General features: G+C 46.8%; 1 protein-coding gene and 2 long non-coding RNA genes across 3 annotated transcripts; all 3 read right to left on the bottom strand.

The window, feature by feature from the left end:
* Positions 1 to 3,653: 3,653 nt before the first annotated feature.
* Positions 3,654 to 9,973, bottom strand: LOC144119949 (uncharacterized). The gene is made up of 3 exons (XM_077652447.1): positions 9,857 to 9,973; positions 9,325 to 9,360; positions 3,654 to 5,389 (listed from the first exon to the last, which is right to left on the bottom strand). Exons 1-3 carry the CDS (start codon positions 9,897 to 9,899, stop codon positions 3,654 to 3,656), a joined length of 1,815 nt encoding a protein of 604 aa, XP_077508573.1. The 5' UTR covers positions 9,900 to 9,973.
* Positions 9,974 to 47,009: 37,036 nt separating this feature from the next.
* LOC144121696 (uncharacterized) lies at positions 47,010 to 64,937 on the bottom strand. Its single transcript, XR_013312673.1, has 4 exons — positions 64,842 to 64,937; positions 61,660 to 61,779; positions 60,111 to 60,206; positions 47,010 to 50,549 (listed from the first exon to the last, which is right to left on the bottom strand). It is a non-coding gene; the product is annotated as an uncharacterized LOC144121696 (long non-coding RNA).
* Positions 64,938 to 69,906: 4,969 nt separating this feature from the next.
* Positions 69,907 to 70,780, bottom strand: LOC144118900 (uncharacterized). Its single transcript, XR_013312181.1, has 3 exons — positions 70,643 to 70,780; positions 70,398 to 70,561; positions 69,907 to 70,026 (listed from the first exon to the last, which is right to left on the bottom strand). It is a non-coding gene; the product is annotated as an uncharacterized LOC144118900 (long non-coding RNA).
* Positions 70,781 to 71,892: the final 1,112 nt, after the last annotated feature.

Genomic DNA, 71,892 nt, shown 5'->3' with positions numbered 1-71,892 from the left:
ACACTTTCGTATGGATCGGTACACTCCAAGTATGTTGTGAAATTACCCAAGAATTAGCGCTGTGGGAATATTCAAAGTTTTCAAATAAAGAGTTGAATATCCTTTCATTTTAACTGACAAACTAATTAAATAGGGCGGGTTTGAGAATGTCTGCAACGAATCGAATCTGTACTTAAGTTTTCGTATACTTTTCGAATGTTTAGCGCGAAGTTCGAATAGAGCACGCTGTAGTTTTTTCGGAGAATTTAAAAAACAGGGACTATGCGATGTGCACACGAAATCGTCAGGGTATTTTGAGCACGGTGTGTCAACAGTGGTGCGTCGATAGCGGAGCGCTGCCCCTGCCGGCCCAGCGTTGCGCGTCTGCGCGTGCGAAGTTGTGTGCGAGGCGACGGCGACGGGGAGCGTGGCGAGCACGAGAAGCGGAAAGCTGACGTATCAGAAAACCGAGATGTGAAAGGAGACAGCGCAGTGCAAATCGTGCCATTAAGCCGTGGAGGTGGCAGCCGTCGGACGTCGGGTCCGTGCTGCCGTGGACCTCCCTTGGATCACCGACGCAAGCCTCCTGCGTTCCTGTCAAGTCTGAAGGTGGCAGCCGGTGGATTGAGGGTCCGTGCTGTCCAAAGGCACTCTTGGATAGCCTGCATTAAGCCTACGGCGTGTTGGGATGCCGTCGACGGGACCTCGTTACGCTTTTTCTGTTGCTGCCAAGTTCTTGGGCTGTTGACGGGAATCCACCGGCGTCTTCCTGTGTTCCTTTCCGCTACTACTACCACATGGCTCCCTTCCGCCGTTTTCTTCGACGCAACGCCAGGGACGCGTCCCACTACATCCATCCGCGTCCGCCCTGTCTGCAAGGCATCCCCCGCTTCACCTGAGGCGCTCAGTACCTGACGAACTCTTTCCTTTATTCTGTAGTGTTGTACGCGTGTTGTGTGGTTTTGTTTTTGTTTCGTATTGGATCTTTTCTTCTAAATTATAAACACCGGTTCGTTTTGTTTTGTCTGATCTGTTTGTTGTCTTGTTGAAACCTGCACGCATTAGCGTTTCTCTTCGGCAGTCAGGGACGCATTATCAATTCTTGACAGCCTACTTCGATGCCACAAAATTTGCTGCTGCGATCGGTCTCTGTGGGAGTTTGTTTGCAGTTCCACTACGCTGCTCGTTTGTGTCACAGTATTCACAACGCTCGCACATGTGGCTTTCAAGATCGGGCAACGCAACAGGGTTCAGCCAGGTTTAGCAAAGCCTGCCTTTATGACCGATATCTAAGGTGTTGTCTTCAACCCTTGTCTTTCTCATTAAATCATAATTAGCTCAAGTTAGGTATATGTCGACTTCTGTAGGAAAACAATTTCTTTAGGCCTATAACGTGACTGCCACTGAATTCATAAACTTACATCATGTTGCATCTCGCTATGGTGGAGAGCTTTTTTTCGCCTTTCGACTAATACGGCTTTAAGCACACAATTAACCACGCATGAACTAGCGCTTCACCGTATGCCATGAATGTTCGATTTCTGCGAGCATTCGCAGATATAGGGAATAATCGCCAATATATTCGATTCGTGCTCGATTTGGTACTTTCACTATTAAATTTTAATTCAAATCCGCCTTTTATTACACTCTCCGAATTCGATCTAGCACAAAAGCAAGCCGGTTCTTATTTGATTCGGCATTTAAATAGTACTTCTTGTACACGCCTGTCTGCAATACGTCCTTCCTCTTCATGCGTCCGACCTCATAGCGTATAGGTAGAGCATCCGCGTCGCATGCAAGAGGACCGGAGTTCCAATCCCCGTGTTGCTGAATTGTCCGCCGGATTTAAAAAAAAATCCGTACAGTACTGTACCGCTGAAACTAAATGGCACGATGCGTCCAATGACCTGCAGGTGCCGCAGAAAGTAAATGGCAGGCAATCTTAGCCAAAAAAAAATTAATTTTATCGCCTTCATTTTATAAAGGAATAAATACATTCAGCCATATAGTAGTTGTGTGAATTACACAGTGGAACAATAAATATCGAGCGCTGTGCTTTGCCATAATTGCCATAATTGTCTTCCGTTTAATTTTGACGGCGGGTGTACATAAACATCTTTCGGGCGATGCTGGACTCTTGGACAAGTAGGAGCCCATCATTGAGGACCTTTTAGTGCGAAGGCACTATGACAGTGGGTGAAGCCAGAAGAAGATCGTGCGAATTTTGTGGCAATACTTGTTGTTGGGCTAGTTGGTAAACCATGATCGCTGAACCAGCGCACAAAGGACAACAGACAAGGAAGGAGGACGACACGGACAGATGCGCTGTGAGGCGCTGATTTTTACGGGTGTGCGATGCTTGTGCGTTTGTGTCTGGTGAAAAAATCAATAGAAATAAATCAAAGAAATATTCGGGACTACGTTTCGACCCCGCGGCGGCAAGAACTGATCAGCTTCGCTGGCCACTGCGCGAGAGCATTCGGCTATGGCCGCAGCCGAACATGCCTCGTGGTAAACAGCCGCACACTCGTCCTCTGCATTGCACTTAGCCTTCTTCATCAACTAATGCTACTATCAAACTAATACTCATACTTTGAGCTATCTAGCGGTAGTGAAAGATAGATGTGCGCTGTAGGCGTTGGCGTGGGCACTGTTGTGGCAGAAACAATGCACTAAAGTAATACGCGTTGGCAATGACAACATTGTGGCAGAAACGCTGTACTGGAGCGTAGGCCACCGGCATAGATAAGGTAAACTGGCACTGGGGATGGAAAAGTTCAAGACGTGCATAACTGGCACCATGGGTGCCAGTGGACACCTTAGTTGCGCTTTTAGGTACTTTGCGGTGGTGTCCAACTCCAAGAAACTGTGGTTTCGCAAAACATTTCGTGCTTAGCAATGCCAAACCGCCAGCCTCTTCGTTGTGAAGAGAGGGGTGTTCCCGTCCACCCGTGTTTTTAAAAGTCTCCTCCTCGGCTTCCGCGTACGTCGACATTTACAAAGACCGGTTATACATATATCAAACGTCGTGCACGGCAGTTAAGGGCTTCCGTGTAAAACAAGGGATTGAAAAAAGAAAGGCTGCATTCATTGCTTCATAAGCGAGTTTTATATATGCAAGAAATTTGAGAAAAGTGAACAAATAATGCATATTTATTGCTCTAGTAACAGAGTTTCATGGGATTCTACAACCCGAAACGACCCAGAGCGCATATTCTATGCCAGCAGAATTGCGCTTCACAGTGGCAGAAGACGCACATGAAACTTTTAGTGAACGATTATCGCGATGAGCCGCTGGTCCCAGAACTCGCCGAATCGGTTTGCATGTGCAACAACCTTAACGCAGTCAAGTATTCGACGCAGTAGTGGGCGAAAGCTGCGGAGTTATTTTTTTGCTTTATTTGAAATTCGTTCTTAAACGTTAGTTCTGTGCACGTGGTTACTCATGCCGATGCACAGTTCTAATGTTTATAACAAAGGTCGGCACTACACGTTCAGCCTTCCATGGTGTATAGTGATTGTCTACAATGGAAGTGACGAACAGGAATACCAGTGAAATGCAAACCACATTCATTAGTTGTTTCGTGCTTTTATTATCAGGAAAGAAAAGGTACGCCTCATGTTTATATTTAGTTGGCGAAAATAGCACATGCTTGTAATGCGCTGTGTTCAGATTAATAGCTTTGCTGCTGCTGTTGCGAACTCCAGCCGCCGTTGCCCCAGCCACTGCCTCCACCGAAAGAACCTCCTGAGCTTCCACCGAAAGAACCTCCTGAGCTTCCACCAAAGCTGCCTCCTGAACTACCACCACCAAATGAGCTTCCTAAACCCCCTCCGTATCCACTGCCAAATCCGCCGCCTGAACTTCCACCGTACCCTCCACTTGAACCACTACCAAATCCGCTGCTTGAGCCTTGGCCGAATCCACTACCGGATCCTAGTCCGAAGCCACCTCCTTGTCCACCACCAAGACCACCTTGAGATTTCCATATCCAGGACTGCGGTTCGGAAATCCAGTACGAACCACTGCCGCCACTCCATGGACCACCAAAGCCGCCTCCTTGACTACCTCCACCCAATCCACCGGACAACGCAATCTGCTGGAGGAACTGGCTGTAGCTTGTCACTTGTCCCCGCCTTCGTAATTTCTTATACAGACGTCTCAGTCTCCTTTGAGATAATCGACCACTCAGGCGTGAGAACAAACGTTGACTGCCACCAATACTGCCAAATCCCCCACTTCCTAAGCCAAACATTCCGCTGCTTCCTCCTTCACCACCGCCAAATCGGGATAGAAGACCGCCTTGGCTGCCGCCACGACTTCGAAAGCGCGAAAGCAACCCATCAGAAAAACCGCCGCCGCCTAGTCCACCTCCTCTAGTGATGCTGCTTAAGAAACCTCCCCCACTTGAGCCGCCGCCTAATATACTTCCAAGTCCACGACCTCCTCCTCCTCCTCCTCCTCTTGAGCTGCCGAATAGGCCTCTAAATGAGCTCAGCCTGCTGAGTCCACCACCAAGTCCGCCTCCAGATTGTCCTCCTCCACCGCCTAAGCCACCGCCAAATAGATTTCCGATTCCAAATCCTCTGCTGCCTCCTCCTCCTCCAGAGCCGCCCAATAGGTTTCCAAACGAGCTCAGTGGGCCGACACTGCCTCCAGATTGTCCATCTTGTTCGTTTTGTCCCCACTGCCTGCCTCCTTGTCCACCTGTGCTGCTACTTTGTCCTTGATCGATACCTCCGTCAAAACCGCCTTGTCCACCAAGTCCACCCTGTTCACCACTGCTACCTAGCCAATTCAACTGCCCGCCACCACCTTGCCGTCCTCCTCCCTGCCCACGGAATCCACCACCATATCCATCCAATCCGCCGCCGATTCCTCCCGCTCCGCCACCGCTACCTCCTTGGCCTCCGGACTGGCTACCGCTCCATCCTACCCCTCCAGAGAATCTTCCATTTCCACCTTGGTCATCTTGTCCTTGTGATCCCCCAAAACTTCCCCAAGGTCCCTGGCCACCCGAAAAGTACCAAGATGTTGGTGAGCTCCCGTATGATCTCCATGATCCTCTTCCTTGTCCTCCTCCATATCTTCCGGAAATATATCTCCACGACAAGGGTGACATCCACCTGAATCCACTTGGACCACTGCCGCTGCCCCAACCAGAGCCGCTACTTCCACCAGAGAAGTCGCTAGATCCTTCTAGTCCGCCTCTGCTGCTGGACCAACCTCCGGATGCGCCTCCACCACCATCTCCACCACTGGACCAACCTTCTGAGCTTCCTCCGCCGCCATACCCGCTTCCTCCGTATCCGCCACCGTATCCGCCTCCAAATCCTCCGCCATTACTTGAACCGAAGCCACCACTTGAACCGAAGCCGCCACTTGAACCGAAATCATCACCAACTTGCCCTGCAAATTGAAATCAAGATGTTGCAAACACTGCAGTCTAATGAATAATGAAATGCACAGATGTGTTAGTTAATTATGAACTACATTTTTTGACGAGTAAACTAATACTCTATATTGCAAGTCGAGCGGATTTGATGTAACCCAGGAAATTAAGCACCTGAAGTCGCTTTCCTTCGTCGTTGAAATCTTAATCGCTGAGCTCTATGGTTCTTCACCCCATTTGCTAGCGCTGTGCCGATTATGTCATCCTCAATATATGCAGGTAAAAAATAGTCAGTGTCCCAAGAGTTCTGTTCTCCTTATTCTTCTCCAGCAGTTGTACTGCCCGATATTTATTCAGCTTTTCTGCCTAACCAGGTAATGATAATTAATGCGACATGGTCGAGTGTTGCCTCTGTTTAGTGAGCCTTTGAATGTAGTTTTGCAGTTCTTACAATGTCATTTCAGTAAAGGTAATGAATCATAATTTGGTCATCAATAGTAGGATATAATTTAAGAAAACAGCAGTTTGTAATAATGCGCCTTATGCCGCGGCGCCCTGTATTACTCCGCTGACAAACCAAAACAGTAAAGTAAATCAGCTTTTAAATACGTGGCCATTAAACAAACCAGCGGCACCAAAATCATTTACCTAATAGGTTTGTGTTGTGATTAGCTTCTTGTCTGGGCAACTGGAAAAACTTTGACAACGCGCTACATTTTGTCGTGGAGGAATTCTATGCGGTGGTCTTGACTGTGGGCGGTGCTTCGTTGCAGACTTAGGTAGGCTATATCCGACTATTTCTATTAAATTTTAGGTAAAAAATTAAGCTGTCATTAAACACATTCTCTTACATGTGGCTAGACGTATTCCGTAACTCTTAACAGCAATGCTTCTTTTATTGTTATTAAAGGAATTTCCAGGTGCTACGGCCTACTGAAAAAGCCACGGCCGCTTATCTCATGAACACAAAAACGTGTGGCGCACACAACGAGCCCATCGCACTGGCTGAAGGTACCCTTCCCTCTACAAGGTAGTATTGGCGTGAAAATTAAATCTACCCAAGTTTTTTATACAGTGTCTGATGCAATGAGTTGGTGGCTTTCTAAAATAAGTAGAAAAGTAATGTAATAATACCCGGTAGCCATAAGAAAACATTTCAAAATTATTCTATCAGGCAATTCTAATTCTCATTATGGAGCAAGGTTAAATTGGCAGTTTAATGAAATAGTTTTAGACCTTATTAGCAACGCAGCACATACCGCAAAAAGTGTAGCCTAAACTTGAACTTTTCCTAGAGGGATATAGTATGAAGTAAAAATATGCGCTGTACAATTTTTTTAGACGTAGTAGACATTTTTTAATAGCAGGTTCCATCAACAGTCTCGCTCTACGACCTCTTTCAATGGCAATTTACCCAAGTGACTTTTTATGTTACACATTTCTTTCAATAAAAAGAGAGGGATCACTTTAACAGGATACGAACACTGCTGTTATCGATTTTTATGACCTTGATATTAAGGAAGTTTTTGCGGCAAGATGTAATCTTGCAAGATTCAACCTGCATGCATGTCCACGACCTGCTTCTTTTGATGGCGCAGTCTGGGCGGTAACAATGTGTTTTGTGACATGCCCTTTCTTTCTACGTAAGGCGTACCAGCACTTTGTTTTCAGAGATGTGTCCACTAAAGCTACACATAAGAAGTAGGACAACAGTCTCTTTGGCTGCACTGATTAACACCACAAATAAAAATAAAGGAGACACATTTTCCTACGCTTTCCTTGGTTTCAGTGACTGTTGGCTTCCGTCTTATGTGCATAATAATGAGCTCTTCAGCTGACTTATCTGCTCAATTTAGATATATTTAGTTGCTGATGTCCTAACTTAAAGTACTATTGAGAAGCTTTCAAGTGCTCCAAGCCTATGAGTCTATAGGGTGCGTAGGGTACTACAGGCCTAAATGAAACAAAATATGCGGCGACATCGAGGATCATCGCGACATGTTTTAATGACATTGATATGTTTTAATGACTTTGGTATATGCTCTAGCGTCGATTATGTTCCAAAGACTCAGCCTATAAGCCTCCCACCTCGCCTTCAATGTAAAACGTGCTTAGCATCAGCTTTGCTAGGCTGCCGTCTTCTATTGAGCGCTACAGCAAGTCAGTACCACGCACTTCAAGGAATTGGATGCGGGCATGAGGAGCGCGTTACACTATGCTGAGCACAAAGTATTAAAAATAATTTAATGAAAGTAAAATATACGCTGCCCGAATCCTTCCTTGCAGACACAAGGCAGATACTTGTTTTTATATTAGCCACTACTACGCCTGAGATCAGTGTTCTAGGAGATCTGAGAAAGAATGACGCTTAATGCATATTTGGGATAATTTCTGCAGAAAGTTATTTTTTAAGGCAAGCTGGAGTAGTGAAGTCTTTAGTGCATCTTCATCAGCACTTTTAGTCGTATTTTAATTTTGTGGATTTGGAACTTTGTTCACTCTCTAAAAGCCTTGGTACCAAAACTTACCAAAGCAGCACATTTAATCGGCCCAATATTGCAACAAGATGGTTCCATCCTGGTCCCTTGTAGGGCCAGCCTTTGCAAATACGGTTACAATGTTGGGCCAATCACCTGTGCTCCTTAAGGGATCAACACATTAACTTTCCTTTAATCATCCTCTTGAAACTCTGATGTGGCTGGTGCCATCCAGGTCGTTTTGTATCTTTATTTTCCAGTCCTCATAACCTAGCTTTGTTATTGAGCTGACCAAGAGAATCCAATAGTTTTCTTCAAAATTGGCACAGAATGAGTGGGAATATTGCGCGGGTTTCCAACGAGTGCGCCACAGATCCTGCAGCCACCTTTTGCTAATTCCTACCCTGGGCAAGCCACATTTTCTCAGATATGCGCAGTCAGAAAGCAGTTAAAAAATTGGAGGGGAGATTTAAGCTCCGCCCTAAGGGTATGACGTCATATCATAATGGTTACTTACCAGAAATGCAGAAGGTTGTTTATCATTTAAACATGTTATGCATGAATAATTCCTTGTGGAAAAATTCCTCACAAATTCCTGTTTAAAGAGCTAGTATTAGATAATATTGAAAAGTCTCCTGAACTACTGTAAATTATTTTACTTGTTATTTTAATCAGTATCCTTTAAAAAAGGTCTGCGGTAGGCTAATTTCCAATCCAACTGCTTTGGAAACTTTCTCTGCATTACTAGCTCCACGTTTATTTTTTGTAGCGACAAAATTTTCGGAGCCTATTTGAAAAATAAATTACATAAAGCCTTTAAAAAGATTTTGACTGTGAGAAAACGTTTGGTCCCTATGGAGTGTTCTTTTAAAGCAGTGCTATGGTAGCGGTTGGGGGGAACAATACGGCATAGTTCTGGCATGGATGCCCTATTCGGCATCAAAATTAACTCACGTCTGATGACTGTAGAATTACAGCCGAAATGTCAGTTCTTCTTTGACGGCATTGAAATACCGAACTTCGGACTGGGCGTCTGAATATTTTAACTGGCGTTCAAGCTTTTTCGCTAAAGTACCTAACTTGGAATCATCGTGTAGTACTCTTGTAATATGGTGTTTCTTTCTATATGCCTTAACAAGCGGCCGCAGTAGGTTAGTAAGACGAACAAAATCTTTCTGAATGCGACCTTACAGAACGGACAACTACTTCAATATCTTATTATCAGATTAACGTGTTGGGAAATGCTTTTTGTTTTACTGAAGTAAGATATTAATGGCGAACGTGTTTTGCTGGGGCAAACATCTGTTTTCTTAATAGTCTATTACCACGGTGAGCTTCCTAGTGCTCCTACCAGAATTAAACTTCTGCGTACTCGTATTAACATTGTGTAGAAAGCCACAGTGCCTGGGTAACCGGTTCTGTGAATAATTGTCCATTTCCTAAATTTTGGGCTTGCCGGAGTTCCAGGTACTCACACTGAAAGGCTTGAGAGGATTCAAATCCACGGGATACTGTAATGGAAAGCAGAAAAACGGATCTTAGATGACATTGAAGGACGTAAAAATGTGAACTTGATCGAGCTTCTTGGAAAATCCAAGATTAACAGCGTAGAAAAAAAAACAGACTGTGGCAGCCATCGCCTTTGCCTCATTATGCATTGTCTAGAGTCACCTGAGAAAGAACACGCTGCCGGTGGAGTTCACGTTGAAGTTTTTTGCGAAAGTACTTTAACATCTTTAATGGTGTCTCTCATTCAAAAGAGAACCGTAACTCCTGAGACACTGTGTGGTGGTTTATCATTAAAAAAGTAAACCTAAGTTTTTGATTAAATGCTACCCGAAAGTTTCGTTAAAAATCTTCCTCTTGAAGCTGCGTTTAACATGCTTTGATTGAAGCAATGCCGAAAAGCAAAGTACCCCAATACGGTTATTACATAAGATTGCTGCAGGATGTAAATCCGGCGACTTATAAAGGAGACAGTATTTTGACAAGCGCAGCAAAGCTTACCCAAAAGGCTGACGACCAGCGCGGTGAGCCTGAGAGACTTCATGGTGCTGCTGATGCGCCGCACTACTTCGTCTGCCGGGGATTTGTATGCGCGTAGCTTTTATATACGACTGCCAGGAGCTTCAAAATGAAATTCTGGCCACCCCTTCCCGGACCCTTATCCAAACAATGGCCTCATACAAATTTCTTTGCCAGTCTGAGACAATGTCTAGAAAAAAAAAGGAAATAAGAGGAGCCTATACGGATATAGCTTCCAAGGGCTTCGTATTTTTCAAACAATAGACAGCGGACCCGAAAAGGTCTTTTTTCAGTCTTTCGTCCTTGAGTTTCTTTGAAACTCTGCAAATGTTATGCGTGTACACAAGCGTTGTTCTTTTAGAAAAAGTGGCAGTATCATTCTTTTGAAAGGAATCGTTGAACACTGTGGCCAGAGTGGGAAAGAAACAACTGATATTACTTTTGTTTGCATGTTGCAAAAGTGCTTCGCGAACGGAACACTTCCATGGAACTGAGTTGTTAGCTAAACAAGGTGTTTTATATCAATATCAGTTAACGTAACCTTTGCGTTAGTGTCATGGTTCACTGGATGATGGAGGGCAGAGACCCGGTTTTTGCGTCCTCCTTAAATGCGGAGCATTTTCAAATTAATGAAGCTTGTAGGTAAAGCATGCCAAGATACTTTGCGCTAGTGTTTCAAATGGTGGCTTAATCATTGGTAAGTCGCGATGATGTTTAGGCGTCTACCGACCGCATCAAAGTGCGGGAAAGTTCAGTAATGACCTCATCGTTGCTTTATTTGCATACTTCCGCTGTCTGAGTCCACTTCCTGCCGTGCGTCTTCCAGCAACATCACACAACTCTCCGCGGGCTTTACCGGAGGTGGCGCTGGTTTTCCTCCGTGGCGCAAACTTTTCTGCGCTGGATATGCGCCGGCGTTGTAGACGGCGTTATCATGGGGCTGCTTACCCGATTCTGTGCGCTGTGGCAAAGCCCTTACACCTTCGCGGCTTTATTAAGGCGCATCATGCCACCAGTTAATACGTTAGTACAAAACAATTCTATTGGATTACCTGCAAGTTTCACACGTTCGATCAATTTAAGCTTTTCAAATTGTAAGATCCTTTCTGCTGCCCATAAAGGGGCACATAGGAAGAATTGAAGTTGACCTTTGTAGATAGGGTACCGCGTTAAAATCCGGAAATACGCTAATCTCATAGAAAACAAATTATATAAAATCCTCGGGTACCAATTAAACATTTGGACAGGAAAAATTATTTTTGCATAAATCATGACCAGAATATTTATTAAAAGCTAAGTGTAAAAACATTGTGCAGCAAACAATTCACCTTTCCGCAAAACTTAGTTTTCTGCACTTATTTGGACAACTCGGCTCAAAACTGTGGCATGTATAGAACCATGACGTGTTTCTTTTTGCTGACACAATGTTAGACATTTTCAAATGTATATTCACCCCAGAATCTGCATTCCGAGATTTTTCTTCAGCATTCCACTCGTTAAAGAGATAAAAATTTCTTTTTTTGAGGAGATACATGAAACATGCCACATTTCCTGTACAGAATACGGCTCGTTGATATGCACCCTTTAAGTATGCACCATTGCTGGCTTGGCAGGCAAACATGAGGGGGCGTTGACTGCACCCACCATAGCACATTAGTTTCGGTGCAATGAAGGTGTAAAAGCTCATGTATATATTGAATGTTTCAAGTCAGCGTCGTATACAAAAAGTTTATGGCGGGCGTCACCAAGCTGGATTTTGTATGGCCCTTGTACCCATTGTGCACAAAATCAAGGAGAGAGCTCCGTTGGGCCCTGTCGCTTTTTTATTTCATTTGTTCTTTACAACCCTAGGTTGAAAAATCTCTCAAGTTCTGAAAGAAACTGCGAAAAATAAACATTAGATTTGCTCTCCTTTCAAGCTGGTATTACTAATTAAGTATTCGCCGGCAAGAAAGACCCTCCAAGAAGCGTAGCCAAAGTACCAATGAAAGACCGCAGATGGCCTCAAAGAAGCATCGCTATACTAGCCACTGCTCATTGGTGGTTTTTGAGGAAAGGAAATCGCGCAGTAACTACTGATCCGCAGTACCCGGGCTCGAACCCGACCGCGGAGGCCGCGTTTCAATGGAGGCGAAACGCGAGGCGCCCGTGTGCTGTGCGATGTCAGTGCACGTTAAAGATCCCCAGGTGGTCGAAATTATTCCGGAGCCCTCCACTACGGCACCTCTTTCTTCCTATCTTCTCTCAGTCCCTCCTGTATTCCTTCCCTTACGGCACGGTTCATAGTGTCCGCCGATATGCGAGACGGATACTGCGCAATTTCCTTTCCCCCAAATAACCAATTTTCATTTTTTCTTTCATTTTCTCACATCTGGTTGAGTTGTCCACCGTATCCACTGTGTCACCGTGTCAGACAGCGTGTCCACCGTGTCTGCGTTTTATTTTCACTGAAAGCTAATATAGTCCTGCATTCTGCCGTGAAATGTACAGCTTCAGAAGTAAGGCTTTTATTACTTAGTGAAATATTTATTACTTAATATTGTCCACTGATTTTTAATTTAGTTCATTTAATCAAACTAAATCAATTCACCGGCCATTCCGTGCCCACCCTGGAAGGTGGCAAATTTAAAATAGGAAGGAGGGAGTGAAAGAAGAAAGGAAGAGAGAGGTCCTCCACTACGGCACCTCTCTCTTCCTTTCTTCTTTCACTCCCTCCTTTACCCCTTCCCTTACGGCGCGGTTCAGGTGTCCAACGATATATGAGACAGATACTGCGCCATTTCCTTTCCCCAAAAACCAATTATTATTATTATTATTACCCCTCACCGTGTTGAAGGAAGAGGAGGAAGGGAAATAATGTGAGGGGGAACAAAGAGAGACGGTGCGAGGTGACAGGTGACATGAGCAGATTACGCTGATTCGCATTAGCCAGAATATGCCATCTCTTAGGGCTGCTGAGGATGTATAGAACCCACGGCCAAATGCCGGGGCTAAATGGATAAATCAAAGCTAAAACAACTTTCGCTGATTAATGCGCTATGCCGGTAAGCATAGCTCCACAAATTTTTCTTCTTTATTAAGCTGCCATGCGAGAGATTTTCCCTAATTTCCTCTCGCTAGAATTCTTACTGCTTCGCCTTTAGAAAGTCTAATAACAAAGACTACACATCTCTATTAGCGACCTGCACGAACAAGGTTTAGGGATGAAATCATTGAAGTTTATTCTTTTAGTCCAAAGATATAAGCACCTACAGTTAACAAAGGCATTTAGGAGAGCACCTGCGCTCAAAAACGGCACGGCAACAACAATGAAAGATTTCGGGTACTGAGCGCGATCTCCATATTTCTGGAAGAGAAATTTTGAGATTCCACCGCAACAGTTTCTCTTTGGCAATGAAAATTACGGGGCGTTTCCACATTAACTCATACAGACCTTTCGCATGTTGAACTACGTCGTAAACGACCAGTTTACAAGATAGCATGCGAGCATAAACGCTACTTTTTCCTCTCGACAATAAACCTCCAGACGCTATAGTGCTTACTGGTTTTCCCTAATGCAGTTTGCTGTATCTGCCTGAGATGGCTCTATAAATTTGACAAGCAGAAATTAAATGTTAAGAGCGCGCAATTCCTTGCAGACTTCCGCTTTTTATTCCAGAGTATAATTACGTCTAGGTCAACCTTAGGAATGTGGACACCGTGCCAACAGAGGATACACGAAAAAACAACATGAAACTAAATACAGATGTTACCATCACAGGCCAGTTGCGCAATGAAAGTGCAAGTGGCAACAGAGATTTGCGAGCAGATTCCACAACCTCTGCTGCACATCGATTCATGTCAAAACGGCGGCAGCCCGTCTTTTTCAGTCAGGGCCTCACGACTTTGACAGGACTGTCGAGGAGGCTTTAAAGGCAATTTTCTGGGAGACAGATGCATCTGTCGTGTCTTTAAATACCTCAACAAAACCAGAAAGTGCTCAAGGACAAATCTTTACCGAGAATAATATGGCACGGAGTGTTTCTAGCGTCCCGAGAGGACTGTCACAAAGTTTTTAAAATTCTCATTTTTCATCCTGTCTTTCATTTAATAGAGAAACAAAAAATGTTTCAAGGCAAGACACCATGCCGTGATCACTTAATGATATGGGCCTCACCCAGTAACCAAAAATGCTGGCTAATGTGTCTGCTGAAACGCAAATCTTGTCAAGCCGAACAGTAGGGAGCAATGAAAATGAGTAAAGTGAATATGGTCGCCCTTATCTTTTCCAACATCCACAATATTATATTCGCATAGAAAATTAGTAAGTAAAGCAGCACTTTGTTGTAACGCTTGCATAACACTGCTCGCTCTTCATCCCCACAAACACAATTAAAATGACCCAGCTGTATAGTTTTACGATCCGTGCACAATGTTCAACTAATGATAGAAAAAAATAGAAAAAATGGCTCATTATCTTGCTGTTTTAAAAAGGATAAATATAAAAATTCGCCAATGTACACCCGACACTGCTAGTTCACAAAAAGTAGGTCGCCCGTCGTCATCTATGGAGTACGACATGGCAGTAGCTCTCGGTGTGTCGGCCAGGAATAGTATGCACCATCCGGATTAGGCTCTTCAGTGGCGAGCGAATGAATTCTGGTAAAAATGGTTCGAGCACAGCTTCAGTCTCGTCATCAGAGGACAGCTTGGTTTCCTCAATGGATGGCACACTCACACTACATTTCTTTAAAAGATGCCGCAACTGATGTTTCCTTCAGCGATTACGCAAATCCCTAATGTTAAGCGTAGTGACATGAAATGCTGCGACACTGGCCATTTGTGGTGCCTGTCAGTGAACGCGTCCCCTGGAACGGGGTGGCCCGCCTGTAAGCCGGTGGACTGTAGGGCAGACATCACCTTTAGTTTTGAAGTTGTCCTTCCCAATGCCACCACACCGAATGCCGTCTGCTCATCGTCACCGACACACACCTTCACATCTGTAAGACGCTTCAAAGGTGCGCTTCTGTTCATGCCCTTTTCCGAAACAGCCAAGGCTTCGGCCCATGAAGCCGTGAGGACCACGTCACTCGCAGCCACGCTGATAGCCGATGGAGCACGAAACTCGCTAGGGGCTGACACCTCGCTGCTGCACTTCATCGACGAAAGGGCATAATCAGCGGAACAGTCTTGTAGCTCATTCACTGGCTGTAACGCCTCCACTAACTCTACAGAAGGGATGTCCAGCTGTCGTGATCCCTGGGTGACAGATGGCTCCTGGGCAGGAAGCACAGGACTCATAGCGGCACGCTCAGACTGACCGGGGTTTGGTAGCTTCGGGTCTGGAGACGGTGATCCAAGATGGTCCGTACTTGCAGGCTGTCCGTTGCTACTATTTGCCACTGAAGACTGGTCCTTGTTCTCATGACTCATGAGCTTTTGACTCAGCTCACCAGACGCGTCCTCAACATCCGACGCATTCATAATATGTTCTCATACCACCTCATCCTTATATGTCCAGTTGCCCTGACGCAGCCTGTCAGCTTAGATCACGACACAGTTCTCTGCTCTATTTCTAAAGCGTCGGCACTGGGTGGACCGAGGCGTACGACACAGACACCGTGCATGACCAACCCGGCTGCAACAAAGACTCATCGGAGGCTCACCTGTAATCAAAACTAAGGGCTGCACCCTGAAATCAATGAGCGTGTGAGGAATTGTACTGGCTTACGCTAGGTCCTTAAGCGTGAGCGAGATTTCACGGTTCGCTATTTCCATGTTTTCCCTTTTGGGGCAAAGTCTCGAGTCGCGCTCGACAAATTGTACAGTACCAAAGGCTCCAACGTCGTTGTAATCCTCTCGTGCTCCGTATAACGCGGAAGCCAAAGCAGCGTAACCTTCACGTTTATGCTGCCCCGGTTAAATTCCATACTGTCACGTAGTGGTGACGGCAGTCACCGGAACGATGAAGGCGGACAAAAGGTCTTCTAAAAGAAAACTGTTTATTTGGCTGATTTGCGCCGACAATGGACTGAATCACTCGGCGGCGGCGAAGCGGCAAACGTGCACGGCGGTTGTCGAACAGAATGCCCGCCGGTGTCGGCCCTGCTCAATTTAAATCTGATAGGGAAACTTCGAAATAAACCGTGCAAAGTTACTAGAACATTCCGGAACAACGTAGAAACAGCTCTGCCTGGCTGCGATCAATCTAGATAAATATAGTTGCGTCTTGCGTCGCCAACAGAGCGATTATGTGGTGCAGCGGCAGATTTGAAGAACGAACAAACACTGCAAATATTCGCGGCATTACTCAACTCTCAAAGAAGCATCGACCCGATGCATTAAAACAAATAATGCGACTAGTAAGAGATAAAACGGATGTTGCGAAAATAGAGTATGGAAATGCAGCGTCCTTTAGCGCGCATAATACGGCTTCAGACGGACTACACGGACATCTTCTAGTCGTATGCGGCGTCGCTGGGATGCACTCATTGCGTCAGGGATGCCTTCATAATCCAGATCACCTAGCCGACGAAGAACCTTGTACGGGCCGAAGTAGCCGCGCAAAAGCTTTTCGCTCAAACCACGGCGGCGAATGGGCGTCCAAACCCAGACTTGGTCTCCTGGCTTGTATTCCGCGTTGCGCCTTCGTAGGTTGTAGCGTCTGGCGTCGGACCGCTGCTGATCTTTGATCCGTAATCGGGCAGGCCTTCGAGCTTCTTCTTCTTCTGATGATGATGATGATGATGATGGTCTCTGGCTGAATGGAACCTACCCATTGTGGGAGCTTCTTCTGCGCGTTGAAGGTAGGCGGCAACGTCGAAGTTCTCTTCTGTAATGTTGGGCAGCATGGCATCTAGCGTGGTCGTGGCCGCCCTGCCATGGACGAGCCTAAAAGGCGTTATCTGGGTGGTCTCCTGCACTGCGGTGTTGTAGGCAAAGACGACGTAAGGCAATATGACATCCCAGGTTTTGTGTTAGGCATCGACATACATGGCGCGAATATCGGCGATGGTTTTGTTCAGGCGCTCGGTCAGTCAGTTGGTCTGCGGATGGTATGCAGTTGTCCTCCTGTGGCTGGTTTGGCTGTAACGCAGGATGGCTTGCGTTAGTTACGCCGTGAATGTTGTTCCTCTGTCCGTAATGAGCGCATCGGGGGCGCCGTGTCGAAGAAGAATGCACTCCACGAAAAATTTCGCCACTTCTGCTGCTGTTCTGTTCGGTAGGGCTTTCGCCTCGGCGCAGCGGGTCAGGTAGTCGGTCGTTATGATGATCCACTTATTTCCAGACATTGACGTTGGAAAAGGGCCATGCAAGTCCATGCCGATCTGCTGAAAGGGCCTTTAGGGAGGTTCAATGGGGTTCAGAAATTCTGCTGGTCGTGTGGGAGGGGTCTTTCGTCGCTGACAATCTCGGCAGGTTTTCACATAATGTGCGACATCGGCAGACAGTCGGGGCCTGTAATACTTGTCTTAATGCGGCGGAGGGGGCGAGTAAACCCGAGATGCCCAGCTGTCGGCTCGTCGTGTGAAGTGTGTAGAACTTTTTCGCGGAGACAAGCAGGTACAACAAGAAGGTAGGCTGTTCTGCTCGCTGCAAAGTTCTTCACAAGGACCTCATTCTGCACACAGAAGGAAGACAGTCCTCGCTTGAATGAAGCGGGGGGTGAAGAAAGCTTGCCTTCCAGGTACTCGATGAGGAGTTTTAGGTCGGGGTCCGAGCGTTGCTGCTCAGCAAAAGAGCTGGAGTTTATGGGTCCCAGGAAGGCGTACTCAGCGTCGTCCGGCGGCGTTGTATCTTCAGGGGCTCGTGAGAGGCAATCGGCGTCAGAGTGCTTGCGTCCAGACTTGTAAACGACGGTGATGTGAAAATCCTGGAGACGCAGACTCCATCGAGCGAGTTGGCCAGAGGGTCCTTCAAATTGTCACGCCAGCACAGCGCTTGGTGATTGCTGACCACCGTGAATGGTCGTCCGTACAGGTAGGGGCGGAATTTTGACGTAGCCCAAATGATGGCAAGGCACTCCTCAGTAGTCGAATAGTTAGCCTTGGCCTTGGAAAGGGAACGGCTAGCGCATGCGATGACTTTCCCCAGCCCTTTACTTTTTTGAACGAGGACGACGCCTAGGCCCACGCTGCTTGCGTCGGTATGAACTTCAGTATCGGCGTTTTCATCAAAATGCGCGAGTATCGGTGGGGACTGTAAACGACGTTGAGGTTCCTTGAAGGCTTCTGCTTGCGGCACTTCTCATTTAAACGGCACGTCTGCCTTCGTCAGTTGGGTCAGGGGCTCGGCGAAGCGCGAAAAGTTTTTCACAAATCGTCGCTAATATGCGCACAGTCCGAGAAATCTAAGCACTGCTTTCTTATCGGCCGGCGGTGGAAACTGCTCAATAGCAGCTGTTTTGTGTGGATCTGGGCGTACTCCATCCTTGCTAACGATGTGGCCTGGAAACATCAGATCTTCACAGGCAGTGGCACCTCTCTTTTTTGAAGGTTAGACCACACGAGTTGATGGCGTGTAGTAGTGTTCGAAGTCTTTTGAGGTGCTGTTCAAAATTCATGGCTAAGACAACGAAGTCATCTAAATATACTAGACAAATTTACCACTTCACTGCTGCCAACACTGTATCCATTACTCGCTGAAACGTGCAGAACAGAGACAAAATGGCAGCACCTTGAACTCAAAGAGCCTATCTGGATTGATGAATGCCGTCTTCTCGCGATCTCTTTTATCCACCTCAATTTGCCAGTAGTCGCTCTTGAGGTCCATCGATGAGAAATACCTGGAGTTGTGGAGCCGGTCCAGTGTGTCGTCGATGCGAGGGATGGGGTAGACGTCCTTCTTTGTTATGTTGTTCAAGCGGCGGTAGTCAACGCAGAATTGAAGTGTGCCGTCTTTCTTTCTCACTAGAACAACCGGTGCCGCCCATGGGCTGCTTGAAGGCTGGATGACGTCGTCGCGAAACATTTCTTCGACTTTGTCCTTGATGGCTTGACGTTCTCGCTTTGACACACGGTATTGGCTTTGACGGAGAGGTCGGACGTGTTGGTCCGTTATAATGCGATGCTTGGCAATTGGTGTCTGTTGGACCTTCGGCGATGTCGAAAAACACTGTCTGTAGCTTCGAAGCAGATTGCGGATCTGTTCTTGTCTGTTCAGCGGCAGGGCTTGGTTGATGTCGAAAGTGGGCGAGTTCTCTTGGTCAGGCGAATCTTCTGCGGAGGGGTCGAGAGGGTGAGGGATTCTCGTACGTCGGACATTTCTTCGAAGAAAGCAATCGTCGTTCCTCTGTTAATGTGGCGGTATTCTTCGCTGAAATTAGTCAGCAGTACTTCAGCCTGGCCATTGCGGAAATGTGCGATGCATCTTGCGATGCTGATTCCTCGGTCTAGAAGCAACTGCATGTTCCCCTCGATGATGGTTTCTGCGTTATTTGCTTTCGTGGCGCCTACAGTCATGATAACGCTTGAACGGGGTGGGACGTTCACTTCTTCCTCCAAGACACTCAGGGCGACGTAATTTTGCCGAGTTTTCATCGAAGCGCTGGCATCGTCCGTCGAAAGCGTGTTCAGCTTGGATCGCAGCTCAATGATCGCCTGATGCTCATTAAGGGAATCCATACGCAAGATCACTTCGCGGGAGCATTGCCGTACCACAACAAAGGTCGTTGGACAGGTATGTCCTTTGACAGTCACTCGCGCTGTGCATTGTCCTGATGCCATAATGAGGTGGCCCCCCGCGGTGCAAGTTTGTGGGCCATCCCAAGCCGTTGTGACTTTTCTCAGCTGCGCAGCGAATGTTCCGTTCATCACCGAGTAATCGGCTCCTGTGTCGACTAGAGCGGTAAATTTCCGGCCGTCGATAACTACTTCTAAGTCGGATGTCGTGGCTCTTGCATTGCATGTCGCTCTCGGCGTCGGGTCACGGCTTCTTCGCGGGTGGGTCGTGTGGTCGAAGCTTTTCTGGGTGGCGGCGTCGTTTTTAATGCAGTATGCCTCGTGGTCGGGGTTGTCATTTTGTGCGGTGTCGGTGAGGCGATCGAGTGTAGGTTCTTCATGCAGCGTTGCGGGTGCAGCGTCTTCATGTGGCGTGGTCGGTGGAGGATCCTCGGCGTTTCGCTCGTGAGCAACCTCACCTCCAGAGGTTGCTGTCTTTAGTTTCCACAACAGGGGCTGGGAGTCCTTCCTCGTACCGCGGCTGCTTAGCTGCGGCGTGGCGACGCAAAGCGCGATGTTGACGGCCAGCATGAGCGCGAAAAGCGGTTCGGCGTGTGCTCCTCTCGACGCAGGTACTCGTCGATTTCCTGCGGACGTTGGTCGAAGCGTGGTAGTGGGGCGTTAACGGCAAATCCTCGAAGACCGATACATCGGTACGGAGAGTGACGAAGAATATGGCCGGCCTCACCACAATGGAAGCACAACGGCCGGTTGTCGGAAGTCCTCCAGGCGTCGCATTTCCTGGGGCTTGACCGTCGATCGTAGGCTGGGCGGGCGGGGGCAGGGGGTGGCGTTCGGGAACAAGTTGTTCATGACGGACAGGATGCAGGGGTTGTCGTTGGGGCTGAGGAGTCCTTACTGCAGCGGCATAGGTCATGGCCTGGGGTTCTGTGGCTGTCGGGGTGCCAAGTGCACTTCTTCCCGTACAACATCCATCAGTGTCGCTGCTTGTGGCTGTGGGGAGGATGGCGGTAATCGGCATAGCTCCTATTGCACGATTTCGCGGATAACTTCACGCAAGCTGCCGCTGGTAATGGCCTTCGTGTCCGAACGGATTGCACAGGAAGAGGAAGGGCGATTGTACTGCCGAGCTCGGACGTCGAGGGTCTTCTCAATCGTGCAGGCTTCTTGCATGAATTCGTAGCTGTTTTTGGCGGCTGGCGGCCGAGGCTGCCAAAGAGTTGTTCTTTTAGGCCGCGCATTAAAAACTGTACTTTCTTTTCCTCGGTCATCTCGGGGTCGGCGCGGCGAAACAGGTGCTTCATCTCCTCGACGTAACCACCGACGGGCTCATTCGGAAGCTGGATCCTGGACTCGAGGAGTCGTTCGGCTCTTTCTTCACGATACTAAAAGAATACCTTCAATAGTTATCTCTTGAATAGCTCCCATGTCGTAAGGGATGACTCGTGGTTTTCAAAACACGTGCGTGCGGAGCCATCCAAAGAGAAAAATACGTGTCCAATTTTTGCCGCATCATCCCACTTGTTGAACGACGCCACGCGCTCTAATTGGTCCAACCATTCTTCGGGGTCTTCGCCTAGGTATCCATTGAAAGTTGGCGGCACCCATGGCTGCTGCAGTATGATCGGTTTCGACATCTTCGGCGAGGTTGTGGTGCTCGTAGCAGCGTTTTTTCGCTGTCTGGTGAGGTCCAACAAGGTCCCTAACTCAGGCTCCTCTCCCTGGAGAAGTCGGCTGGCTCGCTGAGCTGCTGGCTCGTCCTCGGGTGCGAAGCGCTGAGGGCTGGCGTCACGACTTGAAGGGGGTGTCCGGAACATGGAAGGCAACCTAGCACCTCCACCAGATGTCACGTAATGGTGACGGCAGTCGAAGGAGCGATGAAGACGTACAAAAGGTCTTCTAAAACAAAAGTGTTTATTGGGCTTACTTGCGCCCACTATGGACTGAATCACTCGGCGGCGGAAAAGCGACAGCCGTGCTCGGCGGTCGTCGAATAGAATGCCCGTCGCTGTCGGCCGTGCTCAATTTAAAGCCTATAGCGAACTTTCGAGATAAAGCGTGCAAAGTTACTAGAACATTCCGGAACGACGTAGAATCAGCTCTGCCTGGCTGCGATCAATCGAGATAAACTAGTCACGTCTTGCGTCGCCAACAAAGCGATGAAGTGGTGTGGCGGCAGAGTTGAAGAACGAACAAACACTGCAAATATTCGCAGCAATACACTTTAAATCTTCGATAAGGAAGAACAAGCTTCTGCTTGGAGGAACTACTATCGCAGGTGAGCATCCTAACCTGGCTCATCTGGCACTAGCCAATACACAGAATGTCACGGAGGTCGAAAATCTCCTCGAGAGCGTCTCGGAAGTTGGGAGCACTCTGAGGGCGACTCTGGAGTTCAGCATGCAGAGAGACTGTGTCGAGGACGAAATTAGCTGTAGGAAGTCGAGGCAAGACTACTTTGTACGTGTCCGTGGTAACTCGAGATGTCGGAAGACCTCCGTCAACGGCAATGACCTGTCACCAGCTAGAAGGATTTCGAGACATAGCCGATCAGAAAGCCTTCACTTCTTGTTTAACTACCACTCTCTCGTACTGTGCCCTGCATTTCGTTGTCTTCATATACTTCCACCCATACGTAATTAATCTAGCCCATAAGTAATCTATCCAGAACACACCGCTATCGCAGTGCCCTCTTACGTTGCGTTAAACTGTCCCAAAATTTTTTGTGCTCTACCACTGAGGTCCGCAATCATCGATTTTGCCGATCCTTGCCTGAAGCCTGACCTTGAAACTCAGCCTATATAACCGAAAGCGAAATGAAGCGCGACGTGCTAGCGCAATACTTCGCATTTGGCCAAGTAAGCTAATAAGGCAGTTATTTTTTTGTTTTCCTGCATCTAGATTCCGGCTCGTAGCGTTGATAACGGCGTCAAGAGAATTATCAAGTCCCTGGTCATTGGGTGAAACTAGATAGAGCGGTGTACTCAAAAGATTCAGGGGTACGCAAAAGAATGTACTCGACATCATCGCACCTTGCATGTGATAGCAGCCTGGGGCGGCGATACCCATATTTGAAGTCTCGGCGTGTTTCTTGCTTTTAAAGGTTAAATTTTTTATGCAAGTGCCATCTTTATTACTAATACGCTGTATTCAACTGATTTAGGCAACTTTATTTGCCCTCAGCGGTCCTTTAGCGGCGTTTCATGTGACAAAATGTTTCCCCACTAAGCATGAGAGCGGTATTCTCAATGAATAATACTATCAAGAAGGAGCGGTCTCTGCTCAGTAAGCAGTAATAAAAATATATTATATGCCACGCTCACGACACTCGGGCCAATCTATACAAAGCGACCGCAAAAAACTAGATAATGAAACCGCGACACCAGATATGCTGGACAAATCGTTGATGCAAAGTGCAGGTTGTTTTCGCGCAATACTGCATAATAAGAAATTACAGTTCACGAGCAGGACCGAAAGATAACACAGGCCACTATGATGTGGATGACCATTTCTAGACTATAATGGTTGGAGTTCATTCAAAACGTAACAAGTAAGCGTGCACTCTCAAGGCTGCACGCCGCGTCTTGTGAACAGTACAACGCAATTCGCAACTCACTGAAATGCTTGGAAATCCACACAAATTCGTAAACTAGGAAGACAAACGCTTTTTTAAGAGATGTTTATTGCGTCAGGGCATAAAAGGGCATGTAACGACAAGGATGCTTAAGAAATGGAAAAAAACAGTTGACTGACCTAATAAAGTCAAGTATTGAACGATGATATGGTCCCTGCGTCCAAGCGGTATATGAAGTAGGATTGTTCGGCGAGAGACCCGCTGCCCGCAGGTGCCGAATTCTCGTCGGCTTCAGCGCCGGGAAAACCTACAGCAGGTGGTGAGCATCGACCTCAGTATTTCTGTTCTTGCAGACTGAACACACGGGGTGGGGATATAAAGCTTGAACTTGCGCCACTTTCGAGTCACGGCTGCAGTCAGGGCAACCCTGATCCGGATCCTCCGAAGCGCAACCTCCTCTGCACGCTGAAGTCCGCGGGGGAGGGTCACCGCTCTCGAAGGGATTAGAGCACGTATGCGGCACCGGAGGTGTTTCCTTCTTGTTAAAAAGAAGGTAGGGTCATCCAGAGTGAGGACTCGTGGAAAATGCGAGGTCGGGGTGACAAGGTGAGTCGCAGAATGTGCACGGTTTTGTGAGGTTAGACCCACTCGATACGGGTTGGCTGTGGAATGCATGCCGCTAGACGATGGACGTCTTGGCAAATTTCTGGGGTACGCCTGACGCGTAGTAGTAGGAGTGTCGTAGTAGAGCGTCGGTGCGAATGACAATACAGGCCGTAGGTACCATGGAAACGGCGGCCAGAAAGAAAAGTGTCGCTCGTACAGCAAGCTTCTCACAACAGAATGAAGAAGGAGGTTCTGGGAAACGAAACCTGGACGTTTTGTTCAGGGCAGGCTTGCAAGGACAGTAACCTGCCGTTGGAGCGATGCGTTGAAACGTTCGAGCGATGCGGCAGATCAGCGTCTTGTTCTGTAATTCGGTCGCGAAACGACGACGCCGCGCGGGTAATTGATGGCCGACGTAGATCAGTTGGCTTGTTGTCGCTTAGCTGCACAGAACGCCAGGGAGAGAGAGCTGGCAGAGGGGGGTGTAGAATGGAGTGCGATGATGCGTATGCCCTGAGTGCACTCGTTGTGTGTGCAAGATTAGACTTAAGCCAGCTTGCATTAGCTCATCTAGAGCGGTCAGCTGCGCATGTTCTCGGAGCACCACGGTCTGGGTAATGCGGAGAAGGGAAGTGATCGCCCTCATTTCCACTCGATTAAAGGCTTCATTTCGATCCCATTGAGCCCTCGTCAAATGCTGGAATTGAGCTTGGTAAAAGAGGCGCGGTTGCACAACCTGCCGCACTAACGGTCATGCAGCATGAGAGCGGGCGCTGCCTGTTTTAGGAGCAACGCGTCTAGTCAGACATAACGCCTGAATCGCTTAATTTTTACCTCGAGAAAGCCAAGCAGTCCCTGTTCCTGACTCGTGTATAGCCAAGTCCAAGATTTTTACTCTCGAACTTTCTTGAAGTGGAGTTCCGGATATATGGAGACGAATTGGTGTTGAAATGAGTCTACGGCGCTCACAGGGGTGAGTGACTGACACGTACGTAGTTATGGTAACCGAAAGTTGAAGACCAATTGACGGTTTAGTGCACTGACGAGATTTCTAGGCCGAAAAACAATCTTCTTATGATTTAGCATGTTTTGATTAGAGAGAGTTTACCACTGAACAGATTCAGCATAGTGAAAACACGGAGTAATGAAGGGCGCCTACTAGAGAATAATGCGGCGACTTATCGAGAAACACATTAATTATTGCTTTTTTAAATTCTTTGCTTAGTTGTTGGTGGGCTCGCTCCTATTGCTAGCTAGGTGAAGAATTTTGGTTGTATTAATCATCTGTACAGATTTGTATTAGTAGTGCCGATCGAAATAGGAAACCCAACTGTCCCTGAAATACTCAAAATAAACCTTATCTTTTTAATCCTGATTCCACGATGAAGGAAAGCTTTGGTTTATGGTTAATGGAGTTTAACGTCCCAAAGCACCTCAGGCTAAGAGGCACGCCGTAGTGAGGGGCTCCAAAAATTTCGTCCACCTGTGGTTCTTTAACGTGCACTGACATCGCACAGTACACGGGCCTCTAAAATTTCGCCTCCATCGAAATTCGTGTTTGGGGTCTTTCGCATCTTTCGGGTCAGCAGCCGAGCACCATAACCACTGAGCTACCGCACGCGGCTGGTAAAGGAAAGGTAAAGATCCCGGTTGGAATGGTTGTCACGCGTTTTTTTTATTTTTCAGTGTTCGATATAATGTCTCACTATTTCAACTGCGAGTAGTGATGTTCTAGGCTTAGCATCGGCGAAAGCTAGGGGCTCTGCAATTACCATCCAAATAAAGCATCGCCAAAGGACTACAAAGGAAAACTATACTGCTTTCAGATATACATAGTACGTGAAAAAAAATTCCTCGTGGACTGTGGATCGAACCTGGGACCACCGCCTGTCCGGGGCAGTTGCTCTGTCAATTGAGTTTACAAGGACTGCTAGCAGATGGTAGTGCTAGCGCGAATTGATTAAAACTCGAAGTGCAACGGTGGAAGTCCAGCGGTTAAGGAAATCTCCCAAGGTGGACTAATTTTTTAAAATGGGAGTACGTAATCGATATTGGCCACCCCGGAGCATCCGTAAGGTTACAAAGGAAAGCCACTTGGTACTAGGGGCAAAGGAAACATGGTAGTTGAAGATTCGCCCTAGACAGGTATATTCCCATAAACTTTGGATCAACACCTTTCCTACTCCTAGTTGTTGATATATCCGGTTTCACCGTATCTGCTTGTACTTCTCGTTAATTCAGTCTCTTGAGTGATTGCCCGAGACATGCGGTGGTTCGGGTTGAAACTTGGTCCAAGGACATTTTGTCTTCAATTTCGAAGTTTCCGTGAAAGTTATATAGCTTTCGTTTATAGCCATATGGCTGCGCTATGTTAGATGCTGCTAAGTTATCCCTCCCTTATTACAAAAATATACTTCTCGGTGGAGGTTCCCATAAGCATTGGATCAACAGTGGTTGTAGTGGGGTCAATGAACCCTCGCAAGACTTTTTGCGCTTATTGGCTTAAAGCGACACATTAAGGTCAATGCGAAAGCTTTGCCCATTTTAGCCTGAGGAGCATGATAGATCAATGAGCCTCACCGTGATTCTCTTATCACGGAAGTCTAAACATTAAAATGCTCTTTCCTACACTTTACAAGAAATAATCCGCATAGTTCGATTTTCCACATTTCAAAGGCTATAATTCGCCGTGAAAAGATCGTAAAGGGTGGTCATAAATTGCTTCCTAAGCAAAAAAAAAATTATGATTGCCCATTACTGCGTGATAATAGAGTGAATAATAAGAAGATTTCATCAAACATGGTGTGCAGGCTGACTGCTCTTTGAAAACTAACATTTATCGCCAGTTTCCGGCATTATTCGGAGACGTGCATTTGCAGCGCAACATGAAGCGGCTGTGAAACAAAATGCAGGCACTGGCAAATTCTGCCCTAGTTATGTTATCTTAGCTTTGCGCCGGGCCACTCAACCCACCACCCCCTCCTCCTCCTCCTCGTCCTCCTCCTCTAATCATGAATATCCATCAGCTCCGATCACGTCACCACCAGGCTCCTTCGCCGCCATAGTTAAAGGATCCTCGGTGCCAGCGTCCCTCTCTTCCACTACACCACCCTCTCCATCCTTGACTGACGCGAGCCGCTCCTTCGACCTCCGGCTAGCAATGCTCGAACGCCAGCAGCGAGAGCAGCAGCGCATTTCCCACGATCTACAACAGCAGATACATGCCTTGACTCAAACCCTCCAGACAACCACCTCCTCTCTTACCTCCCAGCTTAGCAAGCTAAATGAGCACCTTGCCACGTTCCCCACTCCCTCCTCCAGTGCCCAGGTCGCCCCTTTGGCTGACCTTGTCGAAACCACCACACAGGCACATCACACTCGCTTGGTTCAGCTGGAAACTTCGGTTCTCCAGATTCTTACCACCCTCCAAGCACAATCAAAGCAATTGGAATCTTTCACATCTATGCTCCAATCCGTCCATGAGTCACTGCCCCCGGCAAAAAAGAAGGAACGCGTACCATCGCGTTCCTCTCCACTCTCATAATGGCGTTTGGCGAGGACCTCGAAATTGTGCAGTGGAACTGCCGAAATCTTTGCCACAATAAGACCCCCCTCCACCAGTACCTACTCACCCGCCCCTCTCTGCCTCATTTTCTCCTTCTCCAGGAAACCCGGACGGCCCGCAATGTCCCAGGCTACCGCGCCTACCATGCCACTACGGCCACGCCACTTGCGTCTATTTATGTACGCAGTGACGTGCTCGTAGAGCAAATTGACATCCCCTCCACCCTCCTTAAATATTTAGTTTGTGTGGTTTATTACCACCCTTCTTCCCGCATCTCACTCGTCCTTTTGTCTTTTTACAACCCCCCTGTCACTTCCTCTTTATTCTCTGCTCTGGGCAAATTCCTTCACTCTCTTCCTTCTACCTCCCATCTCCTCTTTGGTGGTGACTTTAATGCCCCTCACACACTCTGGGGCTACCCACAAACCCTCAAACCCGGCCGCCTCCTGCATTGTCTGGCCCAGGAACGCCACCTCACCCTTCTTAATACTCCTGGCTCTCCTACTCGAGCGGGTATTGCCTCACAACGCTCCACGACACCCGACCTCACTTTCTCTCGGGGATCACTTTCCTTTTACTGGCAGGTGACAGCCGAAACTCTTCTAAGTGACCACTTTCTCATCCATATCACCACCTCTCTTTCCCACATCCCTCGCTGTCATCCGGTTATTCACACTGACTGGCATGCTTTTCGCACAAATCTCGCCTCCGACTCCTTTCAATCCTACGACGACTGGACGTCGCGCATCTCTGCAGCGCTCACGTCCAGTAGCCGTCGCGTTCGCTCTCGTTACCCAATCCAGGACCCAGATCCACACCTTATCCGTTTATGGCGTCGCCGTAAACGTCTTCAACGCTCCTTTCGCTCCCAACCACACAATGCCCAACTTTCCTCCCGGATCACTGCTCTGCGGGCTGAGATCGTCGCCCACTGCGCCTCCCTCGAGCATTCTCGTTGGAGTGCTCTTTGTGATGGCCTTGATTCTGCATTGCACTCGCGATCCGCATGGTCTCTCTTTAAATCCCTCCTTGGCAGTAAGCCTGCCCTTGCTCCCACTCTAGCTAAAGCCCTCACTCAGGGGACTCCCTCCGAAGTTTTTGATCAACTCGCCTCTCTCTACCTCCCGCCCCCTCTGGCACCCTCCTACCCGATGTACTCAGGTGGACCTAACCCCGATCTGGACCAATGCTTCACTCTCCGGGAGCTCGAATCTGCTCTGGCTGCTAATTCTACACGCTCGGCTCCCGGTGAGGATGCCATTACATACACCACACTTCGTAACCTTCCTGACTGCGCCAAAGAATTCCTCCTTCAAACCTACAATGAGGCCTGGGAGAGCGGCTGCTTGCCGAGCTCCTGGACATCCTCCCTTATTTCTATGATTCCAAAGCCGGGCAAACCTCCCTCTCTCTCTAACCTCCGCCCAATCTCCCTGACGTCGTGCGTTGGTAAGACCCTTGAGCGAATGGCTCTGACTCGCCTCTCTGATTTCCTTGAGGCACGGGAGTTCTTCCCCCATTCTCTCATTGGCTTCCGACGCCGCGTCTGTGCACAGGACATGTTTCTGATTCTCCAGCAAACGTTCCTGTCCCCTACACCCACTCAAATTTACGCACTTGTGACTGTCGATGTGCGCAAGGCCTTTGACGGTGTTTGCCACGATCACATCCTTTCTCAACTCGCCTCTTTGGATTGTGGCTCCCGCATGTACTCCTATATCCGCTCATTCCTCTCTAAACGTGTGGCTCGCTTTCGAGTAGATACCCACTTGTCTAACCCACACCACCTCACCCGTGGCACTCCTCAAGGTGCTGTTCTCTCTCCTACCCTTTTCAATCTCGCTATGGCCCCTCTCGCCTCCCAGCTAGCTGAAATTCCCGACCTGCATCATATATTTTACGCCGATGACATCACTCTCTGGTGTTCATCTGGCTCTCCCGGTCACGTACAGGACACCCTGCAACGTGGCCTAGATCTCATCGACTCCTTTCTCACCACCGCTGGCCTCTCTCCTGCTCCTGAGAAATCCGAGCTTCTCCTTCTCAACCATTCCTCCTACCAGCGCTCACACAACCACTTCGTCTCTCTCCACCTTTCTGGCTCTCCCATTCCTGTCGTCACACAGTGCAAAGTTCTTGGCTTCCCTTTGCATGCGGCTAAGAATGTGCAAGCCCTCCACCGCGCTGTCACCACCTGCCACTCTGTAACTCACCTCCTGCGGCGCGTGGTCACTCGACGCTCAGGTCTCCACGAGGCTCACGCGTGCCGCGTTGCCCACGCGCTGGCCCTCAACAAAGTCTTGTACTTTGCACCCTACGCTTCATTCAATGAGACTCAACTTAACGCTCTCGAGACTGCCCTTGTGGGCCTCTACAAGGCAGCTCTCAACCTCCCTATCACTACCTCTACCACTAAGCTCTTTGCCACAGGCCTCTTCCATCCTCTTCGTTCTCTTCTCAGTCTCCATCGTGACTCACAACTCGCCCGGCTTTCCCTTACCCGTCAGGGTCAGTGGTTATTGACTCAAGCGGGTATCTCGCCCATTCCAATCTCCCCGTTTACCTCTCCTATTCCCACCCCCGCTCCCAATCTTCGTATCCTTCCCCTCCCGACCAACATGTCCCCCGTCCTGCACGCCGGACGTCGTCATGCGGCCGCACAGCACCATTCCCCTCTCTTTGATACCCAGGGTGTAGCTTACACGGATGCCTCCTTCGTGGCTCCTCGAGGTTCCTGCGGCTACGCCCTGTACCATCCACACCTCCCTTCTCCTGAAACCCACACCAGCGGGCCGTATCTACACCCTCCAGACGCATTGTCCCTCGAGGTCCTCGCCATTGCGCATGCCCTCCAGTCATTTGCCCTCCTTCCCTCTCTCCAAGAGTACACAGTCTATTCAGACTCACAAGCCGCTATACACCACATACAGAAACGCACCCTGACCCCTTCTCTCCAACAGGAGGTCGAGCGAGCGGTCTCCGCACTGCAGCCTTCCATCGTTTTCCTCCGCTGGGTCCCTGGGCATTCAGGGATTGACGGCAATGAGCTGGCCCATCAGCTCGCCCGCGACACACTTTTCCGGGCACCGTTGATCCCCTGGCCCAAGCCCTCGGAGGACGGTGGGAGGCTCACCCTTCGCCGCACCATAAAAGAGGTCTACCTTGAGCTCCGCCTCGACAAACGCCTTTACCCTCCTCCTCATCCATCACTCACGGTGCCGGAGTCTCGCCTTCTTCGGCACATTCAGATGAATGCAGTTATCACCCCGTCCCGCCTCTTCCACTATTGCTATCGATCGGACCCTTCCTGTCCCCACTGCCCCTGCATCTATGCGGACCTGGCCCATTGCCTCTTCTATTGCCCGGCTGCTCAGCAGTCGGGTTCCTTCCCCCCACCCTTTCTATCCATCACCACCTGGCTCGACTGGCTTGGCGCTGAAGGGGAAGAAGAACAGCGGCTTCTGGTCGCCCAGGTGGTCGACATGCTCGGCCTATAAATTATGGTCGAATAAAAGTCTTTACTACTACTACTACATAAACATTCGTTTTGATCGCTTAGGTGACTCTTACGCTCTGACTATCAGTGCAGATTACTATCTCGGCGGAAAATCTTCAAGCGCCGACCAATCGTTAAAATGATGACGTTTCGGCCCCGGCTTACGGGGGCCTTGTTCACAAATCTATCTCCAGTGGAGGTTACGAGGATTCAAAAAGCACTTCAGTGCGTAAAGAAAGAAATGCTCCTTCATCGGGTGGTCTGACGCCTTTTTAGAAACCTGTAACTGCGTTGTAAAAAACATAACATCTTTGAGGCTTGTGGCGCGCCAACGACATTCCAAGGCTGGCGTGGAGTAGGCCAAACTTAACGGCACGGAAATGCGCTGCAAAATCTCGCGGGCGTCCAAGATGCTCGCAGTCAGTTCTGAGTATTTTGAACCAAGCCATGATAAGCCGACAAGGTAAATTATAATCACTGTCAGCTTTAGGCCTCATGTCATTGAAAGACGTCTCCACAAAGAAAATGCTTCGGCTCGTGGCTGAAGCTGATCAGGTCGATTATGCGGCAAATGCCCACTTTTATGCATCGCATGAAATCTCGCATTGACTAATTACTGTTTTCACTACCCGCTCATGTTATAAAAGTTCAAAGGGATGCCCACCCATATTAACAGTACTGAAAAGCGATTGTGTGGCTGTTATTTTTCTTAATTTCCAGGTGAAAAAAGTTGTATAATGCAATACCCTCATACAGGCTTCGTCATAGAGATGTCATCATTTTAATGATTTTATACGATATCTGTATGAGAAATGCATAATTTTGCAAGAATGATTGAAATTTTTATGGTAATTTTTATGATTTGTATAATTATATGATATTTGTATGACAAACTTTTGAGTTTATTGCATCATAGAACTTATTTCAGCATTTACAATGAGACTCTTTACTATATATAGCAACATATTTCATTGTAAATGCAGTTTTACATTACGTTAAGGGGATGACCGCATCAGCGCCTGAAAAGAATGGGCTTGTTTTTATGATTGATATCATTCAGTATATTCTTGCCACGGCCTTCCATCTATAACAACTGGAAATTTTATTTTTGCTTTGAGACTATAGCCCTGATGGATTAAGCGCATTGTGTTTTCGCTCGAGGAGTGCTTTGTACCATCTTTTCTTCTGTCGCTGCCAAAACTGCCTCAGGTGACCGTTTGCTGAATGTCACATTGAAATCCTGAGAAGCGCTTTGGGTATTCTTTACAACCATGCTGCGTTTCATAGTGCGTTTTTTAGCCGCTTTTTTGTAAGCGGATAGAAATTTCTTAGTGTATTGCTCAATCAGTAATATAAGGTCGAGGCACTTGCGCGGGGAAAGGAAAGAGAAGCGTTTATTCAAGTAAAAAAAGCCATTGTGCGGGCCTCTTATTACAAAAGCCTAGCTCTGTCCGCTATGTCCTTCGCGAGAGCGAATGTCCGGACCCCGTAGAGTATCTGTTACGGGTCCAATTTTACTTATTTTTGGAAATGTGGCGGAGAGTTTGACGAATGCTTCACTCCCGCCAACGGTTGGCCCGGTATTGCACTGCCTGCAGGATCGGCCTTGTCTTTAGCGCGTCTTTACTGTCCTGTCTTTCTATCCCATCTTTCAACTCTCCTACTATCTACACGTGGTAGCGATTGTGGTTCGGCTTGAGCCAGTGAGCAGGCCTGTGCAGTTTCCTTTTCTTTCTTCCTGGCAACAATTTCTCTTTCTATCTATGTCCTTCGCGTAGAGGAACAGCGGAAAGTGGTGGCTGGGCAAGAGGAGGGACCACCAATGATTCATGAGGCCCTTAGAGCGGGCGGAAAGGCAGTTGGTGGATGCTAGCACTTTTCCACGCCACGTGGTAGAGTGTAAACGGGTTTGAGAAAAGGCTACATGATGAAGGATGTCGATGAGGCGATGGGCACGTCTGTGTTGCGGCAAGGGGAAGTTATCTGTCGGTAGTTGGGAATACAGGACAGCTTCCTCTCCAGAGAGTGTGTGCGGAGATGCGGCCGGTCCTCACGGCACCCGGGAAAATATTCTGCATAGGAGAAATGCACGCTTATAAGGTACCTCGCAATGGCTACCCCGCATGCAGAGTCTGCAGCATGGTCTGCAGCTCTTGTCATAGCGAGCTCCGCAAGGTCTGGGTGGTGGTAGCGTGAATATCAATACCTACGCATACAGAAGAGGCGTCGGTTTAGGTTACCGCACGGCGAATGTTCCGGCGTTGCCTTGTATTTTTTGTCTTGCATATTTTCGCTCTCTTGTCGCTCGTCTAGAGAAAGTCGCTTTGAAAGAGAATAGTTCAATAACAACTTATGAGTGCACGCACCTCTCCAGATTTTTGTGACAATGCATTGCATAGTTGCAATGTTAAATTTCATGAACAGGAAAATGAAGCGATTACAATAAAACAGACTAAGCAGGTTAAGGAAATATGTAATAAATGTGACCAGATTCTGCGCAAAGTTTTCACGGATCCCATAGATTTTGTAACATTCATTTAGCGTGCGACAGAAACATCATGCTGAAGGAACACTAAGATGCATTTACATTCTACCATGCCTCTTGAAGAGAGTTGATTCATGAATTTAGCAGGAGCGAACAGAGCGTTAAAATTTTTGGCCCTAATTAAACATCATTTGGTTTTTTGTCACCACTCTTGGCATATGGTATGTTTATGGGTCTGCCTTTTGTCTTGTCGTCTGGAAAATGATTGATATATCCCGGTACTTTTAATGTTCTTTCAATTAGTGTTTATTGTCTACATGAAGTGAATAGCTTTATGTGTGCAGCTTAAAGATCTTCTGGTGCCTTCGGGGTACATTATTTTCAAAAAGTGACGTGACTTAGTGATATATACAGACTCCCTGGTTTTGTACAAGGCTCAAAGTCGTTAAGACGGCAAGAAAATTGTTTGCCTAAATATAGGATAACATAAAGAGTGATGGCGAACAAGAGCGGAGAAAATGTGGCAGTTACCACTGCGCCGGATGTCTATAAGGTCGTTTATTTTCTCTCACTTTATCAGTCCATATTTTCGACGTTGCTCTGGAGTTATTGAGGACACGCTGTTTTCAGGTGGCTTCCCGCATGTGCTGTAGAAGCTGTTGCTTCGCATTGTTGATTTCGTGGGTGCGCTGTTGTAGCGCGGCTCCACTCATTTCATGTACGCATCGATATTTTTTTTTGAGGAGCTCTTCTACTCTCGGTGGTGGCCACTTGTGAGGCTCCACCTCCTCTGACACGGCTCGCCGAAGTCAGTACGGCAAAGGCGAACCGACTTGCCGCCCGCTCGGCGAGCTAGCGCTGCGGAGCCAGCGATCCAACCAGCCACATTTGTGCGTGCGCGCGGTGCCCCGATGGGTCCAGGTGCGGTGCCGCACTGAGTGGCTATGAGCGAGCGCAGGGCGCTGGGCGCTCAGCAGGCCACACCTTAGATGGGCACATACATTGCGGAATCTGGAGTCAGGTAGGCAAAGAATGCTTCGCAATAAAATAATTCTTTCAGGAGCTAGATGTATGGGATAGTCCGAACAGAGAAGCGAAAGCTGGCGTAAAATTGGGGACCCTAACAAGTGCCTTTGTGAATAATGCACACATAAAACCAGCAGTTCGAATGCGTTGAGAAAAGAAATGGAGTGAAGAAAATGATGAAAGTTTTGCCTAAATTTTATAAATGTGCGAAGGCATATTTGCATGAACGATAACGACGACGATCAAGACAGAGAATTCTCTGTCTGTGCCTTCGCGCCGCAGACGGAAGTTTATTAAGACGACGATGTTTAACGCACAGAGCAAGAGGGTGTTGCTCTTTAAAACTAGGCGTGATCGGCTGCCATGTTGAAAAAAAAAATGCAGTGATAGCGCACTCCTCTCGAGCGCTGGCCAGCGATGCTGACCTGTTCGCGCCGCCATGGGTTCGAATCACAGTCACGGCAATATTTGTTTTGTTTATTTCTACTTATTTCGCTTTGCGCAAAACTGTCGTTATCGTAAGATACTTTGCACAAACCCAAAAACAATACGAGATCTTGGTTGGGGTTTACCCATTGGAATAGTGTTTCTGCACTAATAAAACACAGACTTCATGCAAATAAACCTATACTTCCGGATGTTTCAGCGAATACTCTTAAAAACTTTCAGATAGGCTCTATGGGGTAAAAATATGGCTTTTACGGCATAATAATACCAGTGTTGCCAGACACCAGAAAACTGGTGCTTCGTCTTAAATAGTAAGCTGGTTAACTAATTTTTAGTAATCAACCTTTGAACTTGTAGAGTTAGGCGCCTAGTTGCAGTCAAAGGTTGTAGGCGGTTGTTAGTAATCATCATCATCATCAGCCTTACTACACCCACTGCAGGGCAAAGGCCTCTCCCATGTCTCTCCCATTAACCCTATCCTTTGCCAGTAATAGCCCTATCAGTTTTTAGAATCTCGAAAACGGGATTGTGCTCGCCGCTGTGGCTCGACAAAAGTTTGCTGCATCGTGCGAAAATACATGCGTTCTCAAAAGCATGCGGGCAAAGCAGCCCCTCTATTGCACGTAACTAGTCGTTAAAGACAAATTTTGTCGAGGCACAGCGCAAAGGGTAATAGCGCTTTCGAAAACCTAAAAACTGATATGGCTGTTACTATAACGACCAGCTACATACCTATAATTGCAACTAGGCGCCTAACTCTGATAGTAGAAAAAATAATTATTAAAATTAGTTAGCGCGCTTACTACTTCAGTCGATTCACCAGTTTTTGTGGTGTCCGCCCACACTGGGAACACAATGCCGCGGAAGCCATATTTTTACCCCAAAAAGCCTATTTTCAAAATTTTTGCAAGTGCTCGCTGAAACATCCGGTATATGTGCTATTCAAACTCTAGATGAGCTTGCAAAGCACTAGGAAGGACGAGGAAACAGATTTTATCCAACTGAACCAAAGCTACGCATGTAGTATTGTTGAATTGCACACACTACGCTGTCGTTGCCGTTATCTTGATTCGAGCATCGACTGAGCGCATACTTTATAATTATATATTATACTTTATAATTTGGTTTGGAGATGCCTCAGAAATAGCTACATGCAATCATTGCGACTCGAAGCTCTTAGTGGTCTTACTGATGAGCAAACAAAAGTGACGTTTCCTGTGCACTATCAAAGGTATGGGCTAATGCACTCACTGATATTTGCTGATAACAAACGTGAATTGTTCTAGAAAAAGTCTTATCTTATTACCGACAGTGAACTTTAAGGGTTGGTAACGTTAGGCAAATGGTTGCAAGCCAGGTTTTCATGCTTGCGTAGAGTTTCGATGCGCACTTAAAAATTGCTACTCTCTTTGGTTCTGTGAAAAAAAAATGGCGCTGCGTATTACGACATATGTGCCAATGGTCTGTTACTGAGATTTTTGTAATGCCCCAGATCATAAGTGCAAGTTGTCTAAGGTAGCCCTTAAGGTATATGATGCTATGAAATTCACATTGTTCAGTGGAAATTGAATATGCAAGCGAAGCAGTATTTATTTTCAATGGCTTCAAGTTGCCGAGAGGAAATCGCTCTCGCGCTCAGTCGTCATTGCTTCCAGCACTGGGATACATAAAATTTAATGCGTGTAGTCCACTTCAGGTCAAGCACTTTAGACATCACGCTTTCTGTTCAGTAAAAGTAGGCCCACATAAAATCCCGTCTCGACCCTTTGCTCCGATTCTGCGCTGCCCGAGGAAGGGCTACATGATGAAGTGCTTCATTCCTTGGAAATCAGTAGCCCATAAATATTCACACATTCGCAGTTTCTGCTGCACTGTATTTGCGTAATCTGTTGTGTCGCCGATGGATCAGTCAAGAGGTCAACTTTTTCACAAGCTATTCTACACGCTTTACTCGAACGAATTGATTGTTCATAAACTGTATATGACCGCTTTGTTTCCTTGGCGTGCTCGCTTTTTTCCCCTTTTTGGCTGTATTTTTCTCCGCACAATAAGCAACAGAAACAAAGAACTGTTCCTGCTTGCGTACAGTGTACTTGCCTTCGTTTTTTTCTCATGCGAAGCTTTATATTGTTATGCACCCAGCACACAACACATTCTCAGAAGAATAATAAAACTATCATTAGTAGAGTGGAGTGCGCAAGTCGCTGCTACTTCGAAAGCAGCCTAATATTAAAACCCAACACCAGGCGTGTTATTTGGAGCTGCCATCAGTTCTTACTTGTATTGAAGGGTGCCCGAATCGCTATCCAATATTGGTTTTAAACTTAGAGGAAGTTTCACCACCAGCTATTATTCATTGCGTTCTAGAACGTGCCATACCTGAGATAAGAAACCGCTTTTCATATACATATTTCCATCCGCAACTTGTGAAGAGGGCTATAGGAAAAAATGCTAGATAAGCGATTGTCAAAACCATGTCCCTGCTTAATGTCCATTTGCCTTACTGAGCGAGCTAACCGCCTCGTTTCATCGGGCTAACTCAGGAGGTGCACGCTTCTGTAGCAGAATGCTTATTAAAATTTCACAGCAGCCATTTTAAGTGTCGTAATAAAAAGAACACAAGCTACGCGTAATTTCGACATCTACAGCATTTCACGGATGCATATATATGAAAACTTTTTATGAATAAATTCTCATCAAAATGTTGTAGCAATTAGTGCAAATGTGAAGTTTAATTTTTGACTTGGTAGCGTTTGGGTTGTCGTCCCACAAAATATTTTCGGCTCCTCTCTCATGAATTTCTCTGGTTGGTTGAAAGAGGTCGCGTGAATTTTTGACGTCACCGCAACCTGCCCACTTTTGCATGTGGCGGCCTACCCACTCGATAGTGAGCAAACTGCCCACCGTGGCGCTGCGCATGAGCCTAACGGGAGCTCGGAAAGAGCAACTTTGATCTCACAAGCCCCATCGGTGGCTGTTTTTTCAACAACTACGAGCTAGAGCAGTGGACCGCCACTTAACCGTTGCGACATTGTGCCACTCGTGATGCGAGGACTCCCCACTATTTATGAAAGCTATCGAGAAGGTGACGTCATCAACATCACGTGACCAGCAGAAGGCAAATCAGGGTTGCGCCAAATTAAAAAAATCTGAGGCCATCGAAAATTTTGAAGGTGGCCGACCACCCAAATTTTCAAAGTACACCCAAAATTTTCGAAGTAGGTCCATCCCAGAAGGCGGAGCAACGTGGCTTAGTGGATTAGGTGACTAAAGGGTCGGAAATATTTTAATCATGCCCACGCATCATCATAAAAACATCTTGGCCTGCACATGACACCATCGCTATCATGGATTGCACACATCGAATCCATTTGCTCTGAAGCCTCACGCGTTCTGGGCTACATGCGGCGTAGTCTCAGCGACTTATCCCCATGGAGACATTTAAAAAAAATTGTCGGTAGTTTAGCTCTGGTTAAACCTTGAGTGACGCGATAGCTACAGCTGGCCGAGTGGAACTTGGTCACGTGACCAAACACGTGACGAACCACGTGATCAGCCACGGCACCGCGCAGCCGGCAGCTGCTCCGTACCACGTGACAGCGTGGCGGCGCCGCCACGCTGAAGGCTCAGCTTCCCTCCAAGCGGCAGCGGAGAACGCTGGAGACAGGCGGGCGGACCTCTTCCCCAACTCTCATTTTCGGCGGCAGTGCGGGAGTTGCCGATAAGAGAGACGGCGGAGCGATTGTTATGCAGGCGGACGGGTCTGGACCACGCTGGGAGCCCCAGCTGTCAAAGTGACGCCACTCCCGCCTTCCGCCAGTACTGTACAGAAGAGGCCATCAGTTTGTGGAGCTCCCCAGTAAACACCTTTGCCTGCTGGCTATTCCTCGATATGTTATTCTTCGCGGCCACAGCTGGGGCGCGAGCTAGCGGAGCGGTCCTGTCTCAGACCGCACTTCAGACACCACAACACTAATTATGACGACATAACATGCAACCTAAATTCTATCGGATTTCCTTGAAGAATGTGGCAATAAGGCCCCCATGTTTTGCCCTAAACGAGTTGTCGAAGTGTGCGAAAAATGAATTCGATCTCCAGCAGACCACATGAATGGAAGAAGCGTGGAAACGGCAGTGGTCAGAGCGCAGGAGGGATGGTTTACCGTATTCAGCTGATATGTGCCAAAATATTTGACTTCATGGGCATATCAGTTATCTTGGTCGATACAGAGCTAACCACCTTTCCGGTCACTGTCACGACTGTCGTGACAAGCTGTGTTGAGCGAATCCATCGTTGAAGCCACAAGCATTCACCATGACAGCGTTGAATATAGTTTCAGATCAGGAACTTAATGAACCAGCGGAAATATTCAGCCTCGCATCGGCTAATCCCTTTCAGAAAAGAAATAGAAATATCGCCGTTTTCGAGCCCTTCTCTGCTTTTCTCTACAAAATGTTCGTCAATATTTAGTCATTTATTGTAATCAGGGCCAGAGGCATTACTAAGAGGAGTACGTGGGTTTCATAGAATACAACAAAACAATGAGTAGAATGGAGTGAATGTTATTGGAACACAAATTCAACTGTCCCCTGAATATACAAAGTTAGCTAGTGCATCGCGAAAACGTACGTTACCTTGAATGCCTGGAACATCGGGGCGAAGGTGGTTCCCTCGATGGAAGTCCGTGGGTGGTGAGGCTGAAAGCAGGTGTTGGTATAGCATTTCGCAATCCCGACTTTGTGACGATGATCAATGCGACGGGAAATCGGGTGCTAAAATGAAATCTTCATGCAGCCCGACGTGGAGATATACCTTGTGAAAAAGAGTTAAGCGACTGATTTTCCGGCAAGACTGTAAGGATGAGAGGGAAAGGTAAGCTTTCATGGATGTGATACTTGCGGTACGGTAATAGTTGGAAAGGATCAAGCAAACGAAATTATCTTGAATAAGCTAGAGGAAAGTTATAAGGTTTTCGTGCGCAAGTTCCGATATGGATGTTACGTATTCAAGCTTAGGACGTATTACTCATTAAGTAGGAGGTTTAGGGACAATAGAGCGGCCGAAAAGTTGCGACGTAAATACCCTAACATGCGATTAGCGGTATTAGTTGTGTATTCGATATGGGTACGCCATGTTAACCTTCGTGTGGTATGGACGCCTAGATACTTATATGCTGCATACGAACTTGTGCAAGAATGCACGCTGTCTCCTGGGTTTGTGGGGAATTCCCCCCTAGTCCTTGCCGTTGTAAGTTTTCTGTGTTCAGGAGGCTAGCTCGGGGAGGTGCCGCGAGCTTTTCCTTTACTATCTATGCCTTCATCAACCAGGAATGAAATGCACATAACAGTGCCTAAGCAGGTACGGTGGTTGAGTTCCGCATGAATGTGCGGGGGGAATGCATTGGTGGAAAAGTGGCCGAGGACACCTTCGGTGTCGGTAAACACTGTGCTAGTGCTAGTGTTGGGAGGTTGCTAGAAGACGGCTTCGGCGACCGCTTAGCATACAGCTGCTCCGGGTCAGGAGGTGCAAGCTTCGTGACGTGCACCGGTTTCCTCCTCACACGTGGTGCACACGGCATTCTGTCGAAAGAGATTGTTAGGGGCCTGTACCAGGGCACCTATTTCTGCTAGTAGGCAGATGCGAATAGCGGTTTTAATGTTGTGAAGGATTTTGCAGCTTCACGACGGCGCTGATCTTTATTCAGTGGTATTTAAAGGCAGAATAAACCTGTTTCCGCGTCTTACTCACGTGGAGGTTGCGTATGATTGAAAGAGGAACCTCTGGTGGTTTCTTTATCGCTATAATTTACGCAATCCAACGGAAAACAATTATTTTTAGACTAATCGCAAAAGACTGGGGTCGCATTCTTTGGCGACACATTACAGCGTATTAGCCAGAAAAGGACTCATATTGCCGGCCGTAACCAATTTTACTGCGTATGTAACGAATTAGCCCTTCTCAAGATTACGCTTCGATGTGTGTTAGTCGATAAATTAAATATAACTAGAATTAAGAATGCCTTTAAAAGCTTCCTTTTTATATAGAATATGCAGTCCATGATGGCATGCCTGTGTAATAAACTCTATATGTTGCGAGTCAAACGCGTTTATTGTGTTTCCGAAAAGTCAATGATGAGAACCAAAAAAGAAAGAATATGAGCCGTGGTATGCCGGAACTTTGCAACATAATCACTCTATGCGAAGTGTTCAGAACAGGATTTTCTATGAAATCAATATCGATAAAAAAATCCGCACAAAACTTTGCACTGGAGGGAAGAAGGGGCTTGAATCTCTCATAGTTTTCAGCACATCTTTTACGGAGACGTGCTTGGCTCGTTTTCTTTTTTTTTCAGATCAAGTTAGGTAGCTTGAATAACACCCAGTATTGCTAACAATAACCATCTAACGCCATCTAACCTTTAAACAGTCTTCCTTGCTGGTCAGTTGGTTCTATGGTGAGCTGTTGTAAAGTGATCGAGCGGAAGAAAATAAAAGAACCCTATCACCGTTAGTACCCTGTCAGCCTGAGACAGATTGCGGCTTCTAGCGCAATCTATCATTCGTCCCAAAAAGTGCCACGGCCGCCATCCAAAGAACGCCATGCTGGCGTCTACTCGCAACGACAAGAGAGGCAGCGTGTTTTAAATCGAGTTTCGTTTTTGGCTTACACAAATGGCATTTTGAGCTTTTTCTTCGATTCTCTACCGGTGATTTTCGCATTTCCATGCTTTGCGTGCATCCGCTAACCGAAATATTTCACTCCGGTGGTTGTCCTTATGCTCAGTGGTATTGATGCGGTGCGGAAGGAAAATTAATCGGCCAGGTTTCAGGTATTCATAACCGTGTTGTAACGGGGTGAAATACAAATGGGATTATTATTTTGAACATGAGCTATTTCTTGTATACAACAAAAATCCCATGCCATTTATTTGTCGGCTAACTTTCTGTGCGTATTTCATTTTGACGATATTGCTGCTTCTTGGATTTCCATTAGAAATGATGCAGTTTTTGCTTACTTAATGAAAGCATTCATTAATGCCTTTGTCTTTTGCGCTGTTTGCCTTTCAGTATGTAGCACCGATTCGCCCGTTTGACTGTTGTTATAATAGTGTTTTTCTCTTTTATGAAGCTGCAGATTTAGCCGGGACTCTGCGGGCCATTTGTTAGAATGGTTAACATTTGCGTTTCGGACTAGGCAGTTTTCATTCGATGACCTCCACGTCTCTTAAATAAAAACCAGACATTAGTGATTTTGTGATGTTCATTTTTAATCTCTATATTTTGAAGACACATTTAAGCTTTAAGTGGGCAGTCTGGACAACTGCACCCAATTATTGTTATGAGTAAAATTTGATGAGCAGTCTCCTTCCAGCCCTGTTTACGTTTCTACAGCTGGAAAAGGCTCATTTATTGGCGAGACCAGGACAGGATGCCACTGTTTTAAACCGAATGGCACTGTAGCGTAGCCTCATGGACCGTTGCCCAAAAAGGGCATCGACGCACACATTTTTACTTCCGAAATCGGCCGCTGATGTCGACACCTGCGTTACCTTTTTAGGACTTTTGTGACTCATAAAAGTTGCGTTTTCGTAGTGAGTTGTCTCTTTCTGATTAGAATACGGTAAACTCTAGACACAGGCCAATGTGCATTGGTACTCATTGTCCTATAACTGTGCGCTGAGAACATTAACACTTCAGTCACATACAACTTCACCCAAGAAAACCTTTCTTCTTACTAGGTAAACGAGTTAGCCATGTAAAAAGAACAGCTGGTCTTTATTCAAGCTTAACCCCGTAGACTCTTTGTTTTGAATTGCGCAGTCCTGTTCTTAAGCGGTCTTCAGCGTATTTTTAACAAGCATAGCGACATCGAAGCGCGTAGTATTTCAGGTGTTACCACAGAGCAGAGACACTTCCGTGCTGTAGATGCCTCCGAAGTGCGTGAGCTGCATAGGTACCGAAACAGCCGCATTATAGATCACAATAGCGAGCCAGCGCGGTCAAAAATTTCTATTTCTCGTTACAATTGGATGTCAATGCTCCCCGTGCATTCGGAGTTAACTGAACTTTACCTAAATTATTAAACCTTAAAGAAGGACATAGTATTTGTCTTGCAGTTTGATTTCAATGACCGCACAGCGTGTGCATCGCTTGGCGTATACGCGAAAACTTTTATCTCTTCATGTATTAAAGCACCACCTACTGCGAGAAAGGAAAAGATAACGTGTCCGGGTGTCTGTGCCTCTGGCTCAGTTACTTGCACTCACATCGAATTTTTTTGGATAATCTCTCTCTGCGTGACTTAAAGAACGTCACCGGGAAGCTCACACAATATTTCCGGGCGACGTTCGACGAAAAATTTGCATGAATATTTTCTCCATCTCTGATTCAAGCATTTGAAATGTAAAAAAGGATCACTTTATGAAGTCTAATATGCAGATATATTACTGACGAGTAATTATTCGCATTTTAAAATTGGTATATTCGTCGTTCTCTGGTTGTGTATGAGTTATTTCTCCATATATATCATCCGGAAATTCAGCCTCACTAATTCCGCTCACTTTAAAATAATTTTTAGAAGGCATACATCAAATGGGTTAATTCAATTTGTATTAAGAAAAAATTCCTAGTTGACAAAAAAATTGATCTCTAGGCCACTAACACTACAGGTGTAGCGGATTTGTGACATTCCGCTTGCACGCTTGCATACAAGTTTCATGTCGACATGTTTTGAGTTACCAACGTTTTCTGGTCAAAGAATCTGGCGCTACTGCGAGTAAACTGTGTGAAGAAAAGGAAGACGCGGTTGCTATACTTCCAGTCATCGTCCAGCAATTCCCTGTCTCATTTTCTGACCACTACAGCGGGAAGAAGAGAAACAGATTTGTCGAATCAGAAATTGCTTGCTTTCTCGGCGCCTTGAAGTAGGTTCAATGCGTTCGATTTCATGCTTCAGGCACCTGGGCAAGATGCGAAAAATCCCGAAATGCTCATTCTAGTTGACATATCGATTTCTGAAACTATAGCGGCGCGAACAAAATTCAATATTGGTTTCCAAATTTGTGAACAGTACCTAGTAAAATTTGAAAGTAACAATTGCTTTCTTTTATTTCTTCGCATTGGTCAATAAAGGTTAACGCATGGGCGAGTATACTTTTTACAAGCCTTCATGAGTACAAATAAATAGGCATTTACTTCCATTTCAAGCGCAAATATATGTCCAAACGAAGCTAGTTTTTGACGATAACTAGCAAAAACCGATATGAAAAATCGGGAATCCAGAGGTTTACTTTAGAAAGGGTATCACATATACACAAAACGAAGTTGATACGTTGAGTTTTTTTGGCGCACGTGCGTAAAAATTTGACAAATCACTTTTTAGGCACGCTAACTAAGCTTTCCTTCTATTAGCTTATCTTTGTTTGTAACTGCAGTTAACGTTCACTCACAAAATATATCAGAATGGCTTAATTTTCTCTAACCCGAAATGCTGAGAGCACTAAGGCTATTGCACTCTTCATTTATTAATGAGCCCTTTTCTCTCACTTCACTTTAAAGCATATAACATTTCTACAGTGAATGTAGCATATCACCTTTCGACGCTTCAAAAGCTACAAAAATAATCGCTGCTCATTGAATGGAAGTTTGTTCTTGTGTAATATTGTGGTGTATACATTCATTCTAAATAAAAACCGCGCTTTACCACTGGTAAAGAAAGCACAAGCAAGCTATTTTTGTGGTTAATTGTCGTTTATGGTGTTCTCCACGTGCTCAAGAAATCACGTTTAAACGTATATTTGGATTTTTACCGACCAACCGGAGAGATGGTTGTTACAATAAGGGTTAACTTTAATACAAACATCTTTACTCTTCTTTCTAAAGATTAATGTTCTCGGTATGTGGGCTTCTATTATCAAGGTGACAGACAGTGATATTTCCTGATATTTGACGTCATCAGAAACTAAGGATATTTCTTTGCGAGAGAAAATCATGCAATAGTTATCGCACAACAGAACTGAAAAGAAAATGCACAAATAGGTTCTGAAATTTTTTGAGTTGCTTTCCTCTTATAAAGTAATATTTCTTATTTTTGCTCTAAAAGTTTCAATATGCCAATTGCACACTAGTGTTCAGTTGCGTGAAACTCATTGTTCTAAAGAAGCTTGAAACTGAGACCTCGGCAACAAACTCTTTTTAGCGTGAACTATTAGCAGTTTAAAAACTGTCTCTGTCCTTTTCTAGTCACTTTTGTTTGATTTTACGTTAATTGGAACCCCTTTCTGGTTAACATCCCTGCCTTTCCCTCCTCCTCTTTATCTATCTACGTTAAGTCAACCGCTGTGACATAATGTGTGTCTGACCGGAAGTTTTTATGGTTTTCTTGGTGGCTGTATTCATTTTATTATGCAATGGATTGGAAAAATCCCAGGCTGAAACTAAAAGCTCTCTATATTATCTTTGCCATGAGCACAACACTTTTTAGCGAGCGGAGGTGCAATTGCGCCCCTCTTGCGCCTCTCTCCCCAAGCCGCTATTAAGGAAACCTGTCAAGGAATAAAGAAAGTGCTAAGGAGAACAATATTTCACGGTGCTATTATGGCGTGTTATGACATGTGAGGCTTACCGGAACAAACCTGCAAACAGGATGAATAAGACGCCGCATTTAGGGGGTGGAGATTAATTCCGGCCACATGTGGTTTTTTAACGTCCACTCTCATCGCTTGGCACAAGGTAGTTTTTGCATTCGGCCTCTATCGAAGCGCTGCCTTCGCGGCTCGCATTGAAACCAAGTCCTTCAGGTTATTAGCGAGCGGTCTAAACATTTAGCTACCGTGGCGGGTGCGGCGAGATTTGGCTGCTCGTCCGGCATGATCCAGCCCTTCAACCGGCGCAACACTGCGCCATGTTTTCAAAGTATGGCGACCACCACTTTGACAGCTAATGGGCTAGTTAAAACATTTGGGGACAAGGCGACCTCGGTAACGGGTGCGTGGGCTCCAGGTATTACACTGCATAGTAGTGATTTGCTCAAACGTAATTTCCAGTGACAATACAGCGGAGAAAGTGGCCTTCGCCAGCCTTTTAACATGCCATATTTTCCTCACATACCGCAGTCGGGCTTCATTGCCGCCTTTAACACACCTTTAACGCATTTCATGTTCGACACATCACCGTTAACACTGTGAGATCGTTTCCAGGATTATACTGACAGCGCCTCCATCACGCTACTGAATGCGACGATTGTCACCAGACAAACTCGTTCTGGGGTTCGATCCCCAGTGCCGCCGGGTACCCACCGGTGATACAATGGGTACAAGCTTTCCGCTGGTCTGGTACTCGGCTTATTTAGGGTGAAATGGTTGGCAAATGGGTGTTTTACCCCACTTTGAGAAGTAGAAAATACCTTGTGTCATGACATTCTTTGGAAATAAATGCCCTTGGGCCATAACAATCCATAAGCATCATCATCATCATTAAACGCGTTCTTGAGGGGACGAAGGCGAAACCTGCACACAGATTTTGGCAAACATCAACCCCAAGCCATAGCACCTGAAGTTATGTGTGACTGTGTGGAGAGAGACATGTAAGGGTCAGCCAACACAATCAGGAAATAATGGCACAAAACTCAGTGTCAAGCTATCAACACCTGCTTTATGGTATCGCACTGCCAAAACAAATGTAATTTGGTGGCGCTGTCAATTTTCTGCCAAGGACGATACTCGTTTCTTTTGAGGTAAGCTGTACATGCGGTGTTTGTTTGAAGTAGCATGTTACCATTCTCGGAGTATATAAACACTTTTTTTAAATTTTGTCTAGTAATGTAGGCATCTTTCAGCACTTCCTGAACTTTGCGACAACTAAATATGTTTCGCAGTGGTGCCGTTGCTTCAAGGTGCGAGACGGACACCTAATCAGTGGCAGCTCATGCAGCTGTCATCTCGACGTCATAAAATAGTATTCAAATTAAAATAAAAGCAAATGATTTGTGATAGCCATAGTTAATGTTCAATAGTTATCATGCATTTTTTCTATATTATTTTCCAGTGCAGTTGTCTCAAATAAACGTATCTATTCGCCGTGATGCGGCGAAGCTTCTGAAGTTTGAGAGACCACCAAGAGTGCTGTACGCATCCCGTGCACTTGTCACACCCTCTATCGCTCTATACTTTTCTTTTAGGGGAATAGACATTTAGCTGTCTGTCAAATAGCAGATTCTTTGTATCGTTCCAGATGTTTGGAAGTTGTTTGGGGTGCATTTCATGAATACGCCGAAAGTGGCAGTGCCAACAAATTTTATTCATGATATTCAATTGTTATTCATTTCCATCAAGGCCGGCAAATGCACGATGCAGCAGGTGCCACACATTTGTAGACTGTGGAACTTGTAGACAAATAATCTTATAACGTACCCCTGGTACTCCATACTCCTGCGCACAGCTGCCACATTGCGCTCTCCACCAATAAGGAATCTTTTGGTAGGCCCACCTTATAGGTTGTCCAGAAAGTGCACCGGTAGGGAACTTCCTCCAATGGCGACTTTGCTTGTCTTGGCCGTACAGGGCTGTAAGATAGCCAGGAGGCTCCTGGTCTCTTGCTGGTCTTGTGCCTGCCGCTTCATTATCCCTGTAGGTGAGTCTTTCTCGCAATATTGAAAGTGGACGAATTGTTGGCTGGAAGCGAGCTAAAGTCGGAAACTGAAGCCATTGCCTCATGGGGAGTGAGGACGGGACCGTAATGGGCGGGCGTCCCTGCGATCTGAAGGCTTGCTTGGCCCATTGCAATCTGTCGGTTGGTTCCTCCGTCCCTCGAACGCGTCCTAAGAAAGCTGGCTGCCTGTAAAATGCGTACTTATATTGTGGATTCAGAAATTGTTCGCCCAAATGTATCGTAACAGGACGTAGTGTTGACGACATTTGCCTAGGAAACTTTTGGGCATGCTGCCTCGATAAGAGGTCTCCAGGTGTCTCGGGAAGATTATTTCTGGAATATAGAACTCCCATTAGGTGGGGTGCATGTCTAGTCATTGGCGTTTCTGGCGGTGGTTCTTCTCGAATTGATTCCTCTAGCTGGCCACTGTGTCCCGGTCGCGTTCCATATTGCCGCCATTGAGGAGCGACTGGTTTCATAGGTAACATTGCGATCGCTTGTGTGCCAGGTGCTTGTTCGAAAGGAAGAAAACTGCCATACACTTCGAGTGGGCTAGTTTGAGGTCTTTTATTACGTTGCTGCCACCGCCAGTTGACATCACCACTTAATCCTCTATCTAACCACTGCGGGACATGACGGGAACCTGGTACAAATTTTCGGTTCTGTTGAATAAAGGCTGGCTCTGATGAGCCTTGGCTTAGGATTTGCAAATTTGTTTGAGGTTTCATGCCCCTCTCTTTGCATGGAAAGTATAAAGAAGGCGCTCCTTCCTGTCCCCGCCATAGTAAGTAAGCACGTGCAACTTCAGGCCCATTTTCAATATTATACTCTTCTCTGCCTGCTAGTGGGTATGCACTGCGGGGGGTTTGGAGGCTCTCTATCGGTTTTCCATTTTCCACCTGCCAACTGCCAGGCAGCCCAAACAATCTGCGCTGTACTGACCACAACATGTTGTGGCGAGTACCGTGTGGGCCACCTGTCTGCTGAGCATCCCACCATAGGTCCATGTTGCCCGGCCATCTACCATGTTGCTGCCAGGGTAAATAAAAGAGAGATCCCACCGAGGTGGGCTGTCGGTGCACACGAGCGTTTCGTATGTAAGGCGTAATTATTTTGTAGCGTCCTTGTGGGCCCCCACTGCCTAGCAACCAAATATCAATCATTGCATCTTTCTGCGCAGGCGAAATGTAACGAGAGTCCTGATGTGGTTCCGTGTCGTGATGGAGTGGCATATTCCGATTAATTGGCTGCATCCTTCCGTATGGTTCACTTTGAGCTTTCCACCATTGAAGTCGACGCCAACCTTCTATGTTTCCAAAGGTACTTTCCTGCCGCCTCAACTGAGGCCTTCTTTTTTCTTGCACCCACATCCAGAACCAAGGGTCAAGGGGCCCACGATGTTTTTCAAAACGACGCATACGTAAAACAGCGAGCCGCTTCTGTGCACCCCGCCATTGTTCTTCAGTCTGAGGGGCTGCATATCTCTGGTTTCTCTTCCCAGCTGTGACAATACTAGGTTGCCTCGACCAATCAAGTCCTAACCATTCAATGTTTTTACGGTTCCAGTAGGCGGGTTTCCCTACGGAACTTAAAAGAGCCAGCCAATGAGACCTTTGAGGGTCAGGATGGAATTCGCGAAAATGTCTGCTTTCTTTAAGCGATTGTCTGTCTGGCTCATGTCTTGTACGGTCTTGTCTCAACAAAAGGTAACTGGGCTTCTGTCGCCTTTCCGTCCAGGGTTCCCAACGGCTAACTCTGCTGGTAGCTCCTTGTGCAGCCCTGTTTATTTCTGGACTAAGCCCAACTTCACCGTTCCACCAGAGCATGTACCGAGGACGCTCCTGCGATGACAGTCCTTGCGTTATTGCAAGCTGGTGATAATAAGGCAGAAAATGATTTCTAGGGTCTCGTTTAGAAGATAGCTGCGCACCAAGCCTCGGAATTCTTCGACTCTTAAGCCATAAGTTGTCGGCCCTTGTATTTGAAAGGCTGCGTCTGTGTTGACTGCGAAGTAAATATAGTCTTCTCTCGCGATATTCTTGTAAGTCTTCGTAATCGCGCGGTGATTGTGGAATACTGTAAGGGCCTCCGCCTTGTTGCCAGACTATACTGTAGCGAGGTGCTTCTCGTTGACCGTCTTGCCATTCTCCGGATTCTAAAAATGCATTGTTAGGTTGTCTTGCTAGCGGCTTCCATTGCCCGGACATGAGAGGGTGGTGCCCAGTTAAACTGCGTTGAACCCCACGCAGCCCAAAACTGGCATAGTCCATCATTGTAACCAAAGCAGGTCTTTGCTCTCCTTTCTCTCCGGTGCTCAGCGTATTCTCAAGGCCTCGCCAGTTCGATTGAAGTCCCATTTTACCTTTTCTCCAGTTTGGCTGAACTGCTCGTTGCCACCTACTAAATATAGGAAGGGTCTCACCAAATCTGCCATATTGCTCTTCGGGCCATTGTTCTGAATCCTGAGCACCGTCGTGAAATTCCTTCCTGCTAGTATGGTGTTTTTGTCTTGCTTGAAGTTGCCTTTCATTACCACCTTCAGTACCGCCAAGTTTCCACCACTGAAGGTGACCAGGCATGTACTGACTTTCAGGTGCGCGTAATTCTTTAGGCCATTGTCGTTCTCGAAGAGACCGTGGGAATTCTTGAGAGCCAATGCGGTATCCAAGATTTCGGACCGACCATTGGCCTGTACGCCACGCTACTGGCCAGCGTTTCCCCCATTCAAGGTAAAGGGGACTTACTCCTTGCTGCCATCTAGACAGCCTTCTGTCAAATGAAGACGACTCTGTTGGCGTAAAGTTTTTCACGGGTATTTTTACATTACCTCGGGACCAATGCAAAATCATTCCAGGGTGAGATTTCTGTCGCCACCACATCGGGAAGTGTGGATAATTACGAATCCTGTAGAAAAATGTTTGGTCTAGCCAGTCTTCTTCAGGCAGCAAGACATTAATTTCAGGATGCCAGTTTTCACTGTAGGCTTGAATTTCTTCTGGCCAACGTCCATCAAAGCGATGTCTTCCTACACGTAGCCACCACAGGAGGAAATTGGGTGCAAAAGGAAGCCATGGGGAACGCAGTCTCCTCTCACGACGAAGCCATTGCAGGAACTGCACAAATTGTTCCAAGCCTCCTTGTATCCGATATCGACGCCATTCTCGAAGCACTGCAAAAATCAAGTACATTTTCTTTTTAGCAAAATTGAGCCAGTCATAAAAAGCAGAAAAATATTTAGAACGCGTCCTCAATGAAGACACAATTAGCCCTCTTTAATTTTACACTGAAACGTTCTACGTTCAATCTGTGAGAGTCTTCCGACGACAGGAGAATCGGCTTACCAAATATTTCTGAGTTAAGCATCTATTCAAAAAAACTGCTGTGTACAACACCAAGACGCCTTCGAAGCGCCCTTTGCTTTTCGACTCCTGGAACAATGTGTATTAAAACCTCCAGTTTGTTTCCAAGCTTGAGAATTAGTGAATCTCGGTAGAAAAAGTTGTTGTTGTTGTTGTTGACCACACACAATGGCACATACCCACAAGGGGGATTGGCCATAACCAGACGGTGACTATTTAAATGACCACTTGCATGTGGCAAGCATGGGATGACCTACCAAAATTTGGATTGCACAGTTTTCGTAGCCGAGGTGGTTGCAGGAGGTTAGGGGGGTCATACAAACTAAAATTAAGGCAAAGAAAGGGTAGGGATTACTATAAGTGGTTGCAAAAACCGAAAAGTAAATTTATTCTCTGTATTCGTCTTTTTCATCTTTTGAAAAACCAAGCGTATATTACATCTTGTTGAATATTTGAGTGATGCAGGTGCATATAACTTTTAATTTTCAATAGCCTCTGAAGCTCCGAAACATCAGGCGCCAAATTATTCTAGAAAAAGGCTGAAAAATCACGGCTTCTGCCGCGGCTGCCGTTTGTTGCATCGCGCACCGGCTTTTGCGATAAAATGAAATATAATCGTCATTGTGACAAAAAAAAAAACAGTAGTGGGGCACACTCGAACAGCACACTTCCACAAAATATACTTCCTTCCACCCCATACTGCTTGCACACAGGAGAGCTGCGCCGCTTAGTCCCTGTGTAGAAACTCTGGTCACCTGTTCTGGACAAGCCGGAAGTTTCTCGTCGTAAGTAAATTCCCCCCCCCCCCCCCCCCCACAATCCCTTCCTTCAATCCTATAATGACACTGACGAAAACTTTTAAATAAAATTGCATGTACTATCGCAACAGAGAAGCGCAGTGAAACGTTGTTGGTGCGTATCACCATAAATATGCGTCCCAAATCGCGTTTGTTATTTAGTGCGCAGTAAATCTTCAATAGCGAATCAGATAACAGTTAAAACAGCTAAAACCGAGACTATTGTGGGATTTTTGAAACCGTCTTTTCGCACATATATAAAAACGCTAGTCAGGCAATCTTCAGGTTTTGGCGGGCCATGACTGTAGCTGCCATCGTCTACTTTTAATTCTGATGTTACCGATATGTAATTATGTGCATCTCCGAAAACAAACTTTACCTTTTTTTGGGCGCTCTGCGAACAATGGCGTTCTCTAGCGAACCTGCAGCTTTTGCTGAGAGTGTGGTATAACTTGCAGTGATTTCCATATGTCATGTTTATCTAGCACAGATTTTATTAAGGGGGAGGGGAGAGTTTGTTTTGTGAAAAATCCGATCTTGAGATTTTGCGATCGTCTCATAGAGAATTACTTTAGCTTGCAAAAAATAAATTACACTTGAGTATTCGCTATTTCAAAAGTAATTTTTTTTTCTGTTTTATTCGTTACATTTACCGGGAAAGTGGCAACACCTTAACGTGGTCTCTTCGTTTCGGATACTTGCAAAATTTCAATGCTCTGAAGTTATTGATCAGTTTGATCAGAAACTTAGTTTTGATTTCGGTTTTAAATCTGGGTTTTTTCCTAACACATTTTTCAGCCACTAGGGATACTCCTGTAGCTGTACTGTCAAATGAAGTTTTTATGAATAAAACGGTATGCAAGGAATTTATTGACATTTTTATCAAAAGGACAACTTGGAAGTTTGTGTACTTTTTTCTCCAGAACTTTAAGGGATAAAGAAACAAATTTTTTTACGGATGTTAATGTCATTTACACAACTGGAACTAGAATCAATACCCTAGATAGATGTATTTTTCTAACTAAAAAAGAACCATTCATATGCGGCAAATTTAATGCATCGACAAATATAAAGAAAGCATAACAAATCTAGTTGTTGCTGGAAGCTCATAATTTTAGTTCCACTTGGGTAAAGCTTTAGTTGCTACTTTCGTAGGAATTTCCAACACTCTTGGATAGTACATTTTAAGAATAACCTACATTAATCGAAAAATAACATAAAAATACCAAATAATAACCAAAATCTAAAGCTAGCTTTGAGCTCTACCGCAAGCTGCGTCTGTCTTTATTACTGCTTCAAGATTTTATGGGCATTGCTTTTAATACAACTGCTCTACAGGCAACTTTTAAAAATCATTTTCAAAGTCTCACCCTAACCTAAAAGCATGACGGCCTTTTACGACGCAGCAGTTAATATTTCACAAAACTATCAGCTTCGCAACAAGTGGACGGGCATTTTGCGTATAGATATTGCACCGGTATTATTATGACTTTTTCATAATCTTCATCATTTATCATCTCAAAAGGAGCCTCCGCGGGATATGACAAAGGAGGCTGGGGGCAAAGAGCTGAAGTACAATGAAACAACACAGCAGTGAAAAAATGCTGGGTGGCATGGTATATGCATGCATACAGTGTGTGTATATAATGTGCATCTTTCCAGCAAAACATAATTCTACAAAGTATGAGATGTTTATAAAAATAACCTTGGCATTTCGATGATACCACTGGCAACTGTTTTGAGGCTTAGACTCAAATGAATAAACAAAGGCGGAAAAGTTTCGTTTGATGCCTCGTGTTATGAGCTTAATTGCATTTTTTGATGCCTGGATGCATTATTTAGGCGTAGAGAAATTCCTTTCCAATAAGTATAATGAAATCATCTGAAATAGTTCATTCAATAGGCGTACTAACGATATTACTGCCGTCTAACAATTTCACCTGCTGTTACCCCGTCACCACTTCCTGCTTCTCATCAGCGTGAATAAGTGCTTTATATAAGCTCACAAGTGGATACGATATCTTTGTTATGTTTAAAACGCTAAGCTACGAGGCTGTCACCGGGTAGTTCATTATGTACAAGTGCACTTTTTTGTCTTTCGGCACTTCGGTGTGCGATAAGGCGTACGCGTGCGCAGTCCAAGCTAGAGAAGACCCAAAATTAATGGGTCGTAAGGCACGTGGACCACCGTGGAGCCACAAGGCCTGCACGCAGGCTTTACCGGCGTGTCTCAGTGGTAGTCTGCCGCCTAGTGCTGTCAGTACAGCGACATCGCTTTGTGTGACCGCGGAGGCTCTGCGTCTATACCACATTTTTACTTACGCTACTGTATGAAATGAACAGTTCGAAATTTTATCCTGAACCGTCAAATTTGAGCTGCTTCGACAATATGTCCCCGCAACTACACATGTGAGAGGAGACATAATAAAAAAAAGAAAATGAGGAAATGTTTAACATAGCACGCCTTGTATGTCTCATCAGCTTCTCTTTCTTGGCTGCAGGCTGTAACGTTAATCAAGATTTTAGTCTTTATTGACATTAAAAGGCAAAATATTGGCACAATACTGTCCTTTTCTGCTTCTTTCTTTAATTGCATGTATCTGTGACTCAGCTACAAAACACCAATATATAGTATCGTTCAGTGCAGAAGCAGCCTAATATCAATTCAAATTTATGTTGCTATTTCCCTTCCCGCATTTATAATTTAAGTGCCCTTGATTGTCTCTGTATGAATAATTATAGAAGCAATAATTTAATATTGTCACGGTGTTGATGACAAAACAGGGACCCGACAGCTTGGCAACACGTCCTTCAGGAGGGGAGACGGATAACTTCAACGACTTTCAATCCGAGAGCCACCACCGTCAACGTCTTTCTGCCTGGGCGCCACCTGGCATTCCTCCTCGCTTAAAAATAAGAACCCGCGCAAAAGAACTCGCGCACAAAAGCACAGACAAGCACACATAAGCACACAAGAAAGGTTCGAAGAAGCTCGGGGGTCACCGCACAAAATACGGCTTCATGCGTAAAACACGGACGATCTCTGGATGGGGTAGTCAACGTCTTCTCTGCTATAGAAGTGCCTCGTGTTGGAGTACCTCGTTATTAACGTCGCTGACGCACCGCAAGTTTTATAAGCACCGAAATAGCGACAAACGAGTTTTTCGGACAAGCCTCGCCGTCGAACAGGTATCCACACTCAAACCTGGTCGCCGGGATTGTCGAAGATTGTGCCGGAGGTGGTACCAGCGCAAGTTTTTATCTTGTTGCTGTTCGACGTGAATTCCTGCTAGCTGACGAGCCTGCTCGGCTTCGTGGGCAAACTGCTCAGCGTCAGTAGAAAGTTGGTCATCGGTTGCGCAAGGAAGCATTGCGTCGAACCTCCCAAGCGCAGAGGGGTGGAACGGAGTGAAACGGGTCGTCTCTTGAAGCGAAGTGCTGTATTATAGGCGAATGTCACGTACGGTGGGATCATGTCTCAAATCCTGTCTTGGACATCGACGTACATCGCCAGCATGTCCGCCATGTTCTTATTAAGCCGCTCTGCCAGCCCGTTTCCCAGCGGGTGGTAAGCAGTTTTACGATGGGTCGTACTGCTGACTTGAAAAATTTCGGCCAACATCTGGAAAGTAAACGCGGTCCCTCTGTCGGTAATGACTTAGGTCGGGCTGCGTGCCGAAGTACGACCTGATTAATGAAGAAATACGCAACCTCGGACGCTGTGCCACGAAGTAAGGTTTTGGCCTCGGCATGTCGAGTGAGGTAGTCGGTGGCAATAACGATGCACCGGTTGCCACCCGAGGACAAAAGGAAAGGGCCGAGAAGTTCCATTCCGACCTGATCTAATGGGGCACGTGGTGGTGCAATAGGTTGGAGGAGCCCCGGAGGCTTCGAGGCCGGGAACTTACGGCGCTGACATTGCCGACAGCTCTGCACATAGGGTTTAACAACAGTTTAAAGTTTGGGCCAGTAGAACAGCTGGCGTATTCAAAGCTTGCGAGTACCCCAATTGGCCAGAGGTTGGTTCGTCGTGGCACGCAGACAGGATTTCCTCTCGAAGGGTTGTGAGGACGACGAGGAGGTAAGCTCGCGAACTGGAACCAGGATTCTTCGTATAGAGCACGCCTCGTTTCGGTGAAAATGACGAGAGGTGACGAGAAAAACATTTAGTAATGGTGCCTGGTTGACCTTATAAATAAGGAATGAGCGGTCGCAACACTGGAATGGCGCGCTGCTAGGTTGACAAATCAGAAGAATGGATAGCTTTTAGGATATTTATGTCGTCGTCCGGGTCGGGGAATGTGAGTTCTACAGGCGCACGAGAGCGGGTGTCGGCGTCTTCATGCTTATGTCCGAGTTTCTAGATAATTGTGAGGTCCTCTTGCAGGCGGAGGCTCCAAAGTTCCAGGCGTCCAGATGGGTCACGCAGGTTGGTCAACCAACACAAGGAGTGGTGGTCAGTGACCACTTTGAAACGGCGACCATAAAGATAGAAGCGAAATTTCGCTGTGGCCCAAATAATGGCGAGGCATTTTTCTTCTGTCGGGGAATACATAATCTCTGCGCGCGAAAAAGTGCGGCTTGAATAAGCGATGATCGTTCAACGCCATCCTGGCGTTGCAGGAGAACCGCGCTGAGGCTAATCATGCTGGCGTCTTTCTATATTTAAATGTCACCCCGCTCGTCGAAATGGGCAAGAATGTGCGGTGTTTGAAGCACGGCGAAAGCCACGTCTTGCTCGTCGGTCCAAACAAAAGATCGGGCGTTGCGGGTGAGGCGAATCAATAGTTCTGCGAGGTCAGCGAAATTGTGGATAAAGCGCTGATAGTAACTGCAGAGCCCTAGGAAGCGGCGAACAGCTTTCTTCTCAGGTGGGGTTGGAAATTCTGCAACCGCTGCAATCTTCTCGGGGTCGGGTTTCACGCCGGCGGCGCTAACGACATGGCGAAAAAATTTCAGCTCCTTGTAACCGAAGTGGCATTTTTGAGGCATTAATTTCAGATTAGCTGAACGAAGGGCATCGAAAACTGTCCGCAGACGTTCAGGATGTTGACTAAATGAGTTGGGGAAAACCACCCCGTCGTGGAGATAGACTGGGCAACACTGCCATTCAAGACCGGCGAGGACAGTCACATTGATCGCTCAAATGTGGCAGGCGCAGAACAAAGACCGAAAAGTAGAACTTTAAACTCGTAAATTCCGTCGGGAGTGAGAAAGGCCGTCTTCTCGCGGTCCCGTTCATCGACCTCAATTTGCCAGCAGGCACTTTTTAGGTCGATGGACGAAAAATACCGAGCGCGCCTAAGGCGGTCGAGAGAGGCGTGAATACGTGGCAATGAGCAAACGTTCTTCTTGGTGACGGCGCTCAGCTTCCGGTAATCGACGCGAAAACGCAGCGTGCAGTCTTTCTTTTTAACGAGGACGACCGGAGAGGACAATGGGCGGTTGGAAGGCTTGATAACGCCATCTTCGAGCATGTCCTTAACTGGCGACTTAATGACTTCGCGCTCTGTAGACAATACGCGATAGTGGTGTTGATGGATTGAATATACGCCATGAGTGCTTCTATGTGGGGCTTGGTTACGGCAGTTTGACACACTTTCGACGAGGAGGTGAAGCAGTCTCTGAATTCGAGCAACAGTGCACACAGCTGTTCCCGTTGGCTCGTTGACAGCGCGGAGTTGAAGTCGAGGCTCTCCAAGGAGAAGAGAGGCTGTACTGGTTCTCAAGAGAAGCGCTCGGAAATATTGCAAATGTATTCGGCAAATGCTACTGAAGTGCCGCGAAAAAGGTGCAATGTTCGTGCGTAAAATTTGTAGCAAGTTCCTTTGACTGGCCACCGTGAAGATGATTCAGACTGCGGGGCACACACATGCCCTAAGTTAACAGTAATAGAATGCTGGTTTCGGCGATGGCGTCACCGTCCTGAAGTGATTCACACTCGACAAAAATGAAGGCGTTGGTTCAAGGCGGCAGGGGGACAGCGTCCATAGAAACGCGAAGCATGTGGCTTGGTCTCGGCGCATTCATGAGGGCGACAGCATTCCCAGTTGAAAACATCACCTTGTAATCGCGAAGGTCAGTAATCGCCCCATATTCACGTAGAGAATAGACGCCTAAGATAAGGTCGCGCGAATAGAACAAGACAGCTGACGACAAATGTTGACTATTGATTTGAGCTCGGATGGTGCACAAGCCGAGAGGGGAAATCAGATTCCCGCCCGCCGTGCGAACGTCTGAGAAATGTTTTGAGAATGTCAGCGAGCTGGCTCATTATAATTGAATAATCAGCACCATCATCTAGTAACGCTCGAACATGGCGACCATCGAGTATCACGGATATGTCTAAGGAAAGCCGTACGCCAGTTGGAGGCTCTGGAGGCGATGATCGAGCGCAGGCGTTGTTGTCTGCAGGCCGTGCCAGCGGTAATTCGTCGGAATTGTGTCTACGTTTAATGGCGTCAGTGTGTCGGAAGGATCGGTGAGAGCACGCCTCGTAATCGTCGATGCGTCTTCATGTGTCATCCTCGACGTGGCGGAGTGATCGGGGACTGAGGACCTCGTAACCGTCGAAGCGTCGTAAAGTCGATGAGCGTTAATGTGTCGGAGTGAACGGTGACTGCGGACATCACAACCATCGCGGCATCGTCATGTTGTCTCCGCATCGGTGTTGTGTCCGCACATCGATGTCCAGCAAGCCCGCCCTCTAAGGTCACTGGCTTCAGTTTGCCCGCCGTGGGGTGGACGACCGGCCCTGCGCCCCCCGGGAAAAACTCGCGGTAGATGGTGAAGGACGACTCCTGGCCGATGGGGATCGAGCCTGCGGCCAACGAGACAGAAGCCAACGTTGATCTTCAAGGAAATAGGCGACGGCCCGGGGTCGTTCGCCATAGCGGGGTCACGGAGAATCGGCGGGAAACCCTTCGAGGCCCAGACAGTGGTACGTGCAGTGCCGATAGAGGTCGCCGCAGTGAAAGATAGCGGGCGTCGACAGGAGTGGGCCACACGTCGGTTTTTCGCAAGGATGGTCGGAGAGCTTCCCCGTACTGTAGCACGGGTGCAGGCGGCCCCGGCACCTCAGCAGGAGCTGGAACGAATGACTCCGAAGTGGAAGCAGGGCACCGCAGGGCTTCGGCGTAAGTGAGACGACGGTCAGGCGAGACAGGAGCAGGGGATGATGGACGAGGCTCATCGGCAGGTAAGGGCGAACAAAGGACAAAGGTCGCTATAGAGCTGGGAGCCATGGCAGGGTCTTTGTACAGCTGCGAGAGTTTGTCGTGCACAGTCGAACTGATGAGATCGCGTAAAATTAAGGCGTCGGATACGTGCAATGGTAACTTGCCGGAAACGGAGGCGGCGGACACGGGTCGATCATACGCGGACGCGCTTTGCTGCAGAACCTTCTCAATCGTGAAAGACTCAGCGATAAACTCGGCGACAGTCTTCGGAGGGCTGCGGACAAAGGCAGCGAAAAGGTGCTCTATGAAGCCACGCATGAGAATGCGCAGCTTTTTCTCCTCGGACATTGCAGGGTGAACGCGCTTGAATAGGCGCGTCATGTCCTCTACATGCGCTGCAACTTTCTCATTTGGGAGCTGAACGCGAGATTGCAGAGCGCGTTCTGGTTGTTCGTGATCATTCGAGCTGCTGTAAGTTTTTAGGAGACGACGCCGGAGCTCAGTACACGAAGATAACTGCTCTTCGCGGTTTTCGAACCATGTCCGAGCACCGTCGTCTAGGCTGAAGTAGACGTTTCTAAGCTGGGCGGCATCAAACCACTGGTTGAACACGGCAACTCGCTCTTAGGGCTGTAACCAGTCTTCCACGTCTTCAAAGATGTCGCCGTGGATGGACTTCGGGATGCGGGTGTTCTGGAGCGGGAAGTAGGGGGTGGTCGCGCCAGGAAATGGGGTGGTCGCGCCAGGCATTGTGGTGGCGCAGAGCTGTTCCGTGGACATACCCGATGGTGCAAGCTCGGGTAGTAAGCCTAGAATCCGGCGGCTGGCACGGTGAACTGGCGTCTCGACGGATATAGGGCTGGAGCTCCGGCTAACCGCTGGGGTACGGTACATGGGATCGATCTCACCTCGACCAGATTTCTCACGGTGTTGGTGACAAGACAGGGGCCCGACGGCATGGCAGCATGTCGTTGTTGTTGTTGTTAGCTTATCAAAAGATGGCGCATACCCACACAGGGGGATTGGCCAAGAATTGAGTGGCTATTCACCTGTACTCAGTTAATAAAAAGAAAAAAAGAAAAGCACGCGGGAACTCAGCCCAACAGGAGGGGAGATGGAGAATTTCAACGTCCTTGAATCCGACCGCTACCAGCCTCAACGTCTTTTTGCCTGAGCGCCAACCTGCAATATGTTAACTACTTTTACTCATTTTATTAACACGTTATTCTGAAGATGTTTTCTCATCAGGCATTTCCTCTGATGCGGCAGAATCTGAATTAGATGGCTCTAGCGGAGCGAAGCGATATATCACTTGGCAAGGCAGTTAAACAAGAAGGTAAGGAGTATCCGCTAAAGAGAATAAATTATCGCTTTGAAAGAAGATTGACCATCTCACGTCTGCGTATGTTTTTCTGCAGCCGGTGCCTGGAACGCCTCAAATGACGACGATAGTGCCGCCCATGATGCCTCCATTTTCCGGCCCAGAAGTCACCTGTTTCAAAGAGGAAAATAAATCGTTGCATTCCTTCCACTGATAGACTCTTTGTCGCACACATCATACATAGGTTTTCCTATCTGACGAACTGTGTCTTGCTTAAATGCCTGATATGAAAGCTTAAGCAAGTTTTCTGTATGCGTGAACCGCTATTGTGTGCCATCGAATACTGTATTTAAGCAGGTCTCTAAAGGGTCGTAGGGCCTGCAGCAGACACCGTGCGCAAAACAAAGGTATATTCGGGGATACCGCAAATGCGCCACCAACAGCTCTCTCGTGTTTCGACATTCCTAGGTCTTCGTCGATCAATCCTTTCTTGGACTCTCGGGAATGAAACCAAAACTCCGCTGTTTATATATATAGGTGCGATCCTGCGTTTTTCCTGCTACTTCATTCTGACTGACCTGGTCTGATCCATGACTGATATTTTTCGCCAGGTGGGACGTCGTGCGCAAAGTTAATGCTTTCTTGACAGACAAAAACTGGTCTTTAGCCCCACACACCACGTTCTTTGGCGAAGTAGTGATAACAACAATTGCGCCATACCCTATGCCCACGTAGCCCTATGGAATCTCCGTGGCTTTCTGGCCTACAAGAGCCAGGAATATGTGGGCCCCAGGAACAAGCACCATGCACTCTTTAAAGCACATCCTTTCCTGTAGATCCTGATAAATTTAGGAACAGCCAAAAGACCAACGGGACCGTCTTCTGCAACAGTGACACCATTTACTCTGGCAACAAAAAACAACCATACCCAGCTGCGTAAAAGAACAGTATCCAAGAGCAACCACTCATAATGATATAGACGCCTTTTTATTAAGGCTTTGAGGAGCTCACTCAGGACGAAGCACTGCAAACTGTAGGCGTGTTGCACCCTACCACCCAATCACTGCTCCGTTCGATATGCAACTGGTCAGGTCCACCTGGATCACATAACTGCCTAAAGTAGCCGTAATGGGGTACACTTTAACAGCATTTTCATGAGCAGCAAGCGAGTTTGGGAATTTTTAGTTTCGACATTCTATGAAGCCGACGGTGACGGGACTGCTCTAACGAGGCCTTGCTGCAGAAGGGTGCAAGGCCCCGTAGCAACCGGGAGCAGTCATGTACGTAAGCCACACAACAAACAACGAGAAAACAGCTGCTAAGGCATAACTTTGGCGCAAGTGCTGTGCTCAATAACCCTATAGTACCTAGCTTCTGATTTTTTTTAATTGGTTTTTGGAGGGAAAGGAAATGGCGTAGTATCTCTCTCATATATAGTTAAACACCTGAACCGCGCCGTAAGGGAAGGGTAAAGGAGGGAGTGAAAGAAGAAAGCTACTGGCACAGCTTTTTTACAAACGCTTTGTATTAAAAAAGTAATCTTTCTCTCTCTCTCTGTCAGTCATACGAACCGCACAAAGTACAGAAAAAACAGTCTCGATGAGGCTTTCAATGGTGGCTATACCACGAAAGGGTCGATAGGCAGCTTCTCGTAGTAGCTGATCCCAGTCATGGGGTTGGACTCCCGTTGAGGCTTTATGGCTCTCTTCTTTACTAGAACGGCATTCTGTGTCTGGGAAAGCAACTGAAAAAAGCAGCAGACGTGCACATAACTACGATATTCAACGTAGGAATCTTTTCTAGCGTTATATTTACCAGATTCTATCTTTATTCAACTTATCTGGGCGCGAGAATACGTTGCGGTGCGTGAGTCAAAAGTTACATGAAATATTTTAGTGAAACCTATATAGGAATTTCAATTCTCGCCTTAAGAACATATTCGTAAAAGCGTATTACACAAAGTTATTCCTGGTGTGCGTAAATGACACGTATAAGGCATGCTTATGCAGGATGAGGACTTGTGGACGATAAGTAAGATTTCAAGGTTAGTTATTACCAGGCGCTTGAAGCATCGACGGCATCATCGCTTCATTTATAAAGCACGTAAACTTTCTTCCCTCTTAGTCTCCATTGCCGTTCGGCTGCTAATCCTAAGATCTGAGATCAAATTTCACGACAGCCGCATCCTCATGAAGGCGAAATGCAATGCCCAGTCGCTCAATCATATCAATGCATGTTAAAGGTTTACATGTGTTCGGAATTAAACCGGAGCTCTCTATTGGGTCTGCACTGTTTTAGGCCTTTCAAACATCTCTTATAGGTTGCTGCCACAGTGGTTTTCCTTTGTATCACTGAAAGGCGAAAACGCGGACATTGATGCTTAGACCATACTGTTAGCCTGTTTGAAACAGTAGCGCTTTAATGTGCTTACCTGCTTGATAAATCTATATTGTGCCTAACCTCCTCTATGAAATAGTACTGCTCCTAGCGACTCTGTCGAATCGACGACAATCGACGACGAAATGCATTCCATTGGGGAGCAGCCCTTCTGTGCTATTTCCCAACAATGCTGTGCCTGTAGTAATACAGAATGTAGTATATACATAGCCCAGCGCATTTACAACGTAAATCTTTCGGAAAGTGCTAGGGAAGCGGCGTCAACATTTAGTGAAATCTTCATGTTGCCTTTTTATTTGGCTAGTTCTGCAAGCGATTCTCATAAGAGGACATGGCTGCTGTGCAGAGTTAGTGTGAAAGAAAATCAACGCCAGAAGCATTGGCTCACTTCAGTCAGTTGCAGGCTTCAATGAGAGAAACTTTCCTCCAGGGAAGGAAGCTTAAGACTCATTTGGCTGCGCTTCTAGACTATTATGCTTTATCCAAGCCGGTCATGACGTCACGACTTAGGAATGAGTCACGATGTAAAATTTTCTGCATCCAAATGACATGATCTGTTTGCAATTATACGAGCTCTTTTACTAGTGCAATTTTGCAGCCGTAACCTAAATATACAAAACAAAATACCCCTGTTGAGCTATTTGGAGGTTTGCGTACGGCACTCATAAAGAGCAGTATTTCTGGAGACTGAAAGATCTCTTCCGCATCGGTGCGGATGTCAGGAGCAGTGGGGTGTAAGTGCGCATACTGTATTAACACGACAGCGTTCAGGGCCCAGTGTCGCAGAAAAACCGGTGTCGTCGCCGTCGGCAGCGTTGGCCGTGAGCGAAAAATACCAGAAGCATTAATAAAATATGTAGGAAAATGGTCAAGTAGGGGTATCGAACCAGGGTCTCTGGAATGTGAGACGAGCGCTTTAAACGCTCCGCCACACCAACTTTTTTTTTGTTTTTATTGCCACGCCAGCTCGATGGTTTGGGATGAACTAAGGCGCGTCTAGTGATTGCGGTGTTTTCTTAGAAGGGTGCTTTTCCTTCACTTACGGCGCAGTTTGGGTTTCCATCGAGGTATGTGAGAGAGGCGTCATTTCCTTTCCTTAAAATCAATTTTATTTTCATTTTCCTTGCCTTGCGGCGCGGTACGGGTGTCCACCAAGTTGTTTCCTTTGCTTAAATTGTCCGGGCAAGGCGTCGCGCCGAACGGACGATGGCGTTCCGTGGATTCCTTGGCAATTAACGCTGCAATACTCTGTCGCGTCCTGCTCTTAAACACGAAGCTTAAGCGTCCTCCAATTTTTCACTCGACTGTATGACCTACTTACTGCCTGGACATTAAGAAGGAAGATTCGTAAAAGAGGGCTAAAGTGTACTGGCACCGTATTCTCTATAATTTTTGTCGTTCTTTCATATTTGTATTCCTGTTCTTGTTTTCGTACACTTCTTGTTTGCGTACATGGCTATTTTGCTCAATGTGTGTTTGAGGCTGGAGCACATGTGAAACACAATTGATTCGCTTGCAAATAGTGTTCAAGCCTAATGATTAGAATGTCCCCTCGAGAACTGCTACAAACAGAAAAGGCACAAAAACGTGTGGAATTTAACAATTATCTGCAGCTGGTGAATCTGGAGTTGGGAGTGATAACAGGACCAAGTATAAATAAAGGACAGTGAATGCATTCTATGACCGTAATAAAGAACTATTGTTCTATTATCAATAACACCCTTAGTAAAAAAACACTTTTTCGTGCCGAGTACAAAGTGTGGGGATCAGGATAGAAGCACTTCCCGGATAAGCAGATCAAGGTTATCGTAGTACGGGACAAATAAGAAATGCATAGAATAGGCACCTCTCATGCAGTAAAGATAATTAGATGGTAAGAAATCGTCTCACTGTCAAACTCGCGTCAGCAGCTCAACATAATTGAGCGACCCTTTGCTTATTGCCCAAGCACAATAACAAGAAATGGAACTACCCTGTTGTGACATTATTCACATTGAATACTGCGAGATATTCGATCCAAAATCGTTTGTCTTGCTCTCAGCCCATCCAAAAAGGTTTTTGCTTCTCCCTGTGTCATCATGGAGAAATTTCCCCCAGCTATCTTGCGAAATTTGGCGCATGATAGCCTTAGATTCTTATGTGCCACCAAATTAATCCTAACACACAACACGCATTACGTATCTACGGGTTATTGCAATGCTGGTTGGATTGCGGACGTGGAGCTTAAGCAGATATGTGGGATAAATTAAATATTTAATTCTGCTTGCTTAGCTCAGGGACTATAGTGTAAACCATGCTCTCAACAAATAAACTTAAATTACCAGCATTCATACTGCCGATAGAGTAAAGCTAGCCGTGTAGTGCCGTACACTTCAAAGCAGCACTGGAGACTTTCGCTACAAAGCTCACCCAGACAGAAGAAAAGAAGAAGCCCCAGAGAGGCGGTAGACGCCATAGGCGACCTGGGGCGTATCGCTAGCTCTTGGTTCTTGGAAATGTTTCTGGTTTTGTGACTCTCAAAGTAACCTTGTTAAAAAAAGAAGAGATCTGTTATTTTTCAGGGAAAGTAAGATTCATCATTTCTTTGAAGTTGCTGAGGGCATCATATGTTCTCGAAAACAAGCTGACAACGTGAAAGGCAGACGCACACTGATTTTGCTGTGCCCTTCATAGAGCCGGCTGTCTTACCTGATGGACAAAGACGTATCTGCATTCATTGTTAGTTGCGATGGCCACGGCCTGATGCCTTTCTCGTTCTCTGGACAGGAGTTCTTAAGAGCACCTTTGCTAAAGCAAAGCAGAATAGCTAGGTTACTCGTATGCACCAAAAATAAATGGTTCTAAGTAAATACATTAGTTTTGCATTTACGATAGACCAGCAGTAAAGCATCAATGGCACAATTAAAACTGCTTTCAGTGGCAGAAGGAGGTGCGCTCTGGCATATAATTCAAATAAAATTTGAAGACCTTTGTTTCACTAAGACGTTTTGACGTGCTAGTTGGTGATGAAGCATTATGAACAGAGCAATCTGAGGCACGCATAGGGACGAAGAATCAGAACGAACACAACACTGTAGCCACAAGGGGAATAACGCGAAGATAGTTAAGAAGATAATCCATAGGAATGCCAATGAGCAGGAAAAGAATTGCGTTAAGATGTCCTAGTGGCCTAGTTGGTCACGAAGCATCATGAAGCGAACAGTGCAATCTGAGATGCACACAGCCCAATGTTTGTTCTAATTCTTCGTGTCACTGTCTGTGTCCCTGATTTTGCTGTTCACTTCATTATGCTTGAATTTTACTACTGCATATGTGCTTCATTTAGCTCTGAAGGATGTGGTTGCCTTCATGTTTCAGACCTGACGCGCAAAGCGCAGATATGATGAGAGGAAATCAGGAAGGCCTGGTGAGCAACGTTTAACGCACCCTCTCCTTCTATTCCTCTGCGCTTTAGGTCAGGTTATGAGCAGTCGGAGCGCGAGCAGGGCAGCGGTGATGAATAAGGAGCGTGTTCATCTTTTGAGGAGGCAATCGCTCGTATCTCAGTCATTGGCTTTTTCGCACGACGACTGCGACTCATATAAAATATGCCCGCGGTTACAATAATTTTGCATAATGAAGTCAGTGCCGCGCACAACGGCTTCTGCGATCAGCTTTCGGTAGCTTGCGCACCGACTCAACCATAATTTTCTTCATTGGTGGCGCATCACATCAATGCGTAAAACCTCAAGGTAGAAAGGACCTGAATTTTCGAACATTCGGATGAATATTTAAAACAGCACGGTATTTCGCGTGGAGAAAACCAGTTATAATGAAATGAGAAAAGAAAATGTAGAGTTAGCAGAGCCGGGCACTTCCACTGGAGAAAGGTGTTTGCAAAAAATATATACGATCCATCAGGTCTGACTCTAAGTCATGAAGTGTCACTCTTTGCGTCGTCAGCATTCCAAGTCTCTCGGAGGTGAGCGAAACTCTCACCCTTCCAAACTTCGCATTTCCATGTATGATAACAGCTCTACAACACGGCTCAGAAGCGAACCTTTCGTATTGTGCATTTGTGACATTGGCTGAATGATCACCGCGGACAATAAAGTGGTTTTCATATTACCACAAAACCAACCATGTAGGCATTCTGTAGGCAATACAGCGGGATTCACTGCATTAGCTTCGTTGCACTAAACCGGAATTTAGCTACGGAACTGTCTTTGAAGAATAATGCATTTACCAAAAGAATACCCATTCCTCTTGGGAGCGCTTATAGAAATCCATATAGTTGATATTTCGTTTTAGTAAGTAAATTCTATAAAACACTATAAACGAACCTTCAATGAACACCATTAGGTATTTGGCTCTGAGTATGCCTACGGGCCATGGAAAGAAAACGATAGGGGTAAAGTTAAGAGACCGTAAGCGGACAGATTGGGTGAGGAAACAAACGCGGGTTAACGACATCCTACTCAAAATAGAGAGTGTTGAGTTGCGTGGTTCATGCGAAAGAGCAGACGAGTTTCCAGACACGAAGCGACGTTTATTACCGCATGTTCGTCGGTGCGTGGCTGGTCGTGATAAGCCCGCGCGCTGGCTGAGGCGCATCCCTCCTGCTCAGATGCTTCGCGGTCCGGATCCATGGTCCGCGCGAGCTGCTGGTACTTGTGACGATGCCAGTTGAAACTGCCTCTGGGTGTGGTAGCACGAGTGGTAAAAGAAATGGCCGGACTGCCCAACAACACCAGGAACCCAGTCTGGTCTGCCTTAATAATTGCGAGCCATCACTTGGTCACCGACTGCTATGTCACGATCACGACGTGGGCGAGCCACGGATTGCTTGAACTTATTATATGCAACCCTTCATCCCACGGCGGGCTTGACAACATCGAGTCGATTTCGCAGCCGTCGCCCGAGTAACAAAGTTGCTGGTGACTGAATTGTTGTCGCATGGGGCGACAAAACATGTGAAGCCTCAGATGTAATGTGTCCGCTCCGCTAGATGTACGAAGGGCGTTTTTGAGTGTCTGAATAAAACACTCTGCAAGCCCGTTTGAGCTGGTATGATACGGTGCTGTAAGCACGTGACGACAGCCTACTTCTTTTACAAAAAGATTGAACTCTTCTGAAGTGAACTGTGGGCCGTTATCAGTGACAGTGGTTTCTGGGAAACCAAACCGCCCGAACAGCTCTCTCAATTTGTCAACTGTAGCATCCGACGTAGTCGAGTGCATAAGAAACACTTCCGGCGACTTGGAGTGCGCTTCCACGACTACAAGAAGCATTGCGTGCAAAAAGGGGCCAGTGAAATTTATATGTACGCGCTACCATGGCGCTGTCGGCCAAGACCAAGGATGCAGGGGCGCTTTGCATGGCTCGCAACGTTGTTATTGACAACTTACGCAGGCCTTGACACGATGATCGAGGTCCGCCTCAATGGACGGCCACCACACGTAGCTGCGCGCCAGTTGCTTGCTGCGCACGATGCCTGGGTGCCCTTCGTGGAGTTCGTCCAGCAGCAAGTTGCGCATGTTTGCCGGCACGTTCACTCGCATCCCGAACATGATGCAGCCTTGGTGAATTGTCCAGGCAGACATCTCCTATTCCATTAAAGTTCTTTTCCTTCCTCATTGGTGAACTGTGAGCTCGCTGCGTCTGTAAAAAAAGGCTTCAAATATTTTTCAGTCACAGACGCCGGCCACCCCACATTTATGAAGTCTATCACTTTACAAAGCAAGGGGTCCCAAGCTGCTGTTCGAGCAATGTCCTGGCTTGAAACTGGCATCGATTGCAACCGCAATGAATGAAAAGTTTCCTCTCTTTCTTGTGTTTCGTCTTTCACTATTGATAGCGGCAGGCGCGAACAGAAATCGGCTTCAGCATTCTCGCTAAATTTTCTGGAGATAAGCGAATACCGGTAAGCTGACAATGTGACAGACAAGCTCTGCAAACACGCTGCTGCGATAGTGCGACGGCCAGTTTTTGGGCCCGAGATTGTTTGAAGCGGTTCATGGTGGGTGACTATTGTGAACGAACGACCGTAAACGTAGAAATTAAGCTTTTTAACACCAAATTTTATTACAAGAGCCTCTTTATCAAGCTGGCTGTATTTCTTTACGGCATCGGTCAAGGTACGCCATGCGAAAGCGATTGGCTTTGTGCTGCCATCATCCAAAACATGAGAAATAACCGCGCCTAAAACATAGTGCGATGCGTCGCATGATAGCTGCAACGGTTCTCACGGGTCGTAGTGCGCCTAAGTCGGCGGAGAGGATAGCTAGCTCTTTATCTTGGTGAACGCTTCCTGGCAACGCTCATCCCAGCACCACGGGGCATTTTTACGTAGCAACGTGAAAAATAGTTGCGCCACCGTTGCCATGTTAGGAAGGAACTTGACGTAGAAACGGACGCCTTCCAGGAGTGTTGTGTTGCGTGGTTTATGCGAAAGAGCAGACGAGTTTCCAGGGACGAAGCGACGTTTATTACCACATGTTCGTCGGTGCGTGGCTGGTCGAGATAAGCCCGCGCGCTGGCTTCGGCGCACACCTTTCATTCGTTTTGCTCGCCTGAGCATTAAAGACTGCCGCGATAGGCCGGGCACCACAATGAGGAAGGAATGGGCTTGGGCAGGGTATGCAATGCGAAGGCAATACAACCGCTGGTCCTTAAGGGTAACGGAGTGAATTCCAAGAGAAGGTAAGCGTAGCAGGGGACGGCAGAAAGTTTGGTGGGAGGATGAGATTAAGAAGTTTGCAGGCATAGGGTTCGCGCAGCTGGCAAAGGAGAGGGTTAATTAGAGAGACATGAGAGAGGTCATTGCCCTGCAGTGGGTGCAGTCGGGCTGGTGGTGATGAAGGCGATGTTGAAGGCGATTTCTAAAGGCGGAACCGCATGGCACGATTTCAGGCGCGATTGACGCGCGGATGGTGGGACGCGCGCGTCATTTCGACGCGTGCCCAATATGGTCCGACACGAAATCGCGCCGCCGCGTGCTGCTGCTCGAAGTAGAAAAAAACGCCTCGCGCGGCGCGTCCGCCAATCAGAGTTCAGAAAGTCACGTGGCATTTGGTCACGTGGCATTCTGTGTTTTTTGGTTTCGCCACCAGATGGCCCTGCTGTCTGCGCATCTCGGCGGGGCCTCTTTGGTGCAATTTTTTTTTCTCTCGGCAGAACTGGCGCGTGAGTCAAAGAAAACACGTGCTATCGTGATTTTGTTCGCGCATCGTGTCGTGTTTTCATCGAAAATGGACAAGGCAACATTTAACGAGGCCCTGATAATGGAAGTGGAGAGGCGTCGCGTCCTGTAGGACGTGCGCGACCGCGACTATAAAAACAATATGAAGCGTGACCAGGCTTGGCGAGCTATAGCAGTTGCCCTCAGCGTAGACGGTATGTACCAAATCTGTGCACACGTGATGTTGTTGCCCTGCTTGTTCTATGTACATTCATTCGCCCGCCGCGACAAGCGTGTGAACTTGGCATGTTTACCTGAGGAGCGAGATCATCCCACAGCACTTGGAGAGTCAAGTGGATCGCTTCTCGTGCAGTCTCCAGCCCGACACGGAAGTCCTTGGCGATGTCAACAATGGCATTACCTGAACATAGATACCTGACGTATGCCAAGCATTGTAGAAAGTATAAACTTACGTCCACAGGTGTCTTTTCAGACCAACGATGAGACCCAGAACCATGCAGCACATGCTTTATAGGTTGTTTAATCATTATTTATAAAACATTCCTTAAGCCGTGCTTTTAATCAAGTTCAGTATCTGCAGGACGGCGTTATTTAATTTTTAAATACAGAATACCATGAATCGATGTCACACCAATGTGCTGCGCATATCTGAGTTATATCTGCATATTACATCTGCACTTGGCTGGTCAACTTCCCTATGAGAAATGTGTTGGTGCCAAATAATCAAGCACAAATACAAAGTGAACACTACAGTGGGCCATACATTGATTCATGCCACAAGTTACCTTAATGTCATTGCCAGGCGCTCGCCAGATGAGATGGGCTCCTGAACGACGTGCATCTTTGTGAGCCTCTCCCGCACACGGCCATGAATTAGGTCAAAGAGTTCTGGGGTCATTCGATAATATTTGAAGAATAGCTCTGGATCCTGTTCCCTCATGACCTTGAACTGCATATAACAAAAACACATTAGCTTCGCGGCTTCATTTCTCATCGGTAATGCTGACAAAACAATTTGAAATAATATTACCAGTGTATGGTACTCGCTCTCTTGCTTTCTTCTCAACCATGCAGGCCGCACCCAAATAGACCTCCTGACCCGCATTTGTTCTTGCTTCAGAATCAGCATCCCTCTTAACAGTAGCAATCGCCTCTTCTGCTCTGTAGTAAGCGCACGACACTCCATTTTCTATGTCGGGTTGTAAACAAGCAGCGGCCTCTTGGCATGCAGAAAGTACATAGTCGCAGTTTCGCACACACACTTCCTGCTTGAAATTAAGCTTGATAAATATACTTCGGAAAAAAAATGTCGTTGTGTAATTACACTAAGATTATTTCTATTGCAGTGTTGTGTAAGTTTAAGGGCATATTACATATGCGGTAGCAGGGACAATTTATCTGGTTGGGAGTTACGTTGTCTGGCAACCCGGAAAACGCGCCGCGAAGGCGCCGCTCCCCTTTTTTCGTGCGGGTGCTCGCGCGTTGACGGCAACGCGGGCGTCCACCGCGCGTCGCGTTTTTCGCTCGCGGAAAACGCGCCATGCGGTTCCGCCTTAACGGCGCCGAATACTTCCTTACGGGTTCGTTGTAGAAAGTGAACTTACTGCGCATTGGCTGCTGGGCCGAGCACTGCACAAAACATAAGGAAAAATCTATACTGCCTCAAGCAGGGCCTCCATGGAGCATTTATCTGAAGAATTCGTCACCTTCGGCGCTTCGTTTGACAATAGTGCTCTCTTCTTCGCGAGATTTTGGTACGCGTCACGATCAGCGATGCCCTCCTGTGCCTCAACAGAGTTGCGAAGGCCATCGCTTTTGCTCTCTTTTTTTTAAACGATGTTTATTGCCGCAGTGCATAAATGATATCTAGTGATGGATGACAAGAATGCTTAAATAATTGAAAAAAGGTTCGCTGATCTAATGAAGTCAAGAAGTGAACGATGGTGTTGTCCCTGCGTCCAAGCAGTATATGAATTAGGATTGTTCGGCGAGAGACCCGCTGCTGCCAGAGACCTGATTCTCGTCGGCTTCAGCACCGGGCAAACCCACAGCAGGTGGTGAATATCGTGTTCTCTTCTTCAACCTCTCCGCTGCACGGAGCGCATTTCCATTGAGGACTACTTTGAGTGCCCCATGTGCAGTTTAGTTTTCGTTTTTACAGCTCGGTCGCATGGTTAAAATCGTTTGGCAGTGCACTTGGTGTGTTTTACGGTACGAGGCTCGGTTGGTCTCACAGTGCTAGTAAGTGACAGAAAACTAGACCTGAAAACAGTTTCCCTT

The sequence above is a fragment of the Amblyomma americanum genome, chromosome 2 (assembly GCF_052857255.1).
Source record: "Amblyomma americanum isolate KBUSLIRL-KWMA chromosome 2, ASM5285725v1, whole genome shotgun sequence".
Classification (NCBI taxonomy): Eukaryota; Metazoa; Arthropoda; class Arachnida; order Ixodida; family Ixodidae; genus Amblyomma; species Amblyomma americanum.
The sequence above is the reverse complement of the archived record's forward strand: the minus strand, read 5'-3'. Positions and strand labels throughout refer to the sequence as shown.

Excerpts from the sequence above, each read along its gene's own strand:
- LOC144119949 (XM_077652447.1), bottom strand. The coding sequence starts at position 9,899 with ATGAAGTCTCTCAGGCTCACCGCGCTGGTCGTCAGCCTTTTGG. Across the intron at positions 9,361-9,856 it reads GCTGGTCGTCAGCCTTTTGG|TATCCCGTGGATTTGAATCC; the intron begins GTAAGCTTTGCT and ends TTTCCATTACAG. Across the intron at positions 5,390-9,324 it reads ATCCTCTCAAGCCTTTCAGT|GGCAAGTTGGTGATGATTTC; the intron begins GTGAGTACCTGG and ends TTCAATTTGCAG.